Source organism: Phyllopteryx taeniolatus, chromosome 2, assembly GCF_024500385.1.
Source record: "Phyllopteryx taeniolatus isolate TA_2022b chromosome 2, UOR_Ptae_1.2, whole genome shotgun sequence".
Taxonomy (NCBI): domain Eukaryota; kingdom Metazoa; phylum Chordata; class Actinopteri; order Syngnathiformes; family Syngnathidae; genus Phyllopteryx; species Phyllopteryx taeniolatus.
This window is the reverse complement of record NC_084503.1, coordinates 1,769,054-1,841,142: the sequence shown is the minus strand read 5'-3', so window position 1 is coordinate 1,841,142 and position 72,089 is coordinate 1,769,054. Positions and strand designations below refer to the sequence as shown.

Below are 72,089 nucleotides of genomic sequence, written 5' to 3'. Positions count from 1 at the left end.
AAACACAGGACAGTTAGCGTGACAAAATTGGGCGTCGAAAGTGCAGATATGTCTTCAAAGTAAAACGCGTGTGAGAAAAATCAATTTAAGAAAAGTCAAGTATTTGTACTGAGCACTAGATAGCTAGTAAACTTTACTGTAACGGCTGTCAAAGGTTTCAAAATACACTTAGGGCCACTTTCGGGGCGCTCCACTAAATACAGTAAGAGCTTACTCCTATCTCTCCAAATCCAAACATTGCAAGAAGATGTTTTAAGTAAGCAGCAGCAGCTCGCTTGAGCCTCAAATAGGCTGCAATGAGTATTAACTAGGAGCAGTTGCTGACTTGAAATTTGGGTGGGTGGTGGGGGGGGGGCTTTTACACAGTGGGGTGCAATATGGGGTCACACGAGAGGGAGGAGGGGTGTTGTTGTTTTTTCCTCTCTGCCTCTGTGGCTCTTGGAAAAAGAGGAAGGACGCCAGGCGCGAGAGCTGGCTGCGATGCAAGGGGGAGGGACCGAAGCAGGAGCAGGAGCAGGAGCGCCCCTTATTGGATCCCCCCCCTCCCTCGGCTCCAATGACACCATTTGCCGTGTCTCCTTCTTAGTTTGCTTTTCCTCTCAGCCGGGAGAAGTTGGAGCGACGCGCGATATATTCGCCTCGTTTATTCGGGGAGGAGGATTAGCGCCAATGGATGCACAATCGTAAAGGCGTTCAGATGAGGTGAGCTGTTTTCGGTGTCGCTGCACAAACGCATGCGCGTATTTGACCACTTTATGGCTGAGTGAAAGTGGAATTAGTGTAAGTGGGCAAACTCGCGAGCAGAAGCAATAGCTCTCTATTTGACTGTGCAGGAGAAACATTGCGCTGCGTTGTTGTTGTCGTTGTTGTTGTTGTTGTTGTTGTTGAACGGCAGGCTTCGTACTGTAAGCGCTCGGTTCCGTTTTGGCCGCGCTTCCTTCGTGACGAATACGAACTTATTTGACTCTTTGTTCTTTTTTATACGTCACTGATTTCGTCTTTTATGTTGGAAGGCCTGAGGCAATTGCGAGCGTTTATGAGACTAAATCCCTCCCGAGTTGTGAAGTGGCTCGTCGCTTTCATTTTATTATTATTATTTTTTTTGCTCTTATGACTTATTATGACTTTTGTTTGGATGTTATTATCGTGTTGTGAGCAAAGTTAGCGGGGGGGCGGGGACGCGGACGACGGTCCGGTTTGTGGCACACAAGCGTGCGGTGGTCGCGGATCCGTTCTGAGCATCGGTCGTCACCACCCAACCGAGACCAAAAGTCGTCGAAATAAAGGTTTAGATGACGCGAACGCAGTCGGGAAACTGGATTTAAAGCGAGAAAGTGTGTCACAATGGATGTTAAGATGAGAGGAATCAAACACGCTGGCTCTTTCTTCTTCTTCTTCTTCTTCTTCTTCTTTTCATAAATGGATTACCAGAGGAATATTCGGACATTTGGGCGGATTGCTCCGTTCATGAGCTCAAGGTAGGTTACACTGTGATTTTAAAAACAAATAAATAAAATAACTTCAACGAAATCTGTTCTCCTCCGTTTTAGTTTTTCCTTGCGATTGGAATTGTTATAGTTGAAGCTCAATCTGGCAATGGGCTTCTTCCTTCCTTTGAAGCAAAGACGTACACATACGTCATCATGTCGTTAAAGAGGGTTTTGTCCTAAATGTCACAGTATCTTATTCACTCGTTTGTCCTTGTTTATCACTTGAATATGAAATAATGGCGGTAACCCGACTGAACCCTCATTGCACCCTCTTTACTTTGGCCCATTGCTTTCGCTTTATGGCGCCTTGATTTCATTGAACGTTATTGCACTTCTCTCTCGCTGCCACACCATAGAAAAGCTCCATGGCTGTTGTCTTCTCCTCTTTGTTGTCTTTTGTGCTGGTCCCTCACGTGGACACTAAAGGCTTGTGAAAAGATTTACCACGGATGGAACTTTGAATGACACCCCAGTTCGGACAATGCAAGCGCTTGCGGCTGCACCGATGCGTGGATCGTGTGCGTCAAAGTAGTACGAAAAATAATCCCTCCCCCAAGATAGGAATATTAGCACGCAATGCATCAAATGAAATCATGTAGAGAATAAATACATACAGTAGTTTTGGTCATGGTTGGTTAAGAGGCATTTGGAGCGGATTAAGGGATTGGTGTAGAGTGCGAAATGATCTGGCAAAATCTGCCATTTGAAGGAATTAAGGCAAGGATATGAGCCAGCCAAAGGAGTGATCGAACTGCTCGTTCTAAATTGATGTAAGCACCCAAAATGTTGAAAATATCAACGATCATAAGTCGTCATTTTTTTCCCTCTATAGTTTGGACAAGTACGAACTTGATGTTGGTTGAACATCCCAAGCAGCTGCGCTGACAGCTCAGCTTGTTGCCGTGCCTCGCCTCACCTCGCCGGCCGCCGGGTCAGAATTCAGCGACCAGAACGACCGCAGTTAACCTCTACTACAGTCCGCTGGAACCTGCGCCAGCCACCATTAAACCCCAAGGTTCTGCGTTAACAACCTCACCGGCTGCCTGAAATCACAATCAGTGTTCACGGGGACTGACTGATAAAAGTTCTACCAATCGACACGTTTATATGGTTTGCGCTGTTGCTTCAAAACCCCCCCAATGTGCTCTCTCCTGCGCATAGATAAGGCCAGTGACCGGGGGTGGGGCACCATTGTGTTGTGTGGCCAAAGCCCCCCTTTGTTTCCTGCTCACACCTGCAGCCTGGCCTCTTTGTGCACAACCACTGCTGTGTGCAACCTTCCTGCCAAGGTGCACAAGAAAGAGGGGGTTAGCGCTAGTTTGTGGGGGCACAGGCCATTCGAACCTGCCTATCAAAAGTGATTCCAGGTTATTATGTTAACTGGAGTGAATAGAGCCTGCACCCCCCCCCCCCCCAAATAAATCCAACTAGGTGCACTCTCTCAGCCAAAGATGTCAGTTGTTGATGTGTGAAGTAGACAATAAACCTCAGCAAAATGATGCATTCTTTCGCAGCCGCAAGTAAAGACTGTTTGGGATTTAACTGCTTGTGGCAAAGCACTCGGCCAGTGGGAAACCACCTTCGGACGCAGCTACAGATGTACAGCGCTACGTGCAATTGACTGATTTATATTTCCGTTGCGAGCTTGAACACGGCCACCGCTTCACGTGGGGAACTGCGATTTATTGTGCAACGTTTCGGAAATGGTTTTGGAAGTACAGGGTGAGTTTGTTGCAAAGCTTGGCATAGCGCTTGGCAGAGCTCAGCCAGAACCCAGGCGTGGCCTGTTTGTACTTGTTTTTTGCATCACTGTCTGTATTTTGAAGACCTGGGATGAGGTTTGAATTTTTTCGCCTTTCTAGCGCGAGGGTGTAAATGGCTCAAATTGGACCCGTAAGCGTAATATTACCCACTGGTGGCCGATGTCTTTTACACCCACCCATCACATTCAGATTTGAGGCAGGAAACGTCACACACCGCTGACGTTTGCCATCTTTTTTTATGAGCAGCAAATCAGACTTCCCTGCAGAACGGAATCCAACTGCGCGGTCGGGGAGAGGTGGCGGCTGACATATGCCGGCGAAAGTGGAGAGAATGTGTGTTAATCTGTCATTTTAGGATCGTAAAGCTAAATCCTCAGCTTTTAACTACCAGAATTGGGCCGGAGACCCCTATGCCAAATCCACCAGACCGCCCCCCCCCACACCCTCCCCTTCTCTCCCATCCCCGATTTTAAACGCCACGAGTTTGAGCCAACAATATCAGCGGGGAAGTGTGTGGTTGTGGGACATTTGAAAAGCCTGTAATAACAGAGGTAGAGCGAGGCAAGGCTGAATGGCAATGAGTTGCGTGACAAGCCCAGCGTCTCTGGGCTTGTTTGAGGCCTATATGTGCAGCCCTTGCACACACCACACACATACTAACTAGAGGGCAGGAACCAGAGAGCGCAAAGGAATCGTCAATAGAAAACGTTCTGGGCTCGCTGGAGAGTAAGAAGTAATTTTAGATCGCTGACCTCTGGGTGTCTTCTGTTTCTGCTTTACATTAAGGGAAAGTCTTTGCCTCCACAGTATGGCTATAACGGTCTGGAGCTATAGTTATTTTCCGACTGAATTGTATTTGGAGTTTTTCGTGTTATTGAGAGAAGGGATCTGAATTCTGTCACCTGTGATCACACCCGAGCTCGGCTCCGGTGCGAAGCCCGCAGCCTGTGTAATCGCACCGTAGAATTGAGAGAATTCAGTAGCCTATCTCGTACAGCAACTCCACTTCCTCCTGTTGTTGGGCATTTGGTCTTGGATTTTAGCGTGAGCGCATTTGTTGATGAGCACATCTGCGTGGTAGTCAAAGTACGCTGGATGCTTTGAAGGAACACAAATGGCTCTCGTTCAAGATCATCCCTTCTCATTTAGATTAAGTTGCTTAGTCTCTATAAATCTGGCAGCCAGCGTGCTTGGAGGCTTGATGGTGTCCGCAGTTCAAGGAAATGCCCCAGCATCATGTGTTAGTTTTACATACGTTGGCTCATTTGACCCGAGACAATCTCAAGTTGGTCAAAAACATCAAAGTCCCCATTCAACTGTTAAGTGGGCTAATGGAGATGAGGCGCAGGCAGCCATTTTCAGGTCTAGCATTACTCATAATGACATTGCTGTTTGGAAGGCCACAGCGTCCCACTGAGCACTGAATTGCCACCATTACGCACCGCGAATGACTGTAACACACTTTTAGAGCGGTCCATTGCAGCCTCACTTCAATCTCTCCCAGGTGACACGCAATAAGTTACCAAACTGAAATTGGCTTATCAGTGCTTGGAAAAATGCGGTCGCTTATATTTACACTTGAGTGTTCGAGGCAGTTGGGTGCGTTGAGATGACTCAAACACTGGGCGTACAAAGGAAAAAAAGATGGCATGCAGATGTTTTGTAGGACTTGGTCTACTTTTGCAGTAATTTGCTACTTGGGCACAGAATGTAAGTAAGTATAACTAAAGCGAGCGGATTTAGAGCGGTTTCCACATGACTGTTGTGAAAGGGTGATATGGTCTGCCCTGCTTCCTGTGTGGATCAATCAAAGGCACTAATGGCCTGGCTCTGACACACTGGAGCAGGTGTGCTTTGGGGCTAATTGAAAAATGAATCATTACTGTTTGCGTGTGTGCACATGTGTCGGCCTTTGAGATACATTATGTGAAAACATGATGACGTATGTGCTCCCAATGTGCGGATCCCAGCGTGCTCCCAGCTAATCCGTGCCTTAGCCTGTGTGACGTCTCGCAGTAAATTGTTTATATCCGTTCAGGCTTTGCCCACATGAATAATTTGTTTGCCTTATGAATATTTGAAATGTACACCAATCATTTAGAGGCACAGCCTGCCTCTAAAGCCCTCCTCCAAACATTTCGTACACATGCATATTACCTACAATACATTATAGGCCTATCCTGGTGTATTATATCTATATTATGATGAAGTATAAAAAAAAAAAGGGGGGGGGGGGGAAAGTTCACTCATCATAATTACTCCCAATGTCAAAACAACTGAGAGTGGATTTGTCCTCATAACACAAAGATAGAGTGAATCACTGCAGTGCAATAAAGCGCTTTGGCCCCAAGGAAAGACTCAGCTAACAGAGCGCTAATAGAAGTCAGCTAAGGTCGCATGAGATGGCACACCGGCGATGGTGATGAAATTGCGATGAGCTGATCAGCGTTGAGCTTGGCCCCGCGCAAACCAATCAAGAGCACAGATGTACGGCGGCAGCAGGGCCCGCCGTGCTCCTGACGGAGTGGACTTCCGTTTCACCGAACACCCACTGAGACACCACGTCGGACTTTTGGCTGACCTTCTGTTAGCTAGCAGATGCGGGGGGGAGGTAGAAGGGACATTTCCTGCTCTGCCAGCCACCACTGCTTTGCACAGGGTCGTGTGTGTGTATTGTGCTTGTACACTCGCCGGCCATAACATCCACAACATACAAGTGCTTCATCAAATATAATCAATCAGCTTTATAGACAGGCCCGAGCTCCAGGGACAGACAAACGAGGAAATAAAGTAACACAATAATAATATGCAGCGTTAGGGACTGGGCCCTGCCGTGAATACCGAAAATCTGAAAGTAATTGCCCACTCGAAAAGGTTTATTTCCCAAAGATGCCACAAGATGGCGACAAAGCAGGTTTCTATGTTAGACTAAAACTAAAGAAGTAAAAACTAAAAGAAGCGGATCCCCTTACTTCAATATAATTTCTTGGATTGAGGTGCCAAAGCGATGTTTTTGTTAGACATGGCTGTGGCCTGATACCACAAGATAGTGAATAGGTGTGTTTTGCAGATCAAAATGTTTGTCTGTAGTGAGCTGCACTGCATCAGACTGTTTCCAATATTTTGGGGAGAGTGAAGCGTATTCTACCAAAAGATCATGCCGTTCTGTATTTGTATTTATTTTACCTATGGTAGATGGTGTACATGCTGTACGTCTCCAAGTTTGAGTAAGAGAGGAATGTTGTTTTTTTTTGTACCCCGTCTCCAGGTAACATCTCCACTAGTGTGCAACAGGAAGTGTATGTGAGCAGCGATGGGCCAGAGAGCCGCACTTCTGCTCAGTGAGCTGCTGCTGCTGCTAACAGCCTCACGCACTCTCCTCGCAGTCAGCTTCCCCGAGGACATTACACCCCTGGATGTCGTCGACGCTCACTGTGAGTTCACACGCGCGCACGCGGCGGAGATGGGTCGCCGTTTAATGGCTGCAGTGTCACTAAAAACGCCAACGGCTGATATAGCACCCCTCATTGTTGTACCTGCAAATGCTGCATGGTGTTTGTTTTTATTCATGAACCAATATACATTGCACAGAGCTGTAGCATTAAGTCTTTTTGTTTTCATCGAACAAGAAAAATTAAGAGATTTCTGCTTTAATATCGAGCGGCATACTGCTCAAACACGACTAATGACTAAACATTCTAGCACTCTGAATAATAACCTTCCTCAAATTGAATTTAATTCACAGTAAATGCAATGTATAAGTAGAGTGGCACTCAGTGGCGTGCGTGGCTCCATCACGGTTGAGAAATCCAATTGTCATTAAGGTTCATGCATTCAAGCACTTCGAAATTAGGAAAAAAAAAAAGATCCAAAATGCGATCTCCGTTTAACAAAAAAAAAACTACATGTGTACCTTTATCCAGTTAAAAAACACTTTCAAGAATTTACAAATTCAGTATTTTTCCTTGGCCTATGACCCACCGTGCCACACATCTTTAAGCAAATCAGTGATATTTCTTTGAAAACATGACAACACTGGCATAGTTCATAATATTTTTCTCTGTCGCTTTATAGTATAATACAATCCTTTTTCCACACCGGCTCTGCAATCAATTTGGTCTCCACTAAGACACATAACTGGTAAAAATATAGTATCAGTGTACGCCAGCACATCCTCCGAATCAATGAGTCAAATTGGATTAGATTTGTGCACGCACAACGTATTCATGCCAAATCAGCAGTCGCATTTAATATAACAAGAAAACCGTGTGCATGTGCAGTTTCACGGAGGTACCCCGTGTTCAGAGGCAGGCCCTCTGGTAACGAGTCGCAGCATCGCCTCGACTTTCAGCTGATGACCAAGATACAAGACACGCTCTTCATCGCTGGCAGGTATACTGAATATGCACAGATTCTCCTTCACACACACACACACACTAACACAGCAATTCACTAACTCGCATCTTGGCAGGTAAACAGTGGTACTAGGGGGTTGGCGGGGGGGGAAAGCTCTTAGTGTTATTGGATCCGTGGCTTCTAGGCCGCCATCTGATGTATATGGTCGATATTGATCCAGCAAAAGCGTCTTATCGCCCGAGCCTGATGCCCTGTCAGATTTCTTGGCATCTCTACGTCGATTTTGTATTCATGAGCATTGGGTTCATCTTAACTACCGGCCACTAGTATTATAGCAAGAAATCACCTTGACATCTACAGTATAACTGCCCCCCCCCCCCCCCCCCCCCCAACTACTGTAATCACAACCATATGTATTGCTGGTGTCAGGTAAATCACACTGCCAGTTTTGGGTGTTCACATTATGTTGCCTGAAAGTAAAAGCAATTAATTCTTCCCAGTTGGGTGTTCTGCATTTGTCATAACTGGCACATCATCAAACCAAGAAGTGATGTCATGCAAAGTACAGACAAAATTCCGGTTTTAAAGCCAGTTGATCAAAAAAAAAAAAAAAAAAACAGGATTCAATGAGGATGAATTCTTAGTTGACGTTTTGTTGTTTACATGAAAGACAAGCCGCTACATTATTTTGCTCATGATTGCCAACTGAGAAACTGAAGATCTCATGTTACCACAAAACCAAAAGTTGTGTTTTGGGAGGAGAGTTATATCCGAATCAACAACAGATGTGATTTTCCAAGGGTGAGCTCAGCTGTAAACAAAAAGCAATCAGGAAAACGATGCAGATAAACTGGTTTACGATGCATCAGTAAAACAAGGTTAAATTGTGACCCTGCTAATATTCAAATTGTATTTGAGTCTTTAATATACACACTGGTTAACTAATCTTCTAAATATATCCTTTGTTCTGTCGCATCACTGAGATTGTGTGCGTTATGTTGCTGTCAACAGAGATCAGGTGTACCTTGTAAGTTTGAGAGAATCCTACAGGAATGAGATCATCCCTTACCGGGTAAGATTCTTGCCACAAGCTACTCTTTTGAGCCACAAATAAACACACACACACACAGCCATTCATCACAAACTAGGCTGGTTGTAAAATGAGAGCGTTGAAAGGAGAGACGTGTGTGTGTGTGTGTGTGTGTATGCATTCCTGTTAGTGCACATGCATTTAGCATGCAGGGTTATGTGTGTTAATGCTTCACAATTTGGTTCCATAGAAGCTGACATGGCGATCAGGCCAGGCTGACAGAGAGATGTGTGCTGTCAAGGGAAAACACAGAGTAAGTATAACTATAATTCAAATGGCAACTGTTCCTCTAGTGCTACTTAATTACTCCTGCTAAAAAAAAATACAAAAATACCTCAACACACTCATTGTCCGTTTCTAGGATGAGTGCCATAACTTCATCAAAGTGCTGGTTCCCAGAAATGACGACCTGGTCTTCATCTGTGGCACCAATGGCTTTAACCCCATGTGCAGATACTACAGGGTCAGTATGCATGTTCATAGATACAGCGGTGCCTTGAGGTACAAGCGACTCGACTTACTAGTTTTTCGAGATATGAGCAGAGATATGGCAGTGAACTCGCGTCACTTCACATCCAGCAGCAGTTTGGTAGATTTTGCAGATTTATCGCCACGCTCAGCTGAAGGTTACTGTCAAACTAAACATAAAACCGAGAGAATTACTCATTGTGTATTTAACTCAAGCACAGAGCTGAGCCTTTAAGTACACTATCTTAATGCTGATGCTAACACACGGGAACTATGGGGCAGTGTTGTAAACCTTTAACGAACAGATATTTGAACACAAACAGTGGGGCAACGCATTTAGACAGATATGATACAATACTGACAGGCATCTATCCTTAATCCTCAGCGAAGAACGACTAATAGTACTGCTGAGGAGTTGTGACGTCTCCTGTGTATACATTGTGCATTATACTGCTTCTAGGTCGCCGAGGCACACACCAGGAGAAGCATAATGTTCATTGAATTGAAGCAAAAAGTGTGACACAAAAATTAATTCTTTACATTCTATATAATTATGTCATTACTGTGTGTTTTTATGAAGTACGATATTATACAGTGGAATTTTTTTCCCCATTAAAATACACATTACAAAAAGATTTTTTGGGGAGGGGGGGCTAGAATGGATCAATGGGATTTCCATCCAAAAGACGCCTCGTGCCTCAAAAACGTTAAAAGTTTTCAACATGGGTTCTTACAGCACATTTGACTGCACCGTTTGGATACATTCTGGTACATATTTGCTCTGCCCGTCTTTGTTAAATGTGTGCGCTTGTTCCTTCTTTCAGCTGGATAACCTCGAGTTGGATGGTGAGGAGATCAATGGGCTGGCACGGTGCCCATTTGACTCCAAGCAAACCAACGTTGCCCTTTTTGCAGGTGAGGGTCAAACGCAGCCGCCTACACACAGAAAAACGAGTCTTTCTGCAAAAGAACTAAGATGTTCCTACTTATGCTCTCATTATCACCTCTGTGTTTTTGCTGCAGTACAAATGTGCCTGCAGCTAAAGCGAGTCAGGCCAATTAAGGCTTGCAAATGAGGAGGGGGCGGGGGGGGGGGGGGGGGGGGGGGTTAACAAAAGAAGAGCGTCGTAGTCCAGCTTTTGTTGACTGTGTTTCGTTTGTTTTGTAGAGGGGAAACTGTATTCCGCCACAGTGGCTGACTTTCAGGCCAGCGATTCTGTCATTTATCGCAGTATGGGTGATGGTTCCGCCTTGAGGACCATCAAATACGACTCCAAGTGGCTTAAAGGTAAGCGAGTGCCCCCTCGCTACATCTTTCGTTGCGTCCATTTTGGCGACACTACGGCCCGGCATGTTGTGTGACGGAGCCGTTAAGAGTTTGTGATAGAGAGCTCTCCTTGTCTTGCCAAACTCCTCGGGGGGATATGGCCTGCTCCCTCTCAGGCAATCTAGGTCGCTCCCAGTCATATACAGCCTTGTACAAATCCCTGAAATATTCAACATGCGCACTGGTGGTGACGATGCAAAAATACTCTCAACTCTCTGCCTGTTTCTCCCTCAGAACCTCATTTCCTGCACGCAGCCGAGTATGGGAATTATGTGTACTTTTTCTACCGAGAGATTGCAGTGGAGCACAGCAATCTGGGAAAGGTAAGAATAGTCCAAAGGCGCCGATTTAATGCACTACATTTTCTGAACAGATGCTGTATCCAAAAAAGGCTGAAAGTTCCTCAATTGCATTCATTTCTGACACAAATGGCCCGAGTGGCAGTGCCCATTCATGCGATTACGGTGCACCGCATTAGAATACAGCTGAAGTTTCAACAGTCTGGGTTTTCTGGGAATATTTGCCGGATGCAAAAGCATTATCACAGTGAGGGGATTTGTCTCCCAGAGATTCCACAGTCAGTATCTGCCTCCAAGCTAATGCTAGGGCATTACAATATTCTGTGTTCGATGCCAGCGTCAGATTTGACCAAGGCCCACCCTGAGCTGGCCTGGAGGCCACCTGTCCCCCATCGGTCTCCGCTTGATGAAAAAATGTCAGCCCTATTCGTAAGCGGGTGACACTTGAACTTCGATGGGGGTTATCTAATCAGCAATCCCCAGATAATTTGCTAATATGGTGTCACTCCCCTTTGCATGGAAGATGGCGAGGAGGTGAGAGGGAAGGAGCTATTTTCGGGCTTTGTTACAAGATCTTGAATTCTATCATGTTTCTCACCTTCTTTATCACTTGGCTGGCACTCGTATTGTGAAAAAAGGGTTTAACAGACGGCAAGGCATACAGTACTCCACGGCGCAAGCTTTTATCAACTCGAGGCAATAACAACACTCCCGGTCTGCTTGGCAACACTCAGGCAAGTTAGGGCAACATTGGCGTGTCACATCCTGTAAAAACGTCAGGCCTTTAAAATAAGAGCACATCAGTAGAATACGTTTCAGCACACTTTCTTTGGCCCTGTGGTGCTTTATTTAGCAGTCGCACTCTTTGTGCTTGTTTATTGAGTGGTTTGAGTCGAGTTGTTTATAATGTGCCCAAAGAAAGTGTGGTGAAACTGTTATTATACTGCATGCTTTTATTTTGAAGGTCTGACTTTTGACAGGATGTGTTACGACACCGACGTTGCCAGAGTATTACGAGCAGTTAATAAAAGCTTGCATTTTGGAATTCGCCTTGCCGACTACGTTTTACACAACTTAGGAAATGCTGGCTGAGTCACAGGTTTTTCGTTGGGACAAAATTTAGATGAAAACATAATCGTACTAAAAGTAGGGCACATGAAGTACCAAGGTTCCGCTGTACAGGGGACGAGATCAATACAACATGTGCTTTGAGGTGATGATTGACATAGTTGCTTCTATTTTTGTTTTCATGAGCTCAATTGTGTTTAATATTAAAAACGTATGTATCAAAAAAAAATTGGCACAGCAATTTAGCTTGACGGAAACAAGAGCAGGAATGCTAACTTTTGACACACGTTATCTTTGCGCAGTTGCACAATCGAACACACATCGCTTGGTTCCATTAGGCCAGCCATTTGATGTGCTTTTTAATGCGTGGCCTCGGTCAGGGTGAGCAGTTTCCACACAAAAAAGTCATGAGGCCTAAATAAAAGTGTTTTTTCTCGCTGTCCGCGTTGAGCTGCAACAGAATGGAGAGATGCATTATTTAGTGCACTGAAAGTGTTTTTAGCGACATTCACTCAGCTTACTCCCACTTCCTCCCGGCTCTACCCTCGCTTAAACACTGGCTCCTTTTAGGTGGTCTACTCTCGCGTCGCCCGGATCTGCAAAAACGACATTGGCGGGTCACAGCGTGTTCTAGAGAAACATTGGACATCTTTTGTGAAGGCGAGGCTGAACTGCTCTGTGCCGGGGGACTCCTTTTTCTACTTTGACGTGCTTCAGTCCATCACTGACATCATCAACATCAACGGGGTCCCGTCCGTCGTGGGTGTGTTCACCACTCAGATGAACAGGTGGGCTGTGGCTGTTCATGGCTGATGGATGGACTAATTTCAAAGATGGCAGAAGGCTGTACAGAGTTGAAGTATGGCCATTTAATGACTGTGCTTCTCCGCAGTATTCCAGGGTCAGCAGTGTGTGCTTTCTCCATGGCCGACATCGAGAAAGTCTTCCGTGGTCGATTTAAAGAGCAGAAGACTGCTGACTCCATATGGACGCCATTTTCAGAGGAGAAGCTACCCAAACCTCGGTAAGGATCTTTCAAAACCTCTGAAAGGAGCAAATCAACATTCAAAATGAAATACAATAAACACGCAAATATATTAAACATGACCATTCTGTGGCACTTGACTCAGCAGCTGCTTACCAGTCGTTCTTTTTCTGAACCCTTTCTTCGGTTGGTCCGGTGAAATCAAATATGTGACCAGGTTATTAGCTGTGACCCAGCACACGCATTCACCATCTGCTGACGATTAAATAATTAATGTGGCATAATTATACGAGGATGCATTTTGAACCTGTTAAGCACACGTCCAGTATTTCCAGGCATACCCTGTGTCTAAAACAAACATAAATACATAAATAAATACATCTACAAAGCACCTCATTTCCCTGGTGAATCATTGATGGAGGATAACCATGCATATTATGCATATCTAATGTTTCCGGCTGAGGCCTTTTTTGTGAGCTAATAAGCACCTGCTCCCCAACCCTTTCATTTCACTTTGCATCCACTTCACTGCACATGATGATCATCCCCCCTGCTGTGCGATGATCTCATCAGCTGCTTTTTGACCTTTTGCCCTCTGTGCATGCGAACTCTCCATTTTAGACCCGGGTGCTGTGCAGGTTACGGTCCAGCTGCACCCTTTAAGAGTTCCATCGAGTTCCCGGATGAAACGCTGCAGTTCATCAAGTCCCACCCTCTCATGGACACAGCTGTGCCTTCCACTGGGGATGAGCCCTGGTACACAAAGACACGTGTCAGGTAAATATCCCAAATATCAAAATTAAATACATTGGTCTTATTAGGGTCTTACTTGTAACAGTAACTAAGAACTCCACAAGGGCTAAGTACGGTATGTTTTAATTCAACTTTAAAAAATGTATATTTATTATCACCATATTAGTTTCCAAACATGTTTTTTTTCGCTTAACCAAATGACAATCAGAATCAGAATCATCTTTATGTCCAAAAAAACACACAAGGAATTTGCCTCCGGCAGTTGGAGCCGCTCTAGTACGACAACAGACAGTCAATTGACAGAGAACACTTTGAGACATAAAAAAAAAAAAACAACAACCGTGCATCCAATCATAAAGAAACTCTATGTTACAAACTACAGTACTGCAGTGCCTGCAGGTCAGTACTGAAAAAGTACTGAAAGCAACCACTACATGAAACAGAGTAAATACATTAGGGATGCTCCGATAGCACATTTTTCGGACCGAGTATCAGTACAAGTACTTAAATTTGAGTACTCACTAACACCGTGTCCAGATACTTGATAATGGCATTTCTGGAACACGCCATGTTTAACTCAAATACAAGACATTTTACTTGTCATTTCAACATGACAACATTAATACAATAAGTGTTTTTTACGAGTGCTGGTAGCGATATTGGTACTTATCTGTGCATCACTAAACTACATGGCCGCATGTGGTCTTCTAGGTACCGACTGACTGGGCTGGCTGTGGACAATGAAGCAGGCCCGCACAAGAACTACACTGTGGTTTTCCTTGGTTCTGAGTCAGGGGTTGTCCTCAAAGTTTTGGCAAAGACCTTGTCCATGTCCCTGAATGACAGTCTGCTTCTGGAGGAGATAGATGTCTTCAACAAGGCCAAGTAAGGCATCATGCACTTTTCACCCCCTCTGTCTGCTTTTGGTTTGTTCTCTTTTTCTCTACTCCGTCCGCCTCATGGCTGAAGAGTCGGCAACTATTATTAACTGGAGCTTCCCCGTGTCTGTCAGATTTCTGCGCATTCAATGTTTGTTTGTTGGCAATCGTTTATTTTTAGATCTATGCATCATTTGCAAATGCGTTAAAGTGTTAAAGCCCTGTTAAGATGTGAGAGAAAGCTTATCCACCTAGCTGGTGATTAAATCCTTATTGAAAGAGTAGACACTAATCTGATGCACCTTTGATTTCCCTTTCCCAGGTGCTTGTCTAACCACGACGACGATAAGCGTGTCCTGTCGCTGCACGTGGATAAAGACGCACATAGCCTGTATGTTGCCTTTTCAAGCTGCGTCATTCGAATTCCCCTGAGTCGCTGTGAAAGGCATTCTTCTTGCCACAAGTAAGTGAAGTGACGCTCTGATACACACTTACATTTGCTTTTTGCAGCTATACATTCTACAGGTTTGTGCCTTCACTGTTTTGTTTTGTCCAGTTAATGTTATAAATGGAGGAAGGATAAAAACTTTGCCCTCTATACTGGGGTTAATGTTCAGCAACTAACTCACAAATGATTTGATTACGGCGCTCTTCCCGGAATGATTAAATGGTCACGTGATTTGTGTGCGTGTGTTTTTCTACCAGGTCCTGCATCGCATTACGTGATCCCTATTGTGGATGGAGGCCTCAAGGAGCCTGCGAGAGGATACAGCCTGGTCTTTTGTGAGTTCAAGCTCCAGATTGAACACAAGGTATCTTATTAAAAAACGAGATGATAAAAAAAACTTCACATTTGTCTCGTTTTCAGGACGGGCTATGAGCAGGATATTGAATTAGGGAACACTGGCCATTTGGGAGACTGTCAGGGTAAGACTCATCTTCATACCACTTCATCTATCCTCTGACACATATCTACACTGACAGACACACACACACAATACACACTCACACAAGTATTCACGCCAGTAACTTGCCCCTACATACTTGTAAGTCTATGTTGGGTATTAACATCTACATACAGCGAGTACATGGCCACTTGTAAACTAATGCCGCAAACATGGACATGTACCTTCAAGGCTCATGCTCAGCTGGTGCAAATGGTAGAGGTCTTAGTTGTAACAATAATAAGTGATGGCCCAAAATGTAACCATTACTGATTTTATGTTGAAATACCTACCTTGTCAAATGTACCAACTGACCATGACCCAAGCTGAACCTCAGTATTGATCAGAACCAGAGGACATTCTTTAGTAAAACACTGTTAGTGAGTGCTTCATATCTTTTATTCAATCGCACTCATACGTTTTTTATTAAAGGGACTTTTTTTTTTTTTTTTTAACTTCTGAATTCCCTAATAATGTACTGTGCTTTTTAATTCTTTTAGCATTTTTGGGTACTACATCAGCGCCAGATTACAAATCATTTGGCGACCCTACCTCTGGTTAGTTTGATCTTTTACTCAAATGGTTTATTTTCCCTTGAGTTCAGCATCTCTAGCCCTGTCTCATTCATTGTCATGTTTTAGCAACAACAAAACCCCCGTGAATGCAAGTCATCTGCTTCATTTTAACCGTCACAAACAAAACCCATTTGCCAGGTCACATGACTGCCTGACTTTTCTCTCATCACTTCCTGTTCTGATCACTTCTCCTGGCATGCTCACCCACCAAAACATCTACAGTGTTGTGTACCAACTCCTCTTTGAAACTCTGTATGCTCTCCTTTGTCCTTACTAAATTTTTGGAACAAAAATGTCAAAGGTTTAACCGTGATTTATTCAAACACTAACTTTTCAAATTCACATTGCCCATGCCTACTAAACTGGGATGATGACAGTGTGCTTTATCAACGTCTTCACCATTTGTTAACAATTTGTTTGTCACCACAGACATGGAGTTTTCATCAGCACCAGTCACTGTCCTGCCCAGTGGGCCCATACCTCCCCCAGTACTCATTCCCACTCAGAGCCCCAGCTCTGGGCCCGCTCCAGAGCTCTACGGCTCAGGCTTTGTGCTGCAGGATGACCCAGCCACCTCTCATTCTTTAGACTCTCTCCCAGGGGGGCAAGAGGGTAAGGCCCGCAGGGAGCCAGCCAGCATGCTGCATTGATCTGATAGCTGCCGACCACTGACGATGCACGCTGACGCTCGAAAATATGCAAATACACACATCCACACTATGGCAGCTATCTAGAATAGATTAAAAGTACCACATTTATGTTTCATTGTCTTTTACTCTATATTTCACTATTTTCCAAGCTTTTCTTCCTCTTTGAAATACTTTTTTCAATCGTTCATTGATTTGATCTGCAGAATAGACTCTAGCTAACACTAGCTCTAGTAATAGTTTACCCTGGCTGGTATATCATTGGCTGGCCCTGCACTGCCACAAGCCAATGGTGGACACACAGTGGATGAACTAACTCTTTCAATGTCTGTGGTTACTAACAAACTTCCCGTACAGCATCGACAACTTCAGCCTGTGGAATACAAACATGACTCCGTTTGCTCCGCTTGACCAACGTCCTGCTGGTTGATTTCTTGGTTGAAAAGATTGATTCAGCTTTCAGATGATAGAAACCTTTGTTGCGCATGGATCAAGCAAATCCAATCCTCCTTTCCTGAATTAACAAATCTCCAATGCAATCTCCAATACAGATGGTTGCATGTGTATGGAAGCCTAAATACCTCTACCAATAACCACATCTTCCTCATCTGATCTATTTGCAAACGACTGCGTACATTGTTTAAGAGGAGATCCAAGAGATGAAACTCATGCACGGTTGTGTTCAAGCACAAACATTCACATTTCTGCTGGTTAAACAAAAAAACAACGCTTCACTGACCACTTGACTTATCTCAGCATGAGGTTAACCCTCCCTTATTGTTTGTCTGTAGGTGTGTGGGATATCCAAGCAAGTGAAACCAGCCAGATGGTCCACATGAACATCCTGATCACCTGCGTGTTTGGTGCGTTCCTCATGGGTGCCCTGCTAGCTGGTCTGATTGTCTTCTGCAATCGGGAATCATTCATGCGAAAGCAACGGCGTGTCCACAAGGATGCAGAATCCGCTCCATCCTGCTCGGACTCTGCTGGAAGCTTCGTCAAGCTCAACGGCCTCTTCGACAGCCCTGTAAAGGTAACAACCCTTTAGATGCAACAGTGCCTGCAGATGACGAGTGACTCGACTTACGTTTTTCAGGATACAAGCTGTCGCTGCGACAATTTTTGGCTTTGACTTGTAAGCGCAGACTTGAGATAGGAACGCCGTAGGATAGCAGTGAACTCAACTCACTTCACAATATGCACCACTTTGACAAATAGTCAACAGTTCTTTTAAAAAACGAGGCTTCAACTTGTTTATTGCCACTCTCAGTTGGGTTACTGTCAAACTAAACACAAACAAAGAGAATTACACCTTTTGTATTTATAATCACCACATAGCTTAGCTTTTCAGTCCGCTAGGTTAATGCCGACACTAAATCGCATCTTTGTTGCGCTACGACAACCCTTTAAGCAATGGATTGAACACAAATGGTGTTGCAACACATGTAGATAGACAATATAACAATCATCCTTCACGAAGAGCAACTAATATTAGTAGACTTTACACCGATTTTATCGGCCTGATCAGTATCGGCATTTTTGGATGATTGGCTTTAATGTCATAATTCGCCGGTCCGATCAATGACCGCAAAAGACATTTGCTCCGCGTCGCCATCGTGCACAGTATATTTGAATCCAAAAGCTAAAGTTTATTTTTGGCCTTATCGTGTGTCTTTTGACATAGTCTTGTAAATATCTGACGGCTAATAAAGTTATAAAAAACAAAAATGTCGAAGGTGTGGAACAGACAACACGTCTGAGACAGACAACATGTAATGTCCTGATCAGACTACAAGACACATTTGCTCTTTCATAATTGCACTATGTCAGACTACTACAATAAAATCTTGTATTCCGATACCACCGCATCCCGTCTTTTACGATCATTGGACTTTATCTTGTCAACTCAAATGCGACCGGATACACTTGTTACCATGGCGACGACAACAAGAGTGGATTGCGCCGACTGTATTATAAGGACAAAAAGGGGAAAACATGCATTGGTTGTGTTGGTGCTCAGGAGAGGAGAGGACGTTCATGTAAGGCTTGCTTGAGGTATGTTCACGTACTTTGAATACGATACGGCTCGCAAGCAGGCAACAAAACGTTATGTAGCCTAGCAAGCCAGTGGTAGCACGAACGGTTGTACGTAAACATGCCGCCGTTCTGTCGAATCATGCTCTAAAGTTTCGGTGTGGGTGAAGTCATTTAAAGTAATTTAATTACAGTAAGTTAGCACCCATGATTTCTGTCAGGTTGTAATGTTGGTTTGACCTGACTGATTCGAATACACGATCTGACTAGAGCAATGATTTTCCGACCTTTATGGAGCCAAGGAACATATTTTAACAATTGAAAAATCTCACGGCACACCAACAAATGAAAACGTTACAAAAAGTGGAGACATGAATTACTGTATTTACTTCCTGCCATCTAATAGAAGACCATTCATTTGTTCTGTCTGTCACTGTGCCTCGCTGGCATAAATAGAGGAACAAAGATACATTATTTATTGTAAATATAATTTTTGGAGCAATTAAGTAGATACAGTAAATAAACAGGTCATTTAAATAGACACATTCCTCCATCTTGTGATCGGATCGGTGATCGGCTTTTTAAACTCGCTGACGGGCGATCGGCCCAAAAAATCATGATCGCGTAAAGCCTAAATATTAGTGCCGTACTGATGAGCTGACGAGATACCTGAATGAATAGAATATCCGTCTGTCTTATACTGCCCCAGGTGGCCAAAGCTGGCACACCAGAAAGAGCAGCACAATTGCATTCAATTGTTGCAGTGTCACAAAAACTGTATAACTATTCTTTTTAATTCTATCATTACTGTATGTTTTTATGAAGTACAATATTATAGAGTGCTATTTTGTCTCATAAAAATAGACCTTAGCAATTTGTGTTGCTTTTTGGGGGAATGCTGGAACAGATTAACGGCATTTGCAGTCCTTTCAATGGGAAAAGATGATTTAAATGTTATGTTCTGAGTTATGAATGTGGTCATGGAGCGAATTAAACTTGTATCTCATGGCACTACTTTGTAAAAGGATTTAAAACACCTCAAAGTCTTAGTAAATCATCCTTCCTGTTTTTTCATGTTCATGTACACAGGAATACCAGACGAGTGTTGATTCTCCTAAGCTGTACACCAACCTGCTGAGTAAAGACCTGAAAACGCCCAACGGTGACACCAAGACCATGATCCTACGGGATGGCTGTGCGCCCCCCGAGTTGGCCGCTTTGCCGACACCCGAGTCCACTCCTGTTCTTCAGCAGAAAGGCTTGCAGCCCATCAAAAACCAGTGGGAGAGGGACCACAGGAAGGTCAGCGGTCCCCGCAAAGAATCCAACTCGACAGCCAAGAGTTCTCAGCTTCTTCTGTCTTCACCTGGTCCACCCAAATCCAACTCCAACCAGCCTCACCTGGCCCTGGGACATTCTCACATTCCCAGTGCTGTTGTCCTGCCCAATGCCACACATGACCACCCATATTTTGACAGCGGAGATGATACTTTACCACATCCTTCTGAAAAGAAGCTCAAGAACCCAGACACGAAAGGAAGTAGGAAAGACCAGAAGCGGTCGGTGGATGCGAGGAATACACTAAATGACCTTTTAAAACATCTCAATGACTCTGTGGCCAACCCTAAGGCCATTCTTCATGAGGGATCGGGGCCTCGCCCTCGGCACCTCATGCTGGAACCCATGGAGGAACTGACAGAACTACCTCCCAGGGTGCCAAGCCGTGAGGCCTCCTTGTACTCTCCTTCCTCCTCCCTGCCGAGGCACAGTCCCACCAAGAGGGTGGATGTCCCTTTGTCCACCACTCCCACCACGCCAACGGGCAGCCTAAGCATGGGGGGAACCTTGGAGAGGCCGAGAGGGGGCTATCAGCTCCAACGGAGTGCCTCTCACAGGCACTCCTTGTCCACCTCAACAAATGGGGTGACTATGGGGGTATCTGTGTCTCGCCAGCACAGTATGAACAGAGGGGGTTACATGCTCCCAACACCCCCCTCCAGACTTGATTCCCATGTCGGAATGATGGGGGCAGGAATGCACTCGCCCAACCCTCCCTCTTTATCGCGACAAAGCAGCTACAGTGGGCACGGCTCGCTCCCTCGCACAGGACTTAAAAGGACCCCATCGCTAAAGCCAGATGTGCCCCCTAAACCTAATGGCTTTTCACCACAGACTCCACAGATGCGAGTGGTCAATAAGTACAGCTATTAAAAGAGCACCAACACTTTGGCGTGAGCTCTTTGCCTTGACAATATAGCTTTGAGCCTGGATGGCTTGGCTATGGATTGGGTTGACCCCAGTGTATGTGTGTGTGTGTGTATACCAACCTGAGGTCTGTTCCCCTTTAAGAGATATGCACACTGACTCACACTTCAGTTAAAAGGAAGAAGGAGGAGGAGGAAAGAAAAAAAAAACGTGTGGCCAAAGAAACTCCTCTGATGTTTTTCATTCTCTTGATTTCCATCCTGCTCGTCATGTTGGACATTTGGGCTTTGGTGTCACCCGTTTTCACATTGATGTACACGGATTAGGACACCACAGCAGCAGCCGCCACAGAGTCCGTCTGTGTGTGAGGTACCAGGTTGGAAACAGTGGAATACTTGAAGAATGGGTCTCATTTTTCACTGCCTTTGAGCACTGTCTTCCCATTAATGTGAACTGAACAGAGAGGTAGGCCATGCTTTTGTTAGAGAGCTGGTGCAGGGCAACGGAGAGTAAACCTAATGCGGTAATTATTAGGTTCAAATAGAACAAAGACAAAGGCAGCAAGCATACAGAAGAGTAAATGATGACGTGTCTTTTCATTGAGCGTGTTTGCATCTGTGTAGGCTGATGTGAAAGAAGGATCGTGTACTGGCAGAACAAAGTTAACCCTTGGCACTTCAAGAGCGGTGCCATGCAGACGATGCACCTTAAAGTCACTGTCTTGCTGAAAAGTGTATGGGCTGGTTTTAAACTAAGGTGAAACGGTTTTTGTGTCATTTTTAAAGTATTTAAAGGTGATTAGGTTGGGCTACTTTTAAGATGGTCACATTGGGTTATATACTGGTACAGGGACACTTCACTCACTGGGATATCCTCAATACATTTTGCTGCTATTGGTTTGAGACATAGCTGTTTGTGTTTGCTGCATTTAGTAGTGCACCAGATTGGGATGACCCTAATATGGGTATGCACATTTTATTTTAATTTTTTTTTTTTTTTCCAAATACAAAGAGTAGCCCTTAGGTACCATTTCAACAACCAAACACAATGTTAAGACTGATGAATTACCTGATCGAACAGCTACGGAATCCTACTGCAGAGACGCTTTCTTGTAATGTAGCAGGAATGCATTTCTCTCCTTCAATGAAATTAACACCAATGAGCCCTGTGTATGCATTTGGCAATACTAAAACTAAACATTTCTTCCTCCCACAACCATTATATTGGTCACATTACTAGACAGACATCGGAATAATAGGACTTTTAAGAGCTCATTCTACTTTCTGTGTTGGTTCCATTGCCCGCGTTATCATTACAGCTTCCCTGTGATTGGCCAATGTACAATCAACACAACATTTACCAATGTGTCCGGATAAGTCATGCTGGGAATGACAAGTTTGTGTATATACTTAAATACTATAAATAAGGAGTAAGCATATTTTTAGGCAAGTGAACATAAAACCTGTGCATTGTGTGCCTTATTCTCAAAATGACCTACCACATACAGTATAATATCGGCAATGTCAACAGTTCTCAGTTTGTTATTGCCATTTATGATATAAATCATTTCATTGGCCAAAAGTGTTGAAAATTAACTACCTAATTGTAATGGAACATTCCACTTGTGAGTGGGTCATACACAAAAAAAGGTTTTAAAAGAATGGGCATTGCTGGTGTTGACTATGTATTAATCCGCCACATTGAGGTGCCATGCAGCGAATGTATTTTTTTGACAGCGGGACGTAGGTTGTTCAGACCTTGCACTGTGGTCCAGTCAGCTCAATTCAGCACATCCTGCCTGCAGCCACCGCATTAACACGCGAAGAGCTGTTACCGTTGGAATTGGTTGTGGTTACGCAGAATCTCAAATTCAATTGAGTTTTTATTGGCCAGTTGGGATGAGTTACGGAACGATTGAACTGCATACTCCATATGGGTGACATCTATCCGAGTGTCAGGCGCCTGTTTAGCCCAAAGCCACATTTTGTTTTCAAGTAATGATTGTATGTAAAGACTTCCTTCCAGCCGGTATTGGGGCTCTTTTTTTTGTGTGCGACACCTGCAAACTGACACACACGAAGATCCTTACAACATACACTGCTTAACTGCCTTGTACATTGCAATATGAACTCTTTTTTTCAGTTGCAATCTAAATTGAAGCCTTTAAAATTCAGTCGAAGCTCTTCATGTGCAGAAAAAATACATGTTTTGGTCATGTCATTTAGATTTCAATGCTGTGCAAGATGGCGATACAAGGCCAGGTGTATATATAGGATCGCCAGTGTATTTGAGCGTGTAGATAATGTTTTAAAGATGTACTGTGAAAGTGTAAATAGTAATGGTCTTTGTTTCATATTTTTTGTTGATTTTTTTTTAACACGGCATGTATAGTTGAAATAAATCATTACTGCACCGAAATAACATGTAAGGAGTGGTTTTTTACTTTTTGATTTGATTGGATTAGCTGTGTCGCCATGGTGAAATAGTGGTTAGCACATCCGCCTCGCAGTTCTAAGGTATGGAGGTTCGAAACCAGGCTACGGCCTTCATCTGTGGGAGTTAGCAAGTTCTCCCCGTGCTTGCATGGGTTTTTGTCAGGTACTCCGGCTTCCACGTTCAGGAAAGATGCTTGTTAGCTACATTGAAGACACTTGTAAATTTGACACACCACAGAGAAGTGTTGTAAACAACCCTGCCACTGATGAACTGATGAAAAAAATTGCCTAGTATATAAAATAAAGCTTCAAAATTGTGAAAAATCAAGCCATTGTCTCAGCTTTCAAAACCTTTGGGTGTGTTCGCTGCACGTGTGGAACCACGCCCCACTTCGCCGAGCATCTTTTTTATGCCTACAAACAACTACGCTTGAGCAGTGAAAAAATATATTTGCTTAAATACTCCAGTGGCTGGAATATATCCCACTGGTAGTATAGATGGAAGAATGGTTGGTTGACTGATACGGTTTTATCATGTGATTCTGGTTCAACAGTATGAACAATCTTGCTTGAATGCACATTGCCCCACCCGAGCCATCAAGTGTCTTTCGAAGGATTCCGAACTTCAGACTATATTTCTAGAGCAGGGTTGTTTTGAAGTTTGGGACAAGCACCGGCTCAACCACACCAGAAAGCGTGTGGGAAAGTTTCCAAAATAGAATGTTCCTACAGACACTAAACATCTGGACTAACTACTGCTCAGAGCAAAAGATCTAAGACACTAATGAGCTGTGGAGGATTGGATACACACCAGCACATGCATACATTTAAATGTGTGCAGCATAAACATCAAGAAAACGATATGATGTGAAAGTGCAGCTGTGGACAGATAAGATTTCAACAACAAAGGAGAAAAGGGAGATAATGGAATGATAATCTCAAGTGCTTCAGTGTGGGAAAATTAGGTTGTGATAACCATCACATGCCCTGATGAGATCGTCCATGTACAGAACTCAACCTTATTTATAGAGCACTTTCAAAATGCTTTAACAGTGCTGTACATAATAAATATCAAACATAAAACAAGGACAAAACAAATAAATACAATAATATTGTCAAATTTAAATATACTTCTTTAAAAAGAAACTCCTGCAGTGTCTCTGCTGTGTCTTAGACCAAACTGTACTGTAAAAACCAACAGTGAATCCTACATATTTGATACATAAATACTGGCTATGCTACACAAAAGTCTGCTGGTGGATAAGTGTGAAATGTAAAAAGTGAAGTAACCCCCAGTTTTAAAACCGTTAGCAAGATTTTAGCTCCATTCATGCCTCTCTTTGTTGAGTCTGAACAAAGCCACGCCCCTCAGTGATGCACAAGAGCACGATTTTCAAATATGGCTTTTCATAACAAGGAAATAATTATGGAAATGTATACAGTACTTCAACAAAATAGCAGCGCTAGCAAAACTAAGCTAGCATTAGGACTGTAAACAAGCCGGCATTAGCCACAGCTAATACTTTGGCAGCATGACTTTCTGAATGGGGTTTTACGATAGCACAATTTATCAATGTAAAGTTTTATTTTGGGGAATGTAAAATCAATTGAGAATTAAAAAGAGGTGATAAACGTGCCTGCTGCACACATATATTGCTAATTCCGCGTCGTTTCTGATGGCTAGTCTTACGCCCAGCAAAACTTCCATTTTCCAGAGGTGAATATTCCAAAATAGTTTCAGTAAAGCTCCTGAAACCCAAGCTAGCAGGTCAGCGTGGGGCTGTGCGGGCAAATGATTGACACCTCATCAGTCACGCAGTCAGTCTCTGATAAGTTGTTTTCCTGACACACAGTGGTTTCTTTAAAAACAAAAGCAAATAATATAAAAAAAAAAAAAAAAAAATTTCATTGTAACCTCTCACAAAAAAAAAAAAAAATTAAAATGAAACTTGGTTTTGAAACATTTTTGAAACATTTGAAACTTGGGGGGTGGAACACAGACCAAGCAAAAACTCAATACATTTTGGTGCAGATCCATGTATATATATATATATATATATATATATACATACATACATACTGCAGATGTAAAAAGGATTCAAGATAATTACCATATGCAGAAAAAAAGGTTTGTGCGAAGGGGAAGTGGTCAAGTCTTTTAACTCACGTCTGTAATCATCACCCAAAATTGTACAAGGCAAGTTTGCTCTTAGTTATATACATTATATGTTTGAAGATAACTGCTGAAAACATGCACTGAGACCAATATTCTGCCGAACTGTGGAGAAACTGTTTCACACCATTTCAGTTTTCCTGATTTTTTGGAGTGTGGCAAAAATGATGCCAACTAACTGGCATGAGTCCCACCCTCCCCCATTGTGGAAGCACTTTAGCGTCATTGTTGGGATCGGCGGTTATTTGCCCCAATAGCTAGACAATGCCTTATACACCAAAAATGGATCTTCCTTTTGGATAGTCAGCTGGTGTGGCTGTTTTAGAGTGCCTCGTTATCGGCCGCAGAGAGAAAGTGGAGGAGTAAGGGGAGGCGGGGGGTAGTCCAACGTGACAGCCTGTGGACAGCGGCTACGTGCTGGGGCGTGGCCATTTTAGAGTGTCTTGTTGTCACGGCGTGGAAATGCCCCAGAACGATCCAGAGGGATACATCCTAGCCACCGGAGGCTTTAAGCAGGTAAATTGTCTTGGCTCAAACGTTAGGGATGTTTACGCATGATAAAGATGCTAGACTTAATAGCATACATTTTTCCAAGTCACAGTAGTTGTGTTTTATTGACAGTTGCACTGCTAATCAAGGTTTCAATTGTTCTTCGTTCTTCTTGCCACCTTTTCTATCGTATCACGTCCACTATCGCAGGAGCTGGGAAAAGAAAGGGGTGTGCTCTCACTAATCTACACAGAAAGAAAAGGGTGGCGTTGTAGCTTTTGGCTCATCGCTCCCGCTAGAATGCTGACACAAGTGCTTCTTCATTTGCTTTCAGCGGGGCCGCTTGCCCACACATCCTAGCAACCCAGCTCTCTCTCTCTCTCTCTCTCTCTCTCTCGCTGATACACACACACACACACACACACACACAGAGGAAACACGCTCCCCTCTGGGTGTTCCAACACAGACTGGGGTGTGATTTGCTTGGCAATGGGGCACAACAAAGAAGTGCTTCTTGCTATTCTGATGTACATCCCATCCTCTCAATTTATCAGATGGTCTCTTTCAATTAGTGAAGGCGAATCAAACACAGCCCGCGATTCTGTAGCCGTTTCATTCATTTGTCCAGCCGCTTGGCTACACTTGGTCTCATTAACAGCACAGACTGTTCCTGCCCATAAAAAGGCATACGTTTGTTGTTATTCGGACATGGATGTGGACTGTGTGGTCTGTGCGCATATGTGCGTTTCTTCCAAATCTCAAGGGATAACTGAAGTGGATGTTGTCAAGGGAAACATGTCAACCCCTTAGCAGACAAGAGACAGGACAAGCACTTTGACAATAATGAGATAAAATGTAACAAACACTTGCATGGAAACACACTGCACTTATATAGCGCTTTATCTACACCATCACAGTGCCCAGAGCGCTTTACAAAGCCTCACATTCACACACATTCATACACCAATGGGCGGCTGCTGCCATGCAAGGCGCTGCCAGGCCACTCCGACATGTGGACAGTCATAGCCAGGATTTGTAGCAGCTACCCTTCGGTCATTGGACGACACACACCAGCCGTCAGTTCAAAACCAACTTAATGGCTGTTTTAAGAAGTGACAGTCAAGGTCATATATATATATATATATATATATAAATATATATATATATAAACAAGCAGTTACAGGCAGCCATCATTTGCCTCATGCAACTGGTGCTCCTCAATCACAGACATCTGGCTTTGTGTCACAGCATAGTGACAATACAACAGAGAGAGAGAGAGAGTTCTCAGGGCATTGAATCAATCACAACTGGACTGTACTGGTTGTCTTAGAAAATGCTTTGCTTCTGATGCGAGCAGGTTTCATCAGTTAATGTAGCAGGCATATGGACTTGACAGAAATGCAAACGGAGGAAAGTGTGACAGGGAACGTCCGAGTGGTACACAGGCCGGAAAATGTTCGATACGTCCACTTCCCAATGCGGCATGATGACACGTTCAAAAACACCCCCCGCCCAAAAAAACTAAAAACACTATATAAAGTGGCACACGCACGTGGAATGCTGTGTGTGGCCACTTTATTCCAGGAAATGAGCGAACGAGTCCGGGCAGGCGGAGGACTTTGGTACGTACCATTTTCAAACCAACGAAAAACCTGCTGAAAAATGTATCTTACGAAAGCTGTCAAGTCATAATGTCTTTTCAAACAAATATGACAAATTTGGATGATTTCTTTTTTTTTTTTTTTTTTAAATTGCAAACTTCCCTTTAAATATCAATTTCATTCATCTGGGTACTGAAGATGGCAAAGTAAATTGCTGATGTTGAGAGTAGAGATGAAAATTTGGCATGGAACTTTTGCAAGAAGTAAATCGACAAGCACACAATCCTATCCATCCATCCATTTTGTCCTCATTAGGTTCAAGGGTGAGCTGGAGCCTATCCCAGCTGACAGAGCGAGAGGCGGGGTACACCCTGAACTGGTTGCTAGCCAATGGCAGCTCTCCCATACACACTAAACACATTACATGCTAACACACTTGAGAGTGAGCTGGTCCATCTCTGTTTCGGCACCATCCCTCTTTAGAAATGCAAGAATCGTTATTTGACTAATAGCCGTATATCACTACTTCTTCCTGTCCTCTTTTCTTAAACAAAAACCAGCAATTACACAAACTCACTCGTGAAGAGGTGCTTAGAGAGCAAATATATGTGCTCGCGCTGATGCATTGAAGCCTGACAGTGTCCAGACGATGATTCATTTGAAGGGATAATCAAATGACAGGGAGTAGCAAGCCGAATTCTTGGTCTGAAAAGAAAAAGTTCATAAGAGTGCCTCCACGTGCCAGCCAAACTCGTGTTGACAGCTGGAACATGGAAGACAGTTTTGAAAAGAGACTTGGCAAAAGACAATTTGTTTCTATTCAAGGGAATGAAGGTAGAGAGGTGGCTTCGTGAGCAGGTGCAAACCTTTGCAATGTGGATAAGCTATAAGCAAAAGAGCTTAATGGAGCAAAGCAACAGCGCACATCCAGAGACTTTTTCCAATTCGTTCAATTCACTGAAGCTCAGCCAGACTCTGCAATCAGCCGCATTGTTGGAAAAAAGCAACACAGTGGAGGAACACAACAGGGCTATTTGAATTCATTGCTTTATTATATAACGTAATGTTTATGACTCCCCCAACAGTGAACGTTCTCAGATAACCTGTAGAAAATAACATGACCACTGCATTTATACCTTCGCCTGCACTTTATCAGGACATTAATACTGAGGTGGAGTATAGAAAATGATATAATGCATTATATTGTTACATTGAGGTCCAGAGATTAATGTTAAATGCAGGATTCATGGCCAATTGCAAAGCAAAGCAAATTTATTTATATAGTGCATTTCATACACAAGGTAACTCAATGTGTTTTACACGATTAAAAGCATTTAAAAACAAAGAAAAAAAACAGCTTATAAACATTTAAAACAAAGAGAATAAAAATAAAATAAAAATACAATTAAAACAGCGTACAGTGCAAGAAATATCATTTAAATGTGAAAATGTTCTAGAAAGCATAGGAAAAAAGAAGAGTTTTTAACCGGGACTTAAAAACATGCACGCTTGGGGCTGACGTCACAACTTAGTCCATTTGTGTGCAGCATAATAGCTAAATGCTGCGTCACCATGTTTGCTTTGGACTCTGTGGTCCACTATTTGACCTGAGTCTGTCAATCTCAGAGCCCTACTGGGTCTATATACCATTAGCATTTCATTCATGTATTCCGGACCTAAACCGTTTAGTGATTTATAGACCATTATCAGAACTTTAAAATCTATTCTAAAGCAGACTGGAAGCCAATGTAAAGACTTTAGAATTGGAGTAATATGCTCTGACCTCTTTGTTCTGGTCAGAACCCGAGCTGTCCTACCCACGTTTCCAACCTGTTCAGCAGTATATTATGATCTACCGTATCAAAAGCCGCACTGAGGTCCAACAAGGACAGAATTTAAACCTTTCCCGAGTCAGTATTCAACCGTATATCATTTTGCACTTTGATAAGAGCAGATTCTGTACTGTGATGAGTTCGAAACCCTGATTGAAATTTGTCAAAAAGTCCATTCTGTCATGAACATGGTTAGGGCGACGGCGAGGAATGCAAGGCAAGAACATGGTGGACCCAATTGCAGGGAAGCAGGGAGGCAAGGCAGGAGTGCGGGAAACTCAAAATAATAATATTTAATTCCAAAAACAAAGGAAAACAAAGATCATGAAAAAGTCTAAATGCTAAATTAACAAAGTCCAAAATCTAAACACAAAGTAACAAAGAAACACTTGAGTGAACCCAAAACAAGAAACAAGACATGACTGGTGAAATACCTGAGCGACAATGACATGGCAAGACATGTGACAACGACAATGAACCGACGAGAACTGAAAGAAACCAGGGAACTAAATACAAACAAATTGACGAGCCAACGAGGAACACCTGGACAAGACGAGTGGCTAGAGAGAGCTGATTGGTCGACAAAGTAGACGAGAACAGGTGGACACAACAACCTAATGAGCACACGACAAACATGGAACACAGGAAAACATTGAACAAAACTAAACACAACCCAAACCAAAACACAGACCATGACACATTCAAGAAATTGCTGAGTTGCTGGGTCTATAGCTTGCTAACATAGAAGCGTCCCGCGTAAACATTTTTAGCAGAGGCTTAATGGTAGCTACTTTAAGAGCTTTAGGAAACTCGCCTGACTGAAGGGAGCAATTGATTATTTGCTGCAAATCCGCTAGCATAGACTTCGTAATATCTTTGAAAAAGTCAGACGGTATTGAGTCAAGACAACTCGTTGATGGTTTCAGTTGCTGAACCGTTTTCGCTACAGTTTTTTGGTCAACTATCAAATTCTGACATGGTAATAGAGTTTTTCCTGGATGTCTTCAGATGTAGTATAATTTAACATTTTGCTGATTTGTGCTAATATTTAACCTGATGGATTATATTTTTTCACTAAAATAACAAGCAAATTCATTGCATTTATCTGCTGTTAGGAGTTCTGGAGCTATCTGATTCGGGGGGGTTGTGAGCTTGTCAACCACAGCACACAGAGTATTGTTGAAGTTCTCACTGGTGATTACAGAAAAGTGTTGCTGTCTCGCCCTGACTAACTCTCGGTTAAAATTACAAAGACTTTGTCTGTAGAGGTCATAGTCAATTTGGAGCTTAGTTTTTCCTCCACTTACGTTCTGCTTTCCTACACTTTGATTTAGAGGTCTTTACCATCATTGTGCTCCTCCACGGTGTTCTAGGTCGCCTCAAGATTGTCTTAGTTTTAATAGGAGCGACAGCATTTATGACATTTCAGATTTTACATGTGAAATTATCCAAATGTTCATCAACTGTCTCAGCATTCACAGTTTGTGGCACAGCAATGGTCTCCATAAACGTAGTGGCGGTACTCTCATTTATGTGCCTTTTCTCAATAGACATAGAGGTTGTCTGAACTTTTGAAAGAATCTGTAATTCAAATAATACACAAAAATGGTCAGAAATAGCCATATCCTCAATGTCAATTGATAGAATTTCAACCTCCTTAGAGATGACCAGGTCTAAGATGTGACCTTGAGTGTGGGTTGGACTCTTAATATGTTGAAAGAGGTCAAATGTGTCTAGTATAGCAGAAAGTTCTTTAGATTTTTTTCCCATGTTATTGCCAACATGAATGTTAGTCTCCCGTTATGACAAAATAGTTGCAGTCAGTACAAATAACTGACAGAAGTTGTGAAAAATCCTCCATAAATTTTCTATTGTATCTTGGAGGCCTATACATTATTAAAACAATAACCTTTGGGTCACCTTTCACTAAAAAACAGAGATCACCCAATCACCCAGTATAATTTCTTTCATGAAATAATGACTTAAAAATAACAGCAATACCACCACCTCTTTTCCCTGTTTGACACTTGTGCATAAAATTTAAATTTGCTGGTGTAGCCTCATTTAAAATGTTATTACAGCTACTTTCTGTTAACCACGTTTCATTTAGTAACAAAACGTCCAGATCATAGGTTGTAATGATTTCATTAATCAACATTGATTTATTACCCAGTGACCTGAAATTGAAAAGGGCTAGTCTCGCAGAGATAACTGGAGACAATGGTTTGATAGATTCACATTTTATCCTCACTAAGTTGGTAGTTCTACTTTTTTTGTGCCATATTTCTTTGACCAGCTTTCTGTCCCTTGTAATTACAGGGATCAAAAATGCCCGATCTCCATAGGGGTCTGACTTATTCTGGGAAAGACCCCGCAGATATCAGTCAGATTCGCAGATAAGGTTCTTCATGGGTGGAGGAGGGGCCCTTCGCATCTTAGTGGACGGTGGTTTCAGGCGAGAGGGGATGGGCCAATTGCGTCCTCGCAACATAAAAATTGTCCACCACTTAGAATATGCAGGTACATTTCATGTTTCTTGCTACTTTAGCTGTATCATAGAGGATCAGATGGTCCAGGCTTATTGGGGGAAAAAAAGCTTCGAATGTTGATATCCTGGTTAAAATTGTGGATATTATAATGGGAATGAATCAATTAATTGATAAAAGTCCCCCCAAAGTCAATCAGAAAATGTCTTGTAAATTTGACAGACCAAAGAGAAGAGTATTGTTAAAAATCCAATTTGAATGAATAAAAAAAGCAAAGTGTGTGAAATCAGGCTTCAAAATGGTCAAGAATTGAGACATTCCTTCAGCTTCCAGATGTTATGGGTGTGTCACTGAATGCTGTGAAAACCCCGCTTCTCCTAACTTTCAGCTGTCAATCAAATATGTGCCTTCTCTCCTCCTCCAGCTACTAAGCGAGGAGAAGAGAACTCCCAGGGACGCACATTGCACACACTCTCCCGGGCTGCAGAGAGGCAGCCTCTGAGCCCTGGCGTAATGACGTGCCGCCGGGTCAATTTCCCCTCCTTTGCCTCCGTTGAAATTCAGGGCGCCGTTACTCACGCTGCTGTGCTGTGCTGTGTGCCAGAAACTGTGTGGCTGACGACCCTAACACAGTTGCGCCGCCCCTCCGGAGGCTACTCTAACTGCTGTCGGGCTGGCAAGGGGCCACGGCACGGCGAATGCCGTCCGGTTCACTTCTGCCTCGCTAGACAATGCACGTGGGGCCAGATAGCCTGGTGCTAGACTGTAGTCTGGTGTCTGTAGCCTGGTGCTTGGTGTTAAAGTAATGGGGGAGGGGCTACTCATGCTCTGCCCTGCTTGCGTCAGCGCGGCCACGTTTTAGCCCTGCCCAAATCTGCCCAAAAACAACTGATATTGTGAAAAAGAGTTTTAAACTATATCTCAACATTCAGTACTGTGCTGTTCTCAGTCTTTGCACGTTTTCAACACTTAATTTTAATTTAATTTTAAGTTCAGATCACGAAAGTGACACTGCATGCTTGTAAAGAATGGTGACCTGTATGATTCTGTATGCATGGATGCTGCCATAACAATGTTTCTTCACTAAAATACAACAAAGCATCAAGAAGGCTGTAGGTCTTCCTGGATGAAAGAATATTTTCACTCTTATCCTGACTGCTTCAGAAAGAACCACTGCTGCTTGTCAGGTACTGTGTATTTAACTCTGCTTGTTAATCTGATTCATTCAAAGACATTCTTTAGAGAGGGGGCGGGGGTGTCACCTTTGTGAATTTAAAACTTCATCCCAAAGAAAAACAACAGTCAGGGTCGGTCAGTGAACATTTATTTGAACTTTGGCGTGAGTGTTCAGCTGTTACAGTAATTATATCCTCTCTGTTTGACTCTGAGCACCAAGTCAGTGACATACTTCCAATGTCACCAGTGATCAGAAAATTAGTTTTCAGTTAACTTCCTGCTCCATTCAGCCGGAAAATGAATGGCCAGAAAGACTTGAGTGCTTTAACTGCCAGAAAAAAATGAATAAACACTGAAATGTGAGGGATAGAAATACTATAATGTGAAGGACACTTTCAAATTCCATAAAAAAAAGTGGGTGGCTCAATTGAGCATTACTGTGTGCCACTTTGCACCAGATTGATGCGCTATACTCACAAAATTAGCTTCCATCTTTTTCGTAAAAATGTCACCGTGGCGAACGTTTGAGATTTCAAACGAAGAAGAATATTTACGTCAACAACGTAAACTAGGTTTCCATATCATACATTTTGACCACTGTATTCCGAGCTCTGGGGGATCCCATTTGAGAGTATTTGTATCCAGATGAAGTTGAGGGGGTGTCAGAAGGACAAGAACTCACGTTCCATTCAAACAATGACGGTTGAAGCGCTCGAGTTTTTCTGTCTGTACATTTTCCCGCTGCGATGAAAGGAGCAGGAAGCTACCCGGAAACTAATTTGCAGATCACTGGCAAGATCGGAAGTGCGTCACGGAAATACAGTCACAGTTGCATTGGTGTATCCTGCTCAGGGAAATCAAACCTTCAGTCCTACTAAATTCAGATTTTGTTGCCAACCTGAGGCAAAAAGGTTGCCTGTTGACACCTCCTATCACTCGGACCAAATCGTACATTAACATGCAGAGAGATGGGTCAATACATTTTGAAATGTACCGAGTGTCATCCAGCATTACAATGCACGGCATCAACCCTGGCAAAGACGGACCAGTGTGAGAGATCCAGATAAAGCATCGGCAGGAGAAGTAAGATGACTATCTGTCCAAGCTGCTTCTTTAAGATGCAGAGACACGGCTCCAGCACCAGCAAGAAAAGGCGTTTATCACCAAGATTTCATTTGCTGGAAAGGGAGCATTTTTGGGTGGAAAGGCATGAAAGTCGAAGCAAGAAGAAACAAGCTTAGAAGACACCCGATGACTTAGAGGGACATTCTTACTCAAAGAGTATCACGAGATAAGGTGAAGTATTATGAGCAATATTAATCTGAAAGATAGATTGCCCTCCAATTACACTGTCTGAAAAAAAAAAGGATTCTCTTCAAGTCTGTTTTTATTCCTTGCACTCTCACCCACTGCAAAGCCTTTAGAACCTTTTGAGTGTGGGTGTTCTCTGAGCTTTGTTGGTTAACCGATGGATTATCCCAAGTCCTTCATGGCTAAAGCCTAGCCTACTATTACAGTGCTTTGTCATTGTGAAATCACATCTTCCCAGACACGCACGCCTGGCCACACCCTCACACATACACACGATCCCCAAGGGATAAAGGGAATAGGCACATTTGAGTAAACGGGTCTTCATCACCTGCAGGGCCCGGAGCCTAGGAGATCCCCTTCACTGTGAAACACATAAAAACACACATTTGGCTGCCTAAGGGCAAATAGTGCGTCAGGATGATTAGGACTCTGTAATAATGATAAAAAGATTTCATCACGAGGAGCAATACCCTTCAGAAACCTTGTTAATTATAGTTCAGGGTGAATTCTAAAATGCACTGGAACTGCAAAATAGGCCACATGGTTAACAAAAAAATACCAAATACCACCTGGCCCAAAAACTGAGACTACGTACCTATTGGATAATTCCTGCAGAGATTAATTCATTCACTGCAGTGGTCATTTATATTTGTCAACTCGAATCCAACACTTTACTGCCACAGAGGTTTATATTTGTCCAGTATGTTTTTCAACGGGTATGCATGGAAAAGTGTCTGGCCCAGCTTTTCTGTGAAATTCAGGCTTTGAAACCACTGTAAGGGCAAACAGATCCCTGTAGATAGCGGTTTTTTTTATTGCTTCGTCACAGAACTGCACAAGTACAGTCAATGAATGGAACAGCCTATGAATTATCCACAAATATCTCCTTTTGTTTCTTCAGAATCAGAATCATCTTTATTTGCCAAGTATGTCCAAAAAACACACAAGGTAGGTTGTCTCTGGTAGTTGGAGCCGCTCGAGTACGGCAACAGACAGTCAATTGACAGAGGACACTTTGGAGACATAAAGACATTGAGAAAAACAGTCACTGAGCTATAAAGGGTTGCTAGTTATCTGGTAATGCCGTTACAATTGTTTTTTTTTTTTTTTTTTAAAGTCCTCTAGCACTTAGAGCAGTTTTAATGACTAATATAGCAATAGTCCGGTGCAATGACCATTGTGCAAAGGGCGCCGAGACTTCAAGGAGTGTATGCAGTTTAAAGTGACGAGTAGCGCGATAATGTAGTAGTCAGTGTGCAAGTGGGGCAGATGCTCCTCTGGCATGAGTGGCCAGTATTGGTCAACAGCAGATATGCAAACAGTGCAGCGTGGCGAGACTACTACAGTGAGTGCACGAGTAATGTATAATTGGCCTGACAGAAATGTCGCAGGAAGTACATCTGCTGGGGCCTTTTGAGGACGGAGTTGACATTCTTCACTTCAGGTCCTGAGAGACTGTAATTCCCAGGAACTTGAAGGTCTCGATGGTTGACACAAGGCAGCTGGACAGCGTGAGGGGCAGCTGTGGCGAAGGATGCCTCCTGAAGTCCATGATCATCTCTACAGTCTTGAGCGTGTTCAGCTCCAGGTTGTGTCGGCCGCACTGCGGCTCCAGCCGCTATACTCCCTGTCAATATGCAGACTCATCACAGTCTTTGATGAGGCCGATGACAGTGGTGTCATCTGAAAACTTCAGGAGTTTGACAGCCGGGTGCGTTGAGGTGCAGTCATTCGTGTAGAGAGAGAAGAGCAGCAGAGAGAGGACACAACCTTGGGGCGCCCCAGTGCTGATGCTGCGTGTGGATGCTGTGTCCTGCCCGTCAGAAAGCTGTAAATCCACTGGCAGATGGCAGGCGAGACGCTGAGCTGGAGAAGCTTGGAGGAAAGGAGTTCAGGGATGATGGTGTTGAACGCTGAGCTGAAGTCCATGAACAGGATCCTCGTGTAGGTCCCTGCACTGTCAAGGTGTTCTAGGATGAAGTGCAGAAGATGAAGCTCGTCCATTTTGTTGGGTAGAGAGCGTAGATTCGTGAAGTGGATCGACGGAAACACCAACCTGTATCCTCTCTTGCGGAGCTTCACCTGGATGCCGGCTCGTTTCCCTCTGTGGCGCCGCCTCCGGTTGCCGCGCCGGTGAGTATCTCTGGGAAAAAACTGAGCGGATTTGCGAAAGTTGGTGAAAGAAAGTCCGGAGTAGTTTCCTTGATGGTTAGCAAGTCTCCCCTTGTGTAAGTGAGTCGTGTAATGTCTCCAAAGACGAACGAAAAACACAAAAACAATACTAGAGAGCGCGTAACCGAGGTGTCCACACGGGTTGGCGCCATCTTGACTCTTGCCTGTTTCCTCTCTTTCTTTTAAAATATAGAAAAAGCGGCCAGGAAATTAAAGCTCTAGCCACTGTGCTCCTAGCCTCTCATGTTATGTGGAGCCTCAAAATGTTGTTTCCCGATACGAACATCAGGGGTAGCCGTTTTTCCATTGGAGCAAATTGGTTTACATGTGCCAGGATCAATCGCATGTTGTGTGGTGGGGAGTCGCCAACTGTACTTTTTTTTTTTTTCACGATTGTCCAGTTCAGTCGATCGTTTTGCAGCAGGCCTTGGAATATTATAAATGGACTTCTTGGTGATAAAGTACTGCCATCACGAATGAAAATGCAAATGATGCATTTTGTCATTTTGTGTTTGTTTTCTCTTCAAACTCTGGACTACTCGAGTGCAAGGTGGTCCGCTTCATCGCAGCCCCTGAGCTCCGCCCCTTATCCTCGTGGTAAGAAAAGTCGTACTCGGCGTTGGCAGAGGCTCACTTACATTAGACAGGAACGCCCCCGTCTAAACAGGCTAAAGCCAGAAAAAAGAGGGTGACAAGTGTGTAATTCTTCATCCGTGCTGAATTTTGATGAACTCATGTCATAGACATGTTGTTAAGAAACCTTTTAAATTGTGAAATAAATGCAACTGCAACTGTACAATATCCAATGGTTCATGGAAACATGTCCAGACTCCAAATCATGCCCTGAGATGATGACAAATCCATGACTCTTGCTGGCTTTATAGATGAACTAATGCACAAGCTCATACATTCCTGTGTTTAATGATTAAGCACTATTCATCACTATGTCGTTATGACTCTGTGATATGCTCCCATGATGGATATTCAGCTATATTCGTATATCCATCCATCCATTCTCTGAGCCGCCTATCCTCACAAGGGTCACGGACGGGCGTGCTGGAGCCTATCCCAGCTATCATCGGGCAGGAGGCGGGGTACACCCTCAACTGGTTGCCAACCAATCGCAGGGCACATTTAAACAAACAACCATTCGCACTCAGTCACACCTAGGGGCAATTCAGTGTCTTCAACTACTATATTCGTATATTCATATTAATTTATTTATTCATATTTTTTTTTTTTAGCCAAGTTATTATTGATATGTGAGCAAATTAGCTGGATTGTTTTACATCAATGTGTATTTCAGGGCAACTTGCTAGGCCGTTTAGATTCATTGGTTTCATATTTACATTTATATAAACGAATGTAGTCAGTCCGCTACTGCATATAAATACCATCAGGGCCATTCTCATAAAAATATTAATCTTCCGATAGTCACAGACTGAAATGGAATGAAATGTTTCCACATGAGGACTGCAACTAATTCAGTAATTGTGAATAAACATTCCTTAATTGACATCTTATATTATTGTAACACTTACGTATACTGTATCAGCTATGCTGTAAGTTGCTATGTAAATAAAGTCCATCCATCCATTTTCAATATCGCTTGTCATATTCAGGGTCGTGGGGTGTTGAAAGCCTATCCCAAATTACTTATGGGCGAAATGCGGACTACACGCTGAACGGGTGGCTGGTCAGTCGCAGGACACATATAGACAGACAACCATTTATACTCACATTCACACCGTCACTGAGTGGGAACTGAACCCACCCTGCCTGCACCGAAGTCAGGCGAATGTACCACTACACCATCAGTGCAAATAAAGTCGAAGCGAAAATAGAGCCTGTCAATCGGAATTTCACAAGTAACCAAAGCAATTCAACAACCTGGCTTGTTATGACATGACTTGTTTTGTTGTGCAGTCTGTATTAGTGATCAGGTTGATCGCATAACTCGACTGACTCCCCTTTCGTCATTGTTGTTGTTCGTGCGAGACCATATAACTGAGTTGCACCGAGACCGCATTATTCCTCATATAACAGACGACAATGAGAAACAGTAGTGGCACAAAAACCCAAACTATTTCAGTATTTACTAAGGTTATTTTGACATTTTAGGGCAACCTTGAATTGAATGTAATTGTGTCTAAAAGATCTGTTTAAGTAACATAATGAGTAGAAATAGTACGCTTAATTTTTCCGCCAAATATATTACCCATTATAACGTCCACTGGCATTCCACTGTGGAATTGAGGAATGTTGAGGTCTAGTTACATAACACATTAAACTGGTTGATCTGTAAATATTGTAACTAGGGTTACGCAAATAAAATAATAGCTGGGAGAAATGTGTCCTTTCTGCCTGATTCACCCGATAATGCAATTTTTTTAAGGGGGTATAGTCAACTAATTTACATGTTTTATACACCCCAAATTATGAATTTTTGGAAACAAATGCTGTCTGATCATTTGAAGGGATACTGCGGGGTAAAGTTTAGTTCGTACAAGGACCACCTGTATCTCTCAATGTTAGCACCCATGCTTAAATGCTATGGGTCTACAAAAGCAGGGTTGCTATGGCAATAACTAATCTCCTTGTTACAAACTGTATACTGTAAGGTAACATGGCTGTTCGCAGGGGCTTTGGGACAAAGACCTGCTGCAAATGGGGAAAAAACACGAGGCATTGATGGCTGGGATTGCCTCCAGCACCCCCCGCAACCCTTGTGAGGATAAACGGTATGGAAGATCAATGATTGCACAAACCACAAACTGTGGTCCCCAAACACTTGAATATAATTTCAAACTCATTTTAGAATATTACCTTGAAAAACAAATGACTACAGATTATTTGATATAATAAAAATATTCTGCGATTGGCTGGCGACCAGTTCAGGGTGTACCCCGCCTCTCGCCCACAGTCAGCTGGGATAGGCTCCAGCACCCCCGTGACCCTAGTAAAGATAAGCAGTATGGCAAATGAATGAATGAATTAAAACAAGCTTTTTTCTTAGCAACTCAGCAGCGCAAAAACATACAGATGCAGCAAAGACTTCCTTAATTAACTTCCTTAATGAAACAACCCAGGCTAAATTTACCTCCTCCCCAACATACATGCACAGATTGAAGTAGTCTCTCAGTCCAGATGCATCACTTCAAAATACTTCCTTGACCACAATTACTACTTTCCTATTTAGCTCGGGCTTTGGCGCCATCTTGTGGCAACGTAGGTTCCACAGAAAAACAAACAGGAATAGTTGTGGGTTTATCGTACGATCTCGCTACAGGATATGGAACTTCTTTAATGTGCTAGAAAATGCACTTTTTCAGCTGACTTGTCCTTATCTGTTTGCAGGCAAGTGTGCCAATCAGATTACACCGCAGTGTTGTCAGTGCTCTGCTCTTTTTGCCTCAGTTAGCCGGAACATTGAACGTCGCCTGGACCTGACGCCGGCTAACAACATAAAGTTAGTTCCCCCCTGCTTTAGTGCCAGAACAAATTAATTCTCCCTGCAAATCAATGGTCTCATGCCCTATACACATCGGCACATAGAGCCGGTTTGCAAGCACGCTGCTGCATCAGCCGCCTCATTTCTTTTGCCACTGTAGCATCCTTGAAACGACCTTGTTTATCAATCAGATAAGCATACAGAGGCCAATAAAACAGCCACAAACTTTTGCCTGTTTCCTTGGTTTCTTTCTCTCCGTATGGATACAAACAAAAAGGTGCCCTTGCTGCCCTACACACTGTCCAGATCAATAGCAAATAGGTGTCACACAGAGCGGATAAGCTGTCTCTCTCGCTTCCCATCCTGACTGAACACTGTCCCTTTATGTTGCTAAGGCACATGTCTAGTCTGGGGAGATTGGAAGACGGCGGCTGGAAGGAAATAGAAAGAGTCAGGCCACAGGGTGACGGAGGAGAGACGATGGCACGAAAAGGAGGGAAGAGATGAATGCCAAGATGTTGCACAACAACCTCTACTCTTTCCAGCAGGCAGAATTATTATTCAGGGCAAAAACACATCGGCAAAGATCCGATAGGCTGAGCTGAAAGGACAAAGCACGGCACCAACACTGCTCCTAGGGGCACAAACTCAAATATGACTTATGAAAAAAGGAAACAGTAATGTGCATGTCTTTACACAGTACCTCACAAAAATGAGGACACGCCTAACATTTTTGTACATATTTTATTATACCTTTTCATGGGACAACACTTTAGCAATTACAATTTGTTACAATATGAAGTAGTCAGTGGATAGCTTGTGTAACAGGAAAAAATGTACTGTCCCCTCAAAATGACTCTAGCCATGAATAAAAAACCGCTGGCAACAAAAGTGAGGACACCCCTAGGTGAAAGTATCCCAATGAGCCATTTTTGCTCCCCAATGTCATGTGATACGTTAGTGTTACAAGGTGTCTCAAGTGTAAATGGGGAGCAGGTGTCAAATTAATTGATTAATTAATAAAAGTGTTAAGTGTTGTTCCATGAAAAGATATAAAATATTGTTAAAATGTGTGGGGTGTACTCCTCTTTTTGTGAGACACTGCATGTATCTAGTTACAGTAGGGCTCAAAAGGATGCATATTTAAAGATATTTAAAGGTTTTAGGATAAAGCTGCTGTTCCTCAAGTCTCAAAAATGTTGATTCCATGTTGTTTTAGGGCTACTGATGATTTTCAGTTGCTTGATACAACTGACTATATATAGCTATGCAATATCCTCACACAGTGGTTTATTTAGATGTTCCCCAGTGTGTCTAATAAGGATGTTCTTTATTATGTACGTTAATACTCCATTAGTAAAGGAACAATGGAAGGGGTCCAATTGCTGCCTTCGCCGACTTGCATTCCCATGCTGACAAGATCAGTTTCATTCCAGTTCCAATGTCCCTTGAATTTGTGTGCACTTTTCTCACAGAAACTGCCAACCCTTTCTTTAAATAAGCATATTTGAGGTCAAAATTCATACCAGGCCAAATTTAGAGTTGAAGAAGTAGCTTGTTCACAAAGACACAACTTGTTGTTTTCGCAAACAATCAAAAAGTCTAAATCATGTTTGATTCCAGGTCTATTTGTGCCTCCTGATGATATTCAATAGCTTCATATGGCTGACCATGCCCTGTGTACATTATAGTCCATGTTAAGGAAGTAGTGGCAGATGTCCAATTGCATCTTTCAGCCACAATTTCATTCACATTTCCAATGTCCCATGAATGCATTTGTGCACTTTTCTCACAGGCACAGCCAAACTTTTATTTAAAAAAAGCTGAGGCCGAAAATATTCATACCCTAGCCACATTTTGAGTTAAAGAGAAGACTGTTTGTTTGTTCGCCAGTCAGCCGTAAATCGACGCTAGCTGTTAGCCGCAAATCGACGCTAGCTGTTAGCCGCCTGCCAGGACTGCTGTGGGAATCACAATGACAGCGTTGTGGAAATGTAAAGCACAAATACGGAGAAGAGCACAGGATTTATTTTCGACCATGTTGTACAAAGACGAGGATTTTTTTTTTTTTTTTTGAGAGAAAAATGGGGAGCCTCTGTTTGCTTTGCTTTGTGGCGCTTTAAACAAAGAACGTCATTTCGGCTCACGTCCTCCTAATATTGATAAAGATAATCCCAAACTTTGCAAACACGAAGAGAACATTTTACAAAAGGCAACTTAAGAAAAACTATTTTTTCCCCATTGTAAATCACATCATGTCTCACATTTAAAATGACACAATCAAAAAAAAAAACCTACACAGACACTAAAAATGAGAGTTTTGGAAAGTCTTCACCGTGGCCAGAGTTCTCCAAAAGCTTCACTTTTGCGTAATAAGGGGAAAAAATGCATGTGGATAAAAGGCAAAAACAAACGGGAAAAAAATAGGTTTTCTCAATATCGGTGTGAGTTTGGACAAGCTTAATTAAAGCATGGCTGAGTCAATATTATCATAAGGTGCCTTTGAGACTTTCCCATTTCACCCCAAATAAAAATTCTGCTGAATTTCATATTCATTGTATTAAGTAGATGTTATGCTGTTAGAACAACACTGTAGGTCAAGCTCCCACAATTGAAAACAATAAATGAATTAATGAACTGCAAGCAGACAATGTACATGCAAACAGCAAAATATGCAAGCTTACTGATGGGGTGGACATTTTTGGCTAATGTTAGCATTTAATGAGCACATGGCGGGACCTTCACTTAGCAACATGATTCCGTAAGCAAGCCGTCTACTGTTTAACAGGTATAGTTAGAATTTCCGAAAGCTTTTTATATCAATTGATATTTTATAGATATATTATTATTACCCAACCACACATAAGATGAAACTTACAAAACATATGTGTAAATATGTAATCTGCAGCTATCCACTGTTTCATCCTCTATTGAAGAAAAACAAAATGCTGGTCATAATATCACTGCAAACATCCGTGTTTCTTAAAGGGCCAATTACCCCAAAATGACATGGGTGACAACAATTTTAGGGACATATGCAAAATCTTAAATATAATTATGAAAATAGAATATATTAGGGGTGTCCCTATATGATCTTTGAGATCGGAAAAAATCGCAAAAAAACAAGGATCGGATCTAAGAATCTAAACTCTCCGATTTTACGGCGCTTATACAAGCAGTCCGTTCCATGCGCCACTCACGTGATGACAACAATAGGCTGCTAAGGTGCTAACATGGGAGCAAGGAGTCAGAGTGAATGTTGCTTACTTAAAGACGTTTGACACTCCAGTTAAGTTCACTGTAAAACTAAACTTGCATAACAAAAGAATTACACCTATTGAATGCACAGACTTTGTGTCTTTCTTGCTTTTTGCTTCTGAAAAGTCACTACCTCAAAGTTAACACACAATGAATGAAAAACACCATTGACGAGCTAACAAAAATTAGCATCAAACAAGCAGAACTTATAACTCAACATAATGACTCTTGGTACACAAACACATACAACAAACAGGGTAACATAATACTTTCAGGCATACAGTATATTCTTCAAACTCTGTGAAAAACGAGTTACATTAAAAATATTTGATGGTGACTTCTGCTTTCTTTGTTACTGCAAGTGTGTATCTCCTTGCATGCACCATACTGCCCCTCAGAGGTCAAGATGTGCACAGCAGGAACAGCGAATAAAACTGTACCCCAGATGCATTGGCGCACATATGGAGAAACCAAATGCTGTTCCCACCAGATACTGACAGTAAACAAATAACTGAATAGAACTTGAATTATTATTTGGCACTTTAAAAGTATAATTTGTATTTATTATTTATTGAGGTTACTTTTCATGGTTTTCGAATTTATGTTTTATTTAATCTATTCAAGTGTAGAATATGCCCATGTTTAAGTTAAGCAGTGGTTGTGTTGCAATTTTTCAGGTTTTTCTAACAAAATGGCTTGTTTTATCAAACAACTTGTTTATGACAATGTACATTCATTTGTATTTAGGAGCATTTAACCACTATTACACGGGCTGTAGTTAGCAGAGCGGTGTGTAGGATATGCCAAAATCACATAAAGCCAATAAAAACATGGCTATATAAAAGGAAGGAAACAATGATTACAGATTAACAGGGATATAAACAGTGATATTAACCCAGCCCTATGTTCACTGACCAAAAAAAAACTAAACAAAAAAGATGGTTTACAACTGGGCACGCCAATAAGCCACAACTTCACGTATATGTGGACAACCAGCATTGTGTATTTACAATGATAATAATTTTATTGAGACTGTCAAAGAAGTATTCATTTAAAATGTTGCTCATTGTTGTGGTTGTAGTCTGTGTGTATATCACAAAGAAGAACTACATTGCCCAACGAGACACTGTGGTTCAATGATGCAATCGTGTATGTTGATGATGCAATAGTGTATGTTGATGTAATGTGTGTGGTGACAACACGTGTTTCCACATGGCTCACTTATGAGTGACAGCGTGTGATCTCTTTTCCATGCGCTATATAGCATGATGTAGCATAGCGTACTTTGTGGGAAATTCCGATAAAAAGAAACCTAATATGTACAAATAGTAGATAAGGCTGTGGTTCAAAAAACCAACTTGCCACAGAAGTCTGATACATGAACAATCTTCTGCTCCGTCTCTATTGGCTTTGGAAATGTGACGCATTCAAAAATAAAAACATAACACCAATGGATCTCAGAAGGCTTCTTAAAGAATTAGCCTCACAAGAGTTCTGCTTTTGTCTAACAGTATTTACCAAGGGTGATGGCAAAGATAAAAGTATGATGACCCTAGAATTGGGAATTCTACATGTTTTTAAAGCTGAATGATTATTAAGAATGGAAGAAATGTCACCACGAATGTTACCTCTAGAGTTAGCTAAGGTGTAAAAATGTAAAAATGTTGGAAAATTCCATTATTTTCAGTGGCCCCAAAAATATTCTACCGGCATCCCGGAATGCATTATGATGTTCTTCTGTAATTTTTCAAGAAGGAAAAAAATTATACCAAGGCCCAGAACGCAACAAACATTTAAAATCAACATCAACTCTAAAAACCTTACAAAGTTATGATGTCCTTGTACGATCCAATTGCACAGTCTGCCCTCAAATGCACTTTTCTGAAAGAAAAGAGCTACACACTCAGACACTGCACCCACCTGTCATGATTCTTTTTTCCTTGTAAATCAGCACTCATCAAGTGCTTTTAAAATACAGACAGGGAGAATAGCTAAGACCCTTTATCGCATACACTGCTTTTCTTACAATTGTGACTCGTCAGAGAAGTAGCCTTTGCTTTTGCAGCTCCACCTCTGCATGATGTGGAGAGTAAAAAGGCTGTCATGTGGTCTCAGGAGCACTTCAAACAGCCCAAAGCAGTGTGAGCTGCAGCACAAGTGACAGATCCGCACATGGGGTCAATGACTTGAATGTGTGCGTGTATGAACGGACTTGCTACATGCATTTTGTTGCAAAGGTGCACGTGTACTTGCGTGATGATACATTTGTGTTTACGTGCACGTGTGTGTGTACGTGTAGGGTTAGAGAAGGCCTATTAAAAAGTTGCCTGAGGAGAAGGCTTTCAGCAGGGAATCTATGGGGGGCAAGAGAGGATGGCAGGGCCATTGTGTGTTACAGTCCCATCCTGAGAGCTGGAATTAAAGTCTTTCTCCTCTACTCAGCTGGAAGATTCTGTACCACCACCGACCCTGTGTTCAATTAGAGCGGCCCGAGAGATGGAGGAGAGGGACCGACACGGGCTGCTAGGATGAATGATGAAGTCAGAAAGTAATATCATCATTGACGCCAAAAGAACAAAACAAAAGTGAATAAGCCATTTGCAATGCTGGAAAGAAATGAACTTGGGAATTTGACTAAAGCTCCTTGATTGACTACGGGAACATCAATTCTTCAATTCTCTAGAGCGCCTATTTTCTCACTAGGGTTGCGGGTGAGTTGGACTCTACCCAGCTAACTTTGGGTGAGGTTGTTTTTTGTTTTTTGCATGGTGCCCTAGTGATTAGCACATCTGCCTCGTAGTTCTTAGGTTCAGGGTTCCGATCTCATCTTCTGCCTTCATATGCGGAGCTTCTCCGTCCTTGTGTGTTCTCCGGGTACTCCAGCTTCCTCCCACAGTCCCCAAAACATGCAGGTTAGGTTACCTCATTGTAGACCGTCAGGAGATATGAATGGTTGTTTGTCTATCTGTGCCCTGTGACTGGCTGGCAACCAGTCCAGGGTGTATCCCCCGCCTATCGCTCGAAGTCAGCTGGGATAAAGACAAGCGCTATAGAAAACAGACGGATGAAAGGAAGATTCCTAAGCCAACCCTATTGGGTTACAACAGTGGTGTCTCAATACTTGTGCTCATGTCGTGTATGATAAACAATGACCCACACTGATGAGAAACAACAGAAAAGCTTTCACGGTGCATATTCACCCTTCTGGTCAATTACCTTCCACTCTTTCAACACTTTCCACTCACATCAACAACACGAGGAGGAGGGGGAAGGGGCACGTCGTGCCTTTGTAAAGGTGATAGTCCAATCAAATTAGGTAAACAAACATTGGCGGACGATAATGAACACGAGCACTACTAATTTGGGTAGCTATTTCCAACCGAGCACCATTGCAAACCAAAGCAACATCAATATTTACAAAAGGGAATGTGTGTGACAAAGCACATTTATCAGTAATTGGATCACAAAATGGATAGATGGAGGATTTTGTAGGCAGACTGTCGTCTCCTCCTCGCATGTTCTGTCCGTTTGGGCCTCATTATGTTGGAAGGGCATATTAGGAATAGGAGGTAAACAAGTTGTCAGGGCCAATTCGGGAACGTGCTGCCTTGGAGTTAATGCTATTAAGGACTGCCCTGTAACATTGTTTGAGAGAAGTGCGTGTTTTTGTGTGCCTCACAAATAACAAGCAATTTTAGTGATGGAAACGGCCTCTCATTGTACATCACAAGATTACAATGGGCTCAGACACCAGCATGGGCTCAATGTTGACCATGACTATATTTGGGCTTTCTCACTGCCGTCTGCAGTGTTCTACCTGATTAGTCGGATCATTTACTTCTGACAAGCCCATTTCAACCCTCATACAACAAATATAACTCGAAGGGCGAGGAAATATAAACCAGAGGCGGATGACGTGTTGGCCAAATCACAAGGAAAACATCCCATCAGAGCCCGCAGTTAGCAGTCTCACACATCACATCACATGGCCATTCATGCATACTGGCTCATTTATCGTCAGCCACTGACACATGCAAGCACATGATAGATTAATCCCAAGGGGAAAAGGTTTGCATACCACACTATACAAAATGAGCCCACAGACAACTTTTCCTTTGGGCTTGTCCCTTTAGGGGTCGCCACAGCACGTCATCCCTTCCCATGAGAGCCTATCTCCTGCATCCTCCTCTCGAACACCAACTGCCCTCCTGTCTTCCCTCACGACATCCATCAACCTTCTCTTTGGTCTTCCTCTCGCTCTCTCGCCTGGCAGCTCCATCCTCATCATCCTTCTACCAATATACTCACTATTTCTCCTCTGGACGTGTCCAAACCATCCAAGTCTGCTCTCCCTAACTTTGTCTCCAAAACATCGAACCTCGGCTCTCCCTCCGATGAGCTCATTTCTAATTTTATCCCACCTGGTCACTCCAAGAGCGAACTTCAACATCTTCATTTCCGCCACCTCCAGCTCGGCTTCCTGTTGTCTCTTCAGTGCCACTGTCTCTAATCCGTACATCATGACTGGCCTCACCACTGTTTTCTAAACTTTGGCCTTCATCCTAGCAGAGACTCTTCTGTCACATAACACACCTGACGCCTTCCTCCACCCGTTCCAACCTGCTTGGACCCGTTTCCTCACTTCCTGACCACACTCACCGTTGCTCTGGCCGGTTGACCCCAAGTATTTCAAGTCCTCCACCCTTGCTATCTCTTCTCCCTGTAGCCTCACTCTTCCCCCACCAACCCTCTCATTCATGCACATATATTCTGTCTTACTTCGGCTAATCTTCATTCCTCTGCTTTTAAGTGCATGCCTCCACCTTTCTAACTGTTCCTCCACCTGCTCCCTGCTTTTACTGCAGATCACAATCTCATCTGCAAACATCATGGTCCACGGAGATTCCAGTCTAACCTCATCTGTCAGCCTATCCATCACCACTGCAAACAGGAAGGGGCTCAGGGCTGATCCCTGATGCAGTCCCACCTCCACCTTAAATTCGTCTGTCGCACCTACAGCACACCTCACCGCTGTTCTGCTGCCCTCGTACATGTCCTGGATTATTCTAACATACTTCTCTGCCACTCCAGACTTCCGCATGCAGTACCACAGTTCCTCTCTGGGTACTCTGTCATAGGCTTTCTCTAGATCTACAAAGACACAATGTAGCTCCTTCTGACCTTCTCTGTACTTTTCCATCAACATCTTCAAGGCAAATAATGCATCTGTGGTACTCTTTGTAGGCATGAAACCATACTGTTGCTCGCAAATACTCACTGTCCTGAGTCTAGCCTCCACTACTCTTTCCCATAACTTCATTGTGTGGCTCATCAACTATATTCCTCTATAGTTCCAGCTCTGCACATCACCCTTGTTCTTAAAAATGGGCACCAGCACACTTTTATTCCATTCCTCAGGCACCTTCTCACGCGCTAGAATTCTATTGAACAAGCTGGTCAAAAACTCCGCAGCCACCTCTCCTAGATGCTTCCATACCTCCACAGGAATGTCATCAGGACCAAGTGCCTTTCCATTTTTCATCCTCTTTAATGCCTTTCTAACTTCTCCATTACTAATCATTGCCACTTCCTGGTCCACCACACTTGCCTCTTCTACTCTCCCTTCTCTCTCATTTTCCTCATTCATCAACTCCTCGAAGTATTCTTTCCATCTATCGAGCACACGACTGGCGCCAGTCAACATATTTCCATCTCTATCCTTAATCGCCCTAACCTGCTGCACATCCTTCCCATCTCTATGATGAGCCCACAGACAGTGAACAACTGAATGTGGACAAATAAAGAATCATTAAGATGAGAAATTAATGCAAATGTGGGGAAATAGTGTGATTGGAAGCTTTGTTCCCCATTCAGTTCTAAATAATGTTATCCTTGCCCTGCTGAGATCTGAACAAAGCAATCAAACGGTACGCAGATCCAGGACTACTTTTTCAATATGTGTGCATGTGCGTGGCACAGAGAGAGAGAAAAATCACGTGTGCGTATTTATACATGTAGTCGAAAAGAAGCGTGTCCCTCTCCTCCCACTGCGCTGTGACATCTTTCCAATCTCGTATTCCACGCTGCTCATCTGTGATCAAGCTGCTGTCACAAGCGGCCTTTTGGCGCTGATTAAATTGAACTTGCCGTGCAGAAACTGCGAGGCGCAATTGTGTTCAGGGGCAGTAAATTACTTTTATTCACGCAGGAGGGTCAAGAGAGGGAGGGAAATGTGTTTGTGTGGGTGGCTCATCATCTGTGTTGTGTGTGGTCAAACTGAGATGCTATCACTTTCTTCTCAGCACCTGGTGGGGATTACTTCTCTTCTAATAGCTCATGGAAACATCAGTTTAGAAGAGATGAACTCATTAGTGGTTAACTGATTTGTTTGTAAACACCTCATGACAAATAAGCTGTGTTTTTTTTTATGGGGAAATGTCAAACATTGCATCTTATAGTCCCTGTAAAGTGAAACAGGTACACCCTGAACCGGTCGTCAGCCAATCGCAAGGCACATAGAAACAAACAACCATTTGCGCACACATTCACACTTACGGGCAATTTCGAGTCTTCAATCAACTACCGCGCATGTTTTTGGGATGTGGGAGGAAACCGGAGAGCCCGGAGAAAACCCACCCAGGCACGGGAGACCATGCAAACTCCACACAGGTGGGGCCGGGATTTGAACCCCGCTCCCCAGAACCGTGAGGCAGATATGCTAACCATTCGTGCACCGTGCCGGATGCCACAGCATATTCTAAGCATAAATCAAAATATGAATCATTTCCTAGAGTGTCTATCTTATAAACTCGCTTAGTTTTACACAAACAAGAACACAAAACATTTGGATGCCTTTTAAAAGATAATGCTGAAGAATAATGTTTCTGATGTACTGAGACTTGAGCATTAGGTTAAATCTATTAGTCAACATGTTTTAATGAGGTCTTGCTCTGTGAACCTCACATATGAGCTTGGAAGAAAAACCTGCACAGTGTCAGGGCACAAACTGACCTTTTGTTGTGTGGCTGGATAGTGAAGGAGGCCATTTGTGTGACCCTTGACCACTGGATGTTTATTTTCTTCCGGCATGACGCAGGTCGCAAATCACCCACTCATGACATGACACAGACTAAGTGGTGAGTGACGCGGATACATTCTTCTTCATGCCCATTTGTCTGACATAAAATTGTGTTGTATGTATGATGGTATCTTTACGTAGCTAAAGTAAATAAGGGGTCAAGAGGTTCGCTGCACTAGACAGATTTTCTTTTTTTTAGAGCTGTGCCAGTTATGGGCAACTGGAAAACAGTAAAATACTTGTATCGTTTTGCCATCAAAAGTGATTTCACTTTAGCAGTGAAATGGTTTTGCTCACGGTTGTGAGTTTGATTGTAAGTTAAACAAACAAATAAATAAATGATCGGTGCGTGGTCCGGGATTTGCTTTTATATTATGTGTCGATGCTCCATGTTTTGTTTTTGTGTTTCACATATGTAAAAAAAACATTTTCTATATGGTCTCTCACCTATTGCGCGTGGGTCTTGAACGTATCTCCCATGATCAACGTGAGTTCACTGAACTTCTATTTCACTGATCTCGAAAATAAAACCGTTCCATAAACATGACCTTAAATGTGAAATACACCAATTAAGCTTGAGTAAAAGGTGTGTGGAAAAGGTCAGTGCTATTCCCTGAGTGGCATCCTATTCTCACCTCGACCACAAATCAGTCTCAAGAGCTCAGGAGACTCATACAAAGAACCACGTCTGCGGTTTAGGTCAGGTGGATAAAAACAAAACTCTGTCAAGTGATTCCGTCTGTCTGTCTGTCTTGTGTCACAATCATTTTCTACCCCTGAGGCTAAGATCCTCTTTATTTTCTTAGTGTCACGTGGTGTTGTCATTGACCCCACCAGAAGCCGGAGTCCTATCAATTTCATAGCTCCACATCCCCCCTCCCTCCCTCGCATAGGCCTCTGCTCAGCCACACAGCGACTCTCCTCCATGCCCAGACAAAGGACGCTCCACTGGGATGTAACTCGGGCCTGCAAATGTAGAAAAAGAAGACAAAGCCTGCTATTCTACACCTTTTTATCCTTTCCCACAAGAGAGGATACACAGTTAGCATTTACTTGCAATTTGTGACAGCTCAGGGACACAGAACGCTCATCTATCTTTTTCATATGCAAACCACCTTTCTCCTTATTATTCCATATTTCGCCTTCTTACTTTTAGAAAACAGTTTACATCCATCCATCCATTTTCTGAGCCGCTTCTCCTCACTAGGGTCACGGGCGTGCTGGAGCCTATCCCAGGAGGCGGGGTACACCCTGAACTGGTTGCCAGCCAATCGCAGGGCACATAGAAACAAACAACCATTCGCAATCACATTCACACCTACGGGCAATTTAGAGTCTCCAATGATGCATGTTTTTGGGATGTGGGAGGAAACCGGAGTGCCCGGAGAAAAGCCACGCAGGCACGGGGAGAACATGCAAACTCCACACAGGCGGGGCTGGGGATTGAACCCGGGTCCTCAGAACTGTGAGGCTGACGCTCTAACCAGTCGCCCACCGTGCCGCCCAGTTTATTTTGTGTCATACAATAAATATTTTCTAGGTTTTTGTAAATTTGTATGTTAGACAATGTGGGGGGGGAAAAGACATCAGCAACATTAAAAATACCATGGAACACATTGATCATCATCACAGTCATCATCAAGTGGTAAAAATATGGCACAGCAGTAAGTGACAATATCAAGAACTGGACATCCCACCAAAATGGATGAAAAGACTGACTGCCAGAGGCCAACAGCAACATTGAAGGAGCTGCAGGAATTTCTGGCAAGTACTGGCACTTTAGTACATGTGACAACAATCTCGCATCTCCTTCATATGTTTATATACTGTATGAATGAGCTATAGGGAAGGCCGGACTCCTTTGAAAAAATCTTTGCCAACTTCCACTAAAAACCAAAATAGAAAAATGACGGAGAGAAACCAACCCGCAAGCAAACTGCCATAAATACTGTTGGAAAATGCTTCGAAAACTCCATTAGAGCACGGATAAGGTTGAATGCGTGTCTTCAACAAAACAAACAAAACAATATTTTTCTACTTTTTGTTTTCGTTGAATATGAGCTTGTAACAAGATAATGTTGACCATGACTTAATTTCTGCATATTTCTATTTCTATATATTCTACAGTTACTATTGGAATGCTGCTATCTATGTAAACGTAGCCATACAAAGCTAATATTGACATGACATTCAAGTCCACAGTCGGTGCACTGTACGTACATTTCTGACTACGACAGTATATTTGAGGACATAATTGCATCATGAAACGAATGGAAACAATAGGAAACACAATCTTCATGTCCTTTTGGTCAACTCTCACTGTAGATGCGCCGCGTCCTAGCAGTGACCCTCGTTGGTCCAGAATAATTAGGACAAACCTCCATGTGACATTAATGGGGAAGCAAATGGCAGCCACAGCTTGTGGACAAAGGCGGCCATGACAGATGGTTACTGAGACTGAGTGACTTTTGGGGACCTTGTTCAGCACAATGACACAGAAACAACAACCCGAAGCTTCTGTTGTGTCACACTCATATTAGATGCAAACCAGCGAACGCACATGCGTGGAAAACAAGTCACGGAGAAATTCGATGTGACACAGAGGCCCCGAGCCTATTTACTGCTAACATCGCTGGGCCCTCTTTCCACTTACTGATATGTATATTCATTTAGTGTCATCTACCCTCTTACCTGTTTTCTCACACTTCGGAGGAAAAACGGGAAAAACCTCAGGGTGTTGTTTTTTGGGGTTTTTTTTTTTTTTTGCCTTTTTGCTTACCCTTTGTCCTGCAAGCTCTTTGCAATTAAGCAAATGGGTCATTTATTAATGACGGCCGGAGGCAACGGGACGCACCAGGAGTTAATAAGGCTGAAAAGTTAATAAGCCTCCTAGGAAAACACTGCAACCGGAAAGAATTCAATGCTTTTTTCACTTTTTATGTTATAGGTTTCTACAAATATGGAATAAATTAATTTACTCCTATTACAAATCATCTTTCCCTATAGTAATGACTAGAAATACCATTAATCCTTTCCAGCCCACCAAAAAAAAACCCAAAATTCAAAAACTACCACTTTAAAGTATTGTACTTCATTTAAAAAAAAACAGCAAAAACAGTTACATAGAATGTAAATAATTACACAGTTTAAATGCCCACTGATATAGATATTGGCCCCCAGAGGGCAGTATAAAACTCACATCATAACACACGAAGACGACGATCTGTTCCAAGCTTTGTAAGCTACATCAGTATAGTGTTAATTGTTGGTCACAGATGATAACAATAATAAGTAATAATAATAATTGGAAAAAGAAGAAGAAGAAGAAGAAGAAGAAAGAAGAAGAAGAAGAGGAAAGGCCTTTGCCTTTGGCATCAATACAATCTGGATCATTGATTGAATGTGTCAAAAGCGTGCTGAGAGGCCCTTTTTTTTTCTTGGAGGACACTTTGGTTGCGGCTGTGCCTCGGGCCATCAACATTCAGAGCGAGGCGAATATGATTGCACCAAACTCAATCTTGAAGACAGAAGAGTGCTGACATATCATTTGGATGAAACAAAACCAATCAGCTCCGTTAAAGGGGAAACCCACACAGGAGTCCAATAACCTGGATTTATATTGGGCAAATTGGTTTGATGAGTACGAGGCTGCTCTGGGACAGGCACTTACTCAATACTGAGACAACAGTTAAGCTCATTGAGAATTTCCTGCTATACAAACACATCATATTTTAGAAATCAATATAGCTCCAGCGCGCCCGCGACCCTAGTGAGGATAAGCGGAACGGAAGATGAAATTATGAATGAATTCAAAATGAACTCATACTCTGTATCATTTTGGTATTTTCACATAGCAGAGATACTGAAAATAATATCACTTAAGACTGTTGTTATTTTTTAACAACTAACTATCATTATTAACATTAACATTTTTATTGTTGGTGACTTATGATGCACGTTTATAGTGCGTTGACTCTATTTGCCCACTAGATAGCAGCATGAATCATTGCAGCAAATTGGATTTTCTCTACTGTAAACTTAATTATGCAAAAATGCGAACAAACCAAAATTGAAGGCTATTTTTTGACTGTGTCAGAGTATGTCCTTCTTTTGAACCTGAAAACAAAGAAACTAAAAACAAAACACTGTACAATATTTGCTGTTTACTTGGCATAGCTAATTGGGTTATGATCAGAAAATTGCTGTTGACTGTTAAAGTAGCCAGTGAAAGCAAGTTTTCATAAACTATATGCTGCATTTCACAGAAACAAATAAACGACAAACACAATCTGTCTCAGTTTAGAATTTTAAAACTCACACTGTAAATAAGCTGCGTGCTTATGCTGACCCATGCTGTACTACAATAGAATGGAAGGGGCCAACCACTTCAAGGATGTTTATTGGCAACAAAATGCTCAAAACAACAATGTACAGTGCACATCTGTACCACTGCGAACGTCAACCAATTAAACGGACACCTCTATGACTTTGTAAAGAAAGACACTTGACACCGATAACCTCTGATTTCAACGTTTTTTCGCAAAATCCTTGAATTCCGCTTAGAATGTCTCCACACGAGACAACGTATTGCACATACCAGAGGCCGCCACTGAATGCAGCTCTAAGTCTTCTGAACCACAATAACAACAATTCCAAACAATTGTAAACACGTGAAACATTCAAAAGCATCAAGCCTGAAGTAAAGAGTAATTGTGCCACAGTAGACTCTATACTTGTGATTCGTCAGTGAAACCAGAAAGATGCACAGTGAAGGAATATGTTGTGCCGTTTGATTTAATCATCTGAAGGAGGGGGGGGAGGAAACAACGGTTGATGTTGCACGTAATCACTAAATGGATTCATTTGTTTCTTGCTGCACTTTTGTAATTCAATTTTCCTCCTTCATTAGGATAATGACTCAGGCAGTCTGGTACAGGAGAGCCTCCAACAAGACCAACTGCAGTAATTTCATTCGAAAGACCATCACTCAGCTGAGGCTGCACACAGCAGCAGACAGAAGAGTGCATTTGAGTGAAAATATGATGTAGTCTAGGGTTGGTCAGGGTGAGGAAAATAGCAGTTGAAGTAATAGCTGAGGTTCCAGTCCAGGAAAATTATGTCAGAGGATGTAATGTTCTATGAGGTGATGGAAACAGCTTCTACTCTAAAAGGGACTCCATGTGTACCGGTACTCAACACATAATGACAGCAATGTACTGCTCCACTGACAGAATCATTTGTGCTGTTGCGTCATTTCTGTGTGTGTGTGTGTGTATGTGCGCGTTAAAAAAAATAAAAATAAAATAAAATAGAAAAACGGGAAAAAAACAAAACAAGATGCAACAATAGAGAAAAATGGCTGTTTCAGATGGTTCTTTTCTTTGCAACTTTTTCCAATAATTGAGACACATTTCCGACTAAAGGCTGGTTTGACTGTTCGTTCTACTTGTGAGTGAATCTATTGTCCAGCAGATGGCGGTAAAGGACCAAAAAAAAAAAAAAAAAACACAAACTTCTGGATAAACACCGAGCAGGAACTATGTCTCCTTGCTTAAATAATCCGTTTCACCCCAATAGATGCTAATTGTATTATTTGCGGGGTATTGTCTGAAGTCAAGTCAAATGACTGTTGGTTTACTCCACTTTTTGGTCCCTATCTAGGATTGAAGGTCAAATGCAGTTTCAAGTGTACAGCCACAGACTGTATAGTATACAGCTAAATGAAAACCCTCTGAGTCAATTTTCACAGTAACAACTGCAATAAATCAGGAGTGCCACCACTGAGCAGAGTGCGCCTCTAAACTCAGGCTTGCCGGCCGTTCCCGGCCAGCCTAGTTAGATCACTATTGATTCTCTGTCTCACTGTGATGCCGCAATAACATTTGACCTGTGAATGCTGAGATCACAGCGTTGGCCTGAAATAAAGAGCATACTCGACCCTGAAGCAGCAGAGGACTTTATGCAACTGTTTTCTCCTCTCAGTATAGGACATAATACATAGCCTTACTTTGAGGACAAATTGTTCTTGTCAGAGTAGTTTTAAATAATGAAGCATACATTTTACTTTAACGTGAGTGTTTTTGTTGAATAGAACTACTACTTTTACTCTATTACATTGAGATTCAGTACATTCCACTGACTACTTTTTATTTGTATCTAGAGTATCTGTTATTGCTTGCGCGACCTGTTTTGGTTTATCAGAGAGACTTCACCAATACAATGCAACCATGAGAAATGTTGGACTCCTAAAGTCTCTGCGGCCCCACAAAGAAGCGACGTTTTCAAAGTGACTCATGCTTGACGTAGCATGGCAGAAACAATGGCATGCGTCATCAATGTCTCTCACCAAGTAATGATTTGCGGCTGCTGGTGACTTGAAAAATGGCAGTCGAGCCATTCAGTGGCCATTTAACCGTTCACACAGACCACCGATTTCTCAAAAAGCGGAAGAAAGCGATTGGGAGGTGACTGTTGATTCTACAATGCACATTGATGCTGCAGTACCATAAAAGTGCAAAGAAATGCATGATTTCACTATCACCACACTATTTTTGTGATTTTCCTTTGTAAAAAGTGTATTTTATTGTTGTTACTTTTTTATTTACAGATTAAGAATGCAGTTTTACTGTCGTGTTAAGTGCGCAATGCATCAATCCATCCATTGTCTTCCGCTTATCCGAGGTCGGGTCGCGGGGGCAGCAGCCTCAGCAGGGAAGCCCAGACTTCCCTCTCCCCAGCCACTTCCAAGGGGATTCCGAGGCGTTCCCAGGCAAGCCGAAAGACGTAGCCTCTCCAGCGTATCCTGGGTCGTTCCCGGGGTCTCCTCCCGGTGGGACGTGCCCGGAACACCTCACCAGAGAGGCGTCCAGGGGGCATCCTAAACAGATGCCCGAGCCACATCATCTGGCTCTTCTCAATGCGGAGGAGCAGCGGCTCTACTCTGAGCCCCTCCCGGATGACCGAGCTTCAATCTGCCTGTCGATCTCCCGTTCCATTCTTCCCTCACTCGTGAACAAGACCCCAAGATATTTGAACTCCTCCACTTGGGGCAGGATATCATCCCCGACCTGGAGAGGGCATGCCACCCTTTTCCGACTAAGGACCATGGTCTCAGATTTGGAGGTGCTGATTCTCATCCCAGCCGCTTCACACTCGGCTGCAAAGCGCTCCAGTGAGAGTTAGAGATCACGGCCTGATAAAGCAAACAGAACCACATCATCTGCAAAAAGCAGAGATGCAATACTGAGGCCACCAAACCGGACCCCCTCTACGCCTCGGCTACGCCTAGAAATTCTGTCCATAAACGTTATGAACAGAATCGGTGACAAAGGGCAGCCTTGGCGGAGTCCAACCCTCACTGGAAACGAGTCCGAATGAGGGCCGGCCAATGCGTACCAAACTCTGACACCGGTCGTACAGGGACCGAACAGCCCGTATCAGGTGGTTCGGTACCCCATACTCTCGAAGCACCCCTCACAGGACTCCACGAGGGACACGGTCGAACGCCTTCTCCAAGTCCACAAAACACATGTAGACTGGTTGGAAGAACTCCCATGCACCCTCGAGGACCCCGCCGAGGGTGAAGAGCTGGTCCACTGTTCCACGGCCAGGACGAAAACCACACTGCTCCTCCTGAATCTGAGATTCGACTTCCCGACGGACCCTCCTCTCCTCCCTTACCAGGGAGGCTGAGAAGTGTGATCCCCCTGTAGTTGGAACACACCCTCCGGTCCCCCTTCTTAAAAAGGGGGACCACCACCCCAGTCTGCCAATCCAGAGGCACTGTCCCCGATGTCCACGCGATGTTGCAGAGGGGTTTCAACCAGGAGAGCCCCACAACATCCAGAGCCTTGAAGAACTCCGGGCGAATCTCATCCACACCCGGGGCGTTGCCACCGAAGAGCTTTTTAACCACCTCGGTGACCTCAACCCCAGAGATAGGAGAGCCCGCCCCAGTTACCCCAGATTCTGCTTCCTCATTGGAAGGCGTGTCGGTGGAATTGAGGAAGTATTCTTCGAAGTATTCTCCCCACCAATTCACAACGTCCCGAGTCTAGGTCAGCAGTGCCCCATCCCCACTATACACAGTGTTGATGGTCCACTGCTTCCCACTCCTGAGACGCCTGATGGTGGACCAGAATTCCCTCGAAGCCGCCCGGAAGTCGTTCTCCATCGCCTCACCGAACTCCTCCAACGCCCGGGTATTTGCCTCAGCGATAACCAATGCCCCATTCCGCTTGGCCAGCCGGTACCCATCAGCTGTCCCACAGTCCAAAAAGGCCTGATAGGACTCCTTCTTCAGCTGGACGGCATTCCTTACCACTAGTGTCCACCAACGGGTTCGCTGATTGCCGCCACGACAGACACAGACTACCTTACGGCCACAGCTCCGGTCGGCCGCCTCGGCAACACAGGTGCGGAACATGGTCCATTCGGACTCAATATCCCCCGCCTCCCCAAGGACGTGAGTGAAGTTCTCCCAGAGGTGGGAGTTGAAGCTCCTTCTGACAGGGGATTCTGTACGTTTGGGCCTGCCACGGCGGACCGGCATGGTGATCAGTTGACAACTCCGCCCCTCTCTTCACCCGAGTGTCCAAGACATGCGCCTGCAAGTCCGATGACATGACCACAAAGTCGATCATCGAACGGCGACCAAGGGTGTCCTGGTGCCAAGTGCACGTGTTGTCACCCTTATGCTTGAACATGGTGTTCGTTATGGACAATCCGTGGTGAGCACAGAAGTCCAATAACAGAACACCACTCGGGTTCTTATTGGGGGGGGGGAGGGGCGTTCCTCCCAATCACCTCCCTCCAGGTCTCACTGTCATTGCCCACGTGAGCATTGAAGTCCCCCAGCAGAACGATGGAGTCCCCAGCGGGAGCGCTCTCCAGCACCCCCTCCAAGGACTCCAAAAAGGATGGGTACTCTGAACTGCTGTTTGGTGCATAGGCACAAATAACAGTCAGGACCCGTCCCCCCACCCGAAGGCAGAGTGAGGCTACCCTCTCGTCTACCGGGGTTTACCCCAACGTACAGGCGCCAAGCCGGGGGGCAATAAGTATACCCACACCTGCTCGGCGCCTCTCACCGTGAGCAACTCCAGAGTGGAAAAGAGTCCAACCGCTCTCAAGAGGACTGGTACCAGAGCCCAAGGCGCGCCCGACCATATCTAGTCTAAACTTCTCAACCTCACGCACCAGCTCGGAATCCTTCCCTGCCAGAGAGGTGACATTCCACGTCCCTAGAGCCAGCTTCTGTAGCCGGGGATCGGATCGCCAAGGTTGCGCAATGCATTGTGGGTTAATTATTAATTCCAAAATGCGCAGTCATAAATCGTCATACAATAAGGACTGACTCACTGAAGGACTTTCAATACTGATCTTAAATAATATTTACAATAAAAAGTCGGAATTTTCAACTTCATTGTAGTCCGGACTGTGAGCTGCTTTGACACGCTGCACGGCTGACGTCACGTAAGTAAGCGCTTCTCCCCCCCCCCGTCAATCACCCATTGCTTTGCTAGTTAAACAGTTGCGTAATCTTGTCACCTTTTCTCCCTCTTTGCATCAAAATTAAGATGGTGGGAGTAATGGTAGGTGTGTATGTGTGTGTGTGTGTGTGTGTGTGTTTGTATGCCTCCAATATCAAACCGCCACTCACTTTCACATTTACGTACACACGCGCACAAACACACGCACACACAGTTGACCTTCATGGACCACAATCGGCATCCATCTATCTATCACTTTACTGAAAATGGTGTGCTTGTTTCGATTGAAGTACTCACTCTACCGTGTTGTCATGTCAAGTCTGCACTAAGTTGCTGATTTAATGTGGTTTCAACTACACTAATATTGAAGTTATTGGTTCATATTGATGACTCATTCTGTAACTAGTGCGGCCTACATCACCAAGTAATGGGTTAGGGTTACGCTAATGCTTTTCTTGTACTGTGGATACGTGATATTCCTGCCACTTGGCAGCTGCTGAAAGTAACTAAAAAATTACTTTTTTCTAACTTTGTTACTTTTGAAATCAAGTAAAGTCAAGTATAAGAACTCCACTTCGAATTGTGAAAATACTTTGCGTCTACTGTATCTAATCGCTGCCTGGTGAGCCTACAGTGCTGTGCCACAAGTACAAACAAAGATTTAAGACCATTTCCTCTGGTTTAATTTGCCTTAATTTATGTTATTTCCAAAACATTACATTTATTGTTGTTTGTCATAACACACTTTTAGTTACACAAAATAAAGTACAGTATTGTTTTGTTATGGACTACACGCTATCCATATTCCCAGATACATTTTACGATGTACTCATCCAATGTCAAAAATAATTACCATTTTCCTGCAAGGCACGACGACACAATCACACTGAAATATATTGTCTACTAATGTACTCTTGTTGTTTTTGTGACTTCCGGCTTGTCCTGCCTGGGGACGCCACACCGGTGCAATCTACTGTACTAATGTACGAAAATTTACATCCATCAATCCATTTTCCGTAGCGCTTATCCTCACTTGGGTTGCGGGCGTGCTGGAGCCTATCCCAGCCGACTCTGGGCAAGAGGCGGGGTACACGCTGAACTGGTCACCAGCCAATTACAGGGCACATATAAACAAACAAACAATCGCACTCACATTCACACCTGCGGGCAGTTAAGAGTCTTCAATTAACCTACCATGCATGTTTTTGGAATGTGGGAGAAAACCCACACAGGCACGTTTTTTATTTTTATTATTGTCATTCCAAGTTTTCAGCGATGTAGAAGTGCACTGCATTTCCCTGACAGCTATTTATACTCTAATAACTTGTAACGTGTATCTTAATGTGCTGTAGTAAACATAATAATAGGAGACTTGTTGATTTTGGGGGGGTTATTTTATCGTTTCATGTGGTGAAAGCATTCATAATGTTGTGGGGCTGCTTAAACAAACACACAGACAAAATTCACATGAGCATCAATATTAATCAACCTCATTTTGAGGGATTTATTACATTCTGAAACGCATCAATGTGATTTCATACAACAAATGATTACCATTGTTACAGAATGACGACTCCTAAAATCTGCAACACAGTGAAAATGATTCCGAATAGAAAAATATATATTGCGTCCTGTTACAACAGCACAGGTCCAACAGCAAACTGATACGAACTTTAGTTCCCCTGTACGGGGGACTGACTTTATCTCAGACATTGCATGTGTCCTAAAGTGTAGCCAGATGAGAATTTGTATGTAAATACATGGATTCTTGGATTCAATTAGTTTGTATATACACACACAAACATACAGAAATAGGCACGAGCCTCTCCTTTATGACAACACAATCTCAACATGTGGATGTAATTTTAAAAGAAGTACACATAAAGATCATTTCCCCCAATCAACAAATACACAATCACTATGATTACAGACGTTATCTCCACTTTGACATTTATTGCTTATCAATATTGCAGAGGGACTTTCCAGTTCTAAGTACAAGCTGAAGGAAGTAAATGATGTGTTAACATGAACATGTACTGTATCTATAGAATGTGTTCATGAGGAGAAACCCCCCAGAAAGCCCTGGGGTGATGTTCTCCACTCACCATGGTACAATGTGTCATGCTGCACTTAAAGGCAAGGGTGTGTTTACCGGCTTGCGTTGACAAATCCAGCTTGACAACCTGGTGTGCGGTTTGCCACGTTAAGTGAATTAGTGAATAAGATCAGGAATAACCACCCATGTTAACTAACAAGAAACATGCACTGTTCCTGATTGAAAAGGTGAAATTTGGAATTCAGAATTTGACTAGCATAGATAACCTAATATTCGGTTGCACTTCCTCCCCGAAGAGTGGTGACTCGCTGTGATGTCAGCAAAGCAGAATCGAAATTGCACTAGCCCCAACATGACTCGACTTACTCACCATACTAGAAAATAACTTTAGAAACACACCCTTAAATGGCAACCAAGCTCATTACATAAGGTGCAGTACCATTATTAACTGTACAATCTATTCAAACACATTGTCATTTGAGGTTACAGTGAACAGCTGCATTTTCATCAATTTGCCTATTTGTAATGTTTTTAGAGGAACAATGGAGGATCCATTGTTGGCTGAACAAGGTGCTCAGGCCACAGCAATAACAGTATTGCTTTGGCGCCATCTGGTGGCATCATGATGTTGAAGGCAGTATGTTGAAATCAGTTGAGGAGTTTCATTTAAACATAAGCAGTGCTTTGCCATCATCAATTACAAACCTTTTTAGAAGGGGCGAAACTTACTTCCGCATTTGCAAGGTGGTTCACTGGATTCCAATGAGGAGGTACATTGATTATGTCCAAGAAAAATAAGCATATTGATTTTAACCTGCTAATTTGACTGAATTTGATCGAATGGTGTGGTATCTATCGCCGTCACTGTCCTATGGCAGCCTCCCCCTCAAAGGCCCTGTTGTCATAGTGATGCTGCTGTCTCTCGGGGTCAGAGTTCAGAGGGTCAGTGAGCGGGACTTCATACATGGCTTCCCCACTTGTCACTGTTATGAAGGTGACCTCTTGCGGCGAAGCTTGGGACATGCTCTCCTTCTCCTCTGCCTCGACTCCCAGAGCCTTGAGGATGTCACACTTGCACATGGGGCAGGTCCTTTTCTCCAGCAGCCACGGCTCGATGCAGGCTTTATGGAAAATGTGGTCGCACGTCAGCACCGTCACCACCTCGCCCGCCTTGTACGACTCGATGCACACGGCGCACATGTAGGAGTCGCTCGTCGCCTCGGCGTCGTCTCGCTTCAGCGTGCGCACTTGCAGGTGCCCGATGGCCTTCTTGGCCTCGGATTTCAGCCTCCTCTCAGCTCGCCGGTGCATGCGCATGTTGTAGAGGCGGTTCGCTGAGATAAACAAGAAGTAGCCCACCGAGGCGGCCGTCACGATGAAGAAGGCGATGGACATGAAATAAAGCCAGTAGGTGTCCATCCAGGGGCCGTGAGGGTTGCCTGCGTCGATGATCATCCGCACTTCTGTTCCGTTCTTCACCAAGCTGGCGATCGCCACGCCTTGAATGTTGCCGATCATGATGGACACGATCTCCAGAGCCTCGGAGTGCGCCATGTAAGTGGTGCTGTTGCCGCTGCCGTCCACATTGTATACCACCACGGCAGACGCCCCTTGACGTTTGGCGCCGTTGATCTTTTCACTGAAAGTACAGTTTCCCCTTTTAACGAGAGCAATCCAGGATAATGCGGTGGCATTGTACACAGTCTCCTGGCCGCAGCCTTTGGGGTCTCCGTTGGGAAGAATGACGACCCCTGCGGCTTGGGCAAGCGGAGAATTGCGGCCAAACACGCCGCACTCACAGTCTTTCTCCACAGTCTTGTTAGGGCTGATAAAATAGTTGATTTCCACCACAGCAGTCCAAAACATCATAGCGGCAGAACAGTGAACGAGCCAAGACAAACACAGCAAAAGCAACAGGCTGCGTTGTGTCTTCTTACCCATGGTAACGCTCTTCTTCCAATTCAAAACAACAGGAAGCACTCCGCTAGTCTCGTTAGCTTCTTCAACACGCCTTTTTTCAGTCCCAGTTCCTGCTTGTCGGAGGCACGGCGATCTGGATACAGCTCTGGTTTCCTCCTACCTGCTGCCGACAGTAATCTGATACAAGCCTTTTGGTAACATAACACGAGCTACGTGTCCAGCCGTTCACCTCTCCTTATCTTCCTGAACCTTGAACGCTGCGCACTCTTCGCACTGGGTAAGGTACTGCTATTCAACAAGTTGAAATACACAGAAAGCACACACCTATGCTCTTCCTACTGCCAAGGTACCAATTACAGGAAGGCAGGCAGCGATAAGCGTGTGATAAGGACCGTTTTAAGGACACGGGTCCGACGCGCAGAGCTGTTGTGTGAGCGTCAGAAAAAGCTGCTGACTTTTGCTTGTGTAACCATGAGCACAGCAACTCAACTGGTTATTCTAGTTTGGCCTGTTTCCTTCCCTGTTTTAGTGGTGGAGGTGAGGCTTGTCAAAAGAGGCAGAACCCATCTACTATACATGAGTCTATTGTCCCAGCCCATAACACACAACCGTTTCAACAAATTTACAAAGTCACAAGTAAGCATTATTCTATGTTTGAAGAGCAACACACATTGAACTAAAAGCTGTGCAATACCTACAACTGATGGGATGGAACAGAGTATCGCCAAACATTTCCATTGTATCCCTGACACAGAAGTGAAATCCCAACACACACAGAATAAGAGATGCTTCCAATGACAAATGAGATGGAGAGGTTTCCTGTCACGCTAAGTAGTTCTCCAGGCCACATTCACTTAACTGGAGCAGCCCAACCACAGTAGAACATTGTTAAATATTTTATCTAAAGGGCACAAATAAGTAAATATACCAAACTGTACGGTGTAATATTGAGAGCTGTTTCTAATGTTTCGAATAATAAATAAGTAAATAATGTTGGAAAAAAGTCAGTGTGAGTAATACAAATCAATACTAATAATAGCATTCTTAGCCTTTGATGGGGAACATGGATAAGACTTATATTTAAAAACAAAATACAAGTTTACAATATAACTCATAAAAATTGAAAATAAATAATAAGAATAATGAAAAAACTTATACAAGCAGAAATAAAATGAAAAACAAAAAATAATACTAATAATAAATGAAATTTTATTTTATAGGAGTAGATTAAAAAGGGAAACTGGTTAGCACATCTGCCTCACAGTTCTGAGGACCGGGGTTCAAATCCGGCCTCACCTGTGCGGATTTGACATGTTCTCCCCGTGTCTGCGTGGGTTTTCTCCGGGCACTCCGGTTTCCTCCCACATCCCAAAAACATGCATTAATTGGAGACTCTAAATTGCCCGTTGGCATGACTGTGAGTGCGAATGGTTGTTTGTTTGTATGTGCCCTGCGATTGGCCGGCAACCAGTTCAGGGTGTACCCCGCCTCCTGCCCGATGACAGCTGGGATAGGCTCCAGCACGCCCGCGACCCGCGTGAGGAGAAGCGGCTCAGAAAATGGATGGATATACATGAATATATTTATTGTTGACCTAGCTGGAGCTCACACTTCGTGATAACAAGAAAAATTGAGAAGCTAATGACCAGTGAATTCCGGAAATATTCACCTTTGAACACCTTGGAAGGGAAACACATCATTCATATAAGTCATTTAATGTTTAGGGTTTATTAAGGCAATATTGGTGTAAAACTATGCATACATGTTCATATTTAGGGCTTTGGAAACAGGATATGGTTCAAGTCCCACACTGATGTTACTCTAATATGTGTGTCTGTGGTCCGTTTCTTTTTGTGGTGTGCAACAAAAACTCAAACAGCATACTGGAAGCTAAAAGCTAACGTCTTCAGGGGTTAGCATAAGTATACAGTACAGCACAGTATAAATAAAAACTAAGAGCGCTTTTGCTAACAATACTGCCACCTTCTGGCTATAATATCTGGAACGGGACCTCAACAAAGCACAACCAGACAGTGAAAACTAAACTTGTATTTATTATTATGATTATCATGATTATTATTATTAATAATAATCCATCCAGCCCTTTTCCGGAGCGCTTATCCTCACCAGCGTCGCGGGCGAGCTGAAGCCTATCCTAGCTGACTCTGGGCGAGAGCTGGGGTACTCCCTGAACTGGTCGCCAGCCAATCAGAGTTATTATTATTAATAATAAGAAGTAGAACAAACACAAACAAAAGAGGCCATTACAGTTTGACACCAACACCGTCTTAATAACTTTTCATACTGTTGATGGTGTCGATGTGACAAAACATTCAATATATTTGTTTGTCAAATATTACATCCTTATGCTCATAATATGACTGTAATGAATTGATTGTTTTTACATCTCTTACTGGTAAATTAAGTACAGTGGTGACTTGAGATACCAATTTCCTACATTCCATGACCACGTTTGTAATTCCCAATTGCAATGAATGAAAATGTCATTAATCTGTTTTATTCCCCCGTTTTTTTTTTTAAATGGGAAAAATAACACTATTTATAATATTGTACTTCATAAAAACATACTCTAATTAAAGAATCAAATACAATGTAAAGAATTAAAGAGCTTTTGACACCTTTTTGCTTCAATTCAATGGACATTGTGCTGCTCTTTTTGGTGTGCGCGCCTTGGACACCTGAGGCAGTTTAAGACAAACTGAGATACAGTACATTGGATGGTCTTCAGTAAGCAGCAGTTGTATGTGTCGTTTTCAGGTAAAGAATGTATGCCTGTGTGTATTGTTTTAATGCCTGCCTGTATGTGTCGGTCCACTGTTTGTATTCATATAGCCATTGCATAAAGGTTTATGACACCACGACACTGATGCTATTCGTTCTTTTTTGTTTGTTAGCATTAACCTAAACAGACATAACTAAGGCAAAGCTACACAATACTGTATGTCTGTTGTCGTACTAGTGCGGCTCCAATTACCGGAGACAAATTCATGTGTGTTTTTTGGACATACTTGGCAAATAAAGATGATTCTGATTCTGATTGATCTTGAAGAAAAAAAAATAAAAAGTGGCCAAACGATGGCTCGTATATTGAAAAACTTGTAAGTCCGGTCACTCATATCTCAAGGCAGCACTGTATCTTATTTATTGTCAGAATAATTTTTTAGACGCATCATCTTTTTTTTATTCAGTGTGGCCTTATTACTCTTTTGTATAAATCATTATCGTGAACTGAGGAAGCAATTTCAACCACAGCAACCAGTCAGAATTTCCCCTGCACTCCTACAATGTCCCTGTGCTAAATCCACACAAGAATTCTGGAATGTGCGAGAATATGCAAAACCCACATAGGAAGGCCGGAGACATGATTTCAAACAAGAAACTGCAAGGCAGAAATGCTAACGACGTGTACACCTTGCTACCCATAATCATAAAACAATACAAAACAAATCTACAGTATGAAAATTGTCTCGCATTGAAAGATTCTATCATATCAGAATCATCTTTATTTGCCAAGTATGTCCAAAAAACACACATGAATTTGTCTCCGGTAGTTGGAGCCGCTCTAGTACGACAACAGACGGTCAATTGACAGAGAACATTTTTGAGACATAAAGACATTGAGAAAAACAGTCACTGAGCAATAAAGGGTTGCGAGTTATCTGGTAATGCCGGTACAATTTGTATTTATTTATTTATTTTATTTTTTTACAATTGTGCAAAAAGATGCAGAGTCCTCTAGCGCTTAGAGCAGTTTGAATGACTAATATAGCAATAGTCCGGTGCAATGACCAAAGGGCGCCGTGACTTCAAGGAGTGTATCCAGTTTAAAGTGACTAGTAGCGCGATAATGCGGTAGTCAGTGTGCAAGTGGGGCAGATGCTACTCTGGCATGAGTGGCCAGTATTGGTCAACAACACATATGGAAATAGTGCAGCATGGCGAGACTACTACAGTGAGTGCACGAGTAATGTATAATTGGCCCGACAGAAATGTGACAACAAACTCAAGACAAAAAAAATTAGCAGTATGTTGCAATGTAATTGTAGGTTAGCTGTTTAAGAAGCTGATGGCAAGAGGGAAGAAGCTGTTGGAATGTCTGCTACTTCTAGTTTGCATTGGTCGGTAGCGCCTACCTGAGGGAAGGAGCCGGAAGAGCCGATGACCGGGATGCGGAGGGTCCGAGAGGCCATCTTGTCTTTTTGCTCCGGAGCCACCTGAGGGTGTCGAAGTCACATTCGTGAGTCAATATCAAGGCCTAGGTAAGATTTTCCATTCAACTTCATATTATTTGAAGTAGATGCTATTTTGGGCTAATGTTAGCATGCGTACATGTTGGACCTTCACTTAGCAACATGATTTTAGTCGACAAAGCGACTGCGGTGTTAAGTGTGACCGGTGGTCTTCTGCGTTGTGTCAGTTTGAAGAATGTTGTGACACCGGGACCTTTTTGGAGACGATCTCCTTTTATTCTGACAGAATAAACAACAGCAGAACCTCCGTATAAATTTGACTGTCCACTCGAGCTCCTCTCCCACAGGAAGATTGCACAAAAAGGCAGAGGTCGGCCAGCAGAAAACATTTATAGTGGGGAGCACAGGAGGAGGAGCACCGAGCTACATACACACAGTTTACACTGGATTGGGAGGCATTTTCTTGTCAGGGAGTAACAGATTTTGTGTAATTATATATAAACTTCATTAAACACACAGATTGACCCGGTTGCATAAGCTATTTGTGTAGCCACAGCTGCCCTGGGGCGGTCTGACTGAAGTGTGGCTGCCATTCTGCGCCTACGGCCCCTCCGACCACCACCAAGCATCTAACCACATTCATTCATGGGTAATGTGGGATACAACGACTCCATGCACTCAGGATGCAAACCGGCAGCCCTCTGGTTCCTTTCCTGGATGCCGTACTTACCCATCACTTCTTCATCACCCCTATTTCCTTCACCAACATGTCCATTAAAATCTGCACCAATCACGACTCTCTCTCTGTCCGGCATGCTCAGAACTACTTCGTCTAGCTCCTTCCAGAATTGCTCTTTCACCTCTAGGTCACATCCTACCTGTGGGGCATAGCCACTAATCACATTATGCATAACACCCTCAATTTCAAGTTTCAGCCTCATCACTCGATCTGATACTCTTTTCACCTCCAAGACATTCTTAGCCAACTCTCCTTTTAAAATAACCCCGACTCCAATTCTCTTCCCATCTACACCATGGTAAAATAATTGAAACCCTGCCCCTAAACTTCTAGCCTTACCGCCTTTCCACCTGGTCTCCTACAATTTTATGATGACTGACTGACTCACATGAAGATACCAAAGGCACTTTGTAGTGATTTTACCCTAATGTTCGTCATCTAAATAACTGGATGAGCCAAATTCTTCTTCAATTAAACCACAACAAAACTGAGATAATTGTTTTTTGGCATGAAAGAAAAGAGGAGTGCTGTTAGTAAATACCTGGAGTCAGTCTCTTTAAAAACCAAAATCCAAGTCCGAAACCTTGGTGTTCTGATAGATTCCGACCTGACTTTCAACAGTCATATCAAATCAATTACTAAAACTGCCTTCTACCATCTGAAGAACATATCCAGAGTGAAGGCTTGCATGTGTCAAGCAGACCAGGAGAAGCTCAGCCATGCTTTTATCTCAAGTAGACTTGACTATTGTAATGGTCTTCTGACTGGACTCCCCAAAAAGAGCATTAAACAACTGCAGCGCATTCAGAATACTGCAGCTCGGGTTCTGACCAGAACAAAGAGGTCAGACCATCTTACTCCAATTCTAAAGTCCTTACATTGGCTTCCAGTCACCTTTAGAATAGATTTAAATAATTCTGGTCCTGGTCTATAAATCACTAAATGGTTTAGAAATGCTAATGGAATATATACCCAGTAGGGCTCTGAGATCGACAGACTCAGGTCAAATAGTGGAGCACAGAGTCCAAAGCAAACATGCCGAACCAGCATTTAGCTATTATGCTGGACACAAATGGAATAAATTGCCAACAGAAGTGACATCATCCCCAAGTGTGAATGTTTTTAAGTCCAGGTTTTTTTCTCATGCTTTCTAGAGCATTTCCACTTTTAAATGATATTTCTTGCGCTGTATGCACTTTTAATTGTACTTTAATTTTTTTCCTCTTTGTTTCAAATGTTAAGCTGTTTTTTTCTTTGTTTTTAAATGCTTTTAATCATGTAAAGCACATTGAGTTACCTTGTGTATGAAATGCGCCATATAAATAAATTTGCTTTGCTTTGCTTAAATAAGTTGATTCAGACAGTCAGTTTGATGAAACTCAAGTCTATCAAAGCAGACAATTGTGGATCGGCGCATTACGGCATATTAGTGTTTTGAATTGTTGTTTTACTTACTAGAAAATGTGATTCACTTGTGGAATTGTTTTGGTTGTAATTATATTTTGTATACTTGACTCTGATTCTCCCTCACCCCCCCTGGCTGGAATCCGCTCAGCTGGAATGACTCACAACTCGTGATCCCCCCCCCCATTCTTTGTAACACAGCAGACCTTAAAAGATGCTTTCCCCCCTCCAATACTCTCTTTCCTAATTCTCACTCCCTTCACAGTTTTCACAGTATTGCAGTGCTTATGCAGCACACTTCATATGCCTGTATGACTTCTTGGAATTATCTTCTTTTTTAAACTCAAATGGCCACGAATAAAGTTGCAGCTCTTCAGAGCAAGAAGAGAAAATATTTTATACCTTACTTTTTGGGGTTTGTCCTGTTCCTGTATTGCACCATTCATCTTGTATCTTTCACAGCAAATACAGCTGACTGGAGCCACACGATCAGGGTGCGCCGTACACTTGGTAAGTCAATCACCTTTACATGTTGGAAGAATTCTACAGCGGTGGCAAAAGAACGGACTACTTTAGTTGAAGTATAGATTCTTGTGTAAAAGGAGGACTCGTAAAAGTAGAAATATTCATTCCACGCCTTCATTTAAATAAAACATGTTCTCAAACCTCTTATATCAAGTACAACCTAAACAAATATTTGGCTCTCCAAGTACCACCATCATCACCAATATTAAAATACACTAATGTGGTTTTCCTAAGTCTGCATCAAAAATGAGAGTGTTTTTTTTCCTAAAAAGTTATAGTAAATTGTTAGTACAGTATAAAAACTATATTCTAGTAAGCCACTGTAACATTATGCACAGTGTGAACATCAACACTGCGCTTAAATATAGGGGGAAAACTGTACTTAATGAATGACTTATGTAGATAAAGTTAAATACAACTTAACTGTACTTAACAAGGCGGCACGGTGGACGACTGGTTAGATCGTCAGCCTTACGGTTCTGAGGACCGGGGTTCAATCCCCGGCCCCCACTGTGTGGAGTTTCCATGTTCTCCCCGTGCCTGTGTGGGTTTTCTCCGGGCACTCCGGTTTCCACCCACTGCCCAAAAACATGCATTAAATGGAGACTCTAAATTGCACGTAGCTGTGAATGTGAGTGCAAATGCTTGTTTGTTTGTATGTGCCCTGCGATTGGCTGGCAACCAGTTCATGGATGGATGGATGGACGGATGTACTTAACAAATGCAGTGTACTGGATTTAAAAAAGAAAGCCACTGTAAAATGCAGAGTTTGAACACTTACACTACGCTTCAAATATGAAAATGAATTACTTAAATGAAAATAAATAGAACTGAGTTGTTCCTTGAGAGCTGTACTAAACTGGTATTAAAAAAAAAAAATAAAAAAAAAGTTAAGCCATTGAACATTGAATTCAGTGATTCTTTTGTGTACCACTAGAGGGGGAGCATGCATACTAGTACCACACCTTGAGGATCACTGGATTTGCGAATACAATACCCTTAACGGTAACTTGGAACAATAGAAAGAAAAAAAAAAAACCATCTCTGCGCCCATACCGGTAATAGTTTCCTCTTCTATTAACTGGCATAGTGCTCATTCCGTTTTCAAATGTACGGAGTAAAAGTACAAATTCACCAGAAAAGAAATGCTCAAATGAAGTACAGATACCTGAAAAATCTACTTAAGTACCACTGTAATTATATTAGTGACATTTGCCTCCATGGCAATGTGTGCAGGGATTAAGCAGATGTAATGTCTAAGATAATAAACACCACGTTATCCAGGTTTCGCCTTATTTTACGCCGCAAGTGTGAGTAATCGATTGTGGCTGCAGCAACTGTGACAGTGTTTGCTTCGCTTAATTGCCACGTCTCCTTGGCGTGGAGTCGCAATTTAAGA

The 72,089-nt window shown here is 43.0% G+C and overlaps 3 protein-coding genes across 9 annotated transcripts in view; 2 read left to right on the top strand and 1 right to left on the bottom strand.

Moving 5' to 3' along the window:
* Nucleotides 1-545: 545 nt before the first annotated feature.
* Nucleotides 546-23,645, top strand: sema6dl (sema domain, transmembrane domain (TM), and cytoplasmic domain, (semaphorin) 6D, like). 6 transcript variants are annotated; one of them, XM_061751746.1, is made up of 21 exons: nt 552-702; nt 2,323-2,505; nt 6,522-6,687; nt 7,534-7,645; nt 8,621-8,681; nt 8,890-8,952; nt 9,061-9,162; nt 9,992-10,082; nt 10,336-10,455; nt 10,729-10,817; nt 12,432-12,649; nt 12,754-12,885; nt 13,468-13,623; nt 14,311-14,484; nt 14,800-14,940; nt 15,183-15,260; nt 15,346-15,404; nt 15,922-15,978; nt 16,426-16,608; nt 17,435-17,676; nt 19,767-23,645. In XM_061751746.1, exons 3-21 carry the CDS (start codon nt 6,567-6,569, stop codon nt 20,886-20,888), a joined length of 3,321 nt encoding a protein of 1,106 aa, XP_061607730.1. In that variant the 5' UTR covers nt 552-702; nt 2,323-2,505; nt 6,522-6,566; the 3' UTR covers nt 20,889-23,645. The 6 variants fall into 6 exon arrangements, with proteins under 6 accessions (XP_061607722.1, XP_061607749.1, XP_061607758.1 ...); XM_061751757.1 differs by lacking the exon at nt 2,323-2,505 and adding an exon at nt 1,432-1,478 and having other exon boundaries at nt 555-702; XM_061751738.1 differs by lacking the exon at nt 2,323-2,505 and having other exon boundaries at nt 546-702.
* Nucleotides 23,646-61,313: 37,668 nt separating this feature from the next.
* On the bottom strand, nt 61,314-64,274 carry LOC133467171 (E3 ubiquitin-protein ligase RNF128-like). Its single transcript, XM_061751724.1, has one exon. It carries the CDS (start codon nt 63,830-63,832, stop codon nt 62,753-62,755), a length of 1,080 nt encoding a protein of 359 aa, XP_061607708.1. The 5' UTR covers nt 63,833-64,274; the 3' UTR covers nt 61,314-62,752.
* A 3,682-nt stretch (nt 64,275-67,956) lies between these two features.
* slc24a5 (solute carrier family 24 member 5) overlaps nt 67,957-72,089 on the top strand; it is a 13,357-nt gene continuing 9,224 nt past the window's right edge. The window contains exons 1-2 of one of the 2 annotated variants that reach the window (XM_061751678.1): nt 67,957-68,091; nt 70,628-70,675. Coding sequence is in view for 1 of the 2 variants with exons in the window: in XM_061751671.1 (XP_061607655.1) it covers nt 70,513-70,675 (163 nt within the window). In the remaining variant the exon portion in view is untranslated. Of the gene's footprint in view, nt 68,092-70,118; nt 70,676-72,089 lie in introns of those variants that run through there. The other variant, XM_061751671.1, reaches the window with a different exon arrangement.

Bases quoted from the DNA above. Each gene is read 5' to 3' on its own strand.
- sema6dl (XM_061751738.1), top strand. From the start codon at position 6,567: ATGGGCCAGAGAGCCGCACTTCTGCTCAGTGAGCTGCTGCTGCTGCTA. The intron at 12,886-13,467 runs GTAAGGATCTTT...TCTCCATTTTAG, and splicing joins GAGAAGCTACCCAAACCTCG to ACCCGGGTGCTGTGCAGGTT. The intron at 14,485-14,799 runs GTAAGGCATCAT...TCCCTTTCCCAG, and splicing joins GATGTCTTCAACAAGGCCAA to GTGCTTGTCTAACCACGACG.
- LOC133467171 (XM_061751724.1), bottom strand. From the start codon at position 63,832: ATGGGTAAGAAGACACAACGCAGCCTGTTGCTTTTGCTGTGTTTGTCT.